The sequence below is a fragment of the Psittacula echo genome, assembly GCF_963264785.1.
Source record: "Psittacula echo genome assembly, chromosome: 14".
Classification (NCBI taxonomy): Eukaryota; Metazoa; Chordata; class Aves; order Psittaciformes; family Psittacidae; genus Psittacula; species Psittacula echo.
Window position 1 is genome coordinate 10254138 of NC_137750.1, and position 69701 is coordinate 10323838.

A 69701-nucleotide genomic window follows, 5' to 3' on the forward strand; every position below is an offset into this window, starting at 1 on the left:
TTGTTCTTCCTCATTTCCAGGTACTGCTGGTACCTCCTTCAGTGCCACTGCGGCCTTGCATTGGAGCATGGGTTAGTGGTGGCCTTGGGCAGTGCTGGGGGATGGTTTGACATGATGAGCTTAAAGGTGTTTTCCAACCTAGACAATTCTGTGATTTTATGATTTGTTTTTATCCTCTTGATTTATCTCCTCATCTTCCTCTTTGTGGGACAGTTGCAACACAGTACCTCATGTCAATGAGAAGAACAGCATACTGATGTTTAATTGCTGCAGGGGAGCTGACAGGATGAGGTTACCCAAGTGGGAATGCAGAGGATTGTCTGTGCTGCACCAATGCTGATGTTCAACTCCTCTGAAGTTCAGGTTGTTCAGCCTGGAGAAGTGAAGGCTCCTTAAGGGGAGACCTTAGAGCAGCTCCAGTGCCTAAAGGGGCTGCAGGAAACCTGGAGAGGAGGGGCTTTGGACAAGGGCCTGTAGAGACAGGACAGGGGGAATGGCTTTAACCTGCCAGAGGGGAGACTGAGATGAGCTCTTAGGCAGAAGCTCTTCCCTGTGAGGGTGCTGAGGCGCTGGCCCAGGGTGCCCAGAGAAGCTGTGGCTGCCCCATCCCTGGCAGTGTTCAAGGCCAGGTTGGACACAGGGGCTTGGAGCAAGCTGCTCCAGTGGAAGGGGTCCCTGCCCGTGGCAGGGGTTGGAGCTGGATGAGCTTTAAGGTCTCTTCCAGTACAAACCAGTCTGGGATTCTGAAACTTGTGAAACCATCTGCAACAACTGAAAAGGTCGGGGTTTTGCGCCTTGAGAGCTGAACCAGCTCCCTGAGCATCACAGCAGCATCAGTGCTAGCAAAAGGCTGGATGTGAAAAAGTAATGAACAGCCAGAGGGGAGAGTGACCTCCAAGCCTGTGTCAGGTGAAGAACAGGCCAAGTACAGTGACACTGCCTAGGATGGCCTTGGCAAGGAAAAGGTAGTATTGGTGTTGGGCAGCAGGACTGGTGCTCACAGGCATAACCTGAGTTTGGATCAGTTGTAAAGCCTGTCTGTGCCCGGCCTTGATGTGGGGGAAGGAGGACCTGGGCGCCCAGAATCATCTGCCTGGAGCTGGTGAGGTCTGTGCACACCAGCGCTGCTGCTTGTCCTGCTCGAAACCAGCACGTCCCTGCTCTCCTCACGGCATCCTGCAGGCCCGCGTGTGGCTTCCAGCAGTGCTGGAGGTGGGTACCGAACCCCCCCTGCTTCCGGGGTTGGAGGGATGCCGGCTGTGAGCAGAGCCCCTCGAACAGGCGCTGCAGGGACGTCCCGCGCGGTAAATCCGGTCCTGTTGTGCTCTCCCGGCTGTTCCGCGCCATTCCCGGGAGCAGCGCCGGCCCCGTCCCTCTTGCACAGCGCTGGCAGTTGTCACCGCGGCTCCTCAATCCCCCTTTGTGGCTGAAGCTCTTCAGCTGCCACCCTTTCCTGCCTCGTCTGTAACGGGGGCTCCCGGCGCGCCGCGTCCCTGCGCTGCGGGGCGGAGCTGCTCTGCTCCCGGGAGAGGGCGCCGGGCTCAGCCTGGCCCCGGGATGGGGATGGGCGTCAAGGGCATGTTCCACCCCCGTGATCCCCACCCCAGCCTCTCCGCTGCTCGTCCCAGAGCTGGCAGCAGCACCAAGGCACAGATCCCTGGCCGGGAGCCTGCCTGGTGACCGCTGTGTGAATGTATCCTTCCCAGTGACCCGCTGTGTGAATGCATCCCTCCCAGTGACCCGCTGTGTGAATGCATCCCTCCCAGTGACCAGGTGTGTGAATGCATCCTGCTCAGTGGCCCCGTGTGTGAATTCATCCTGCCCAGTGATCCAGTGTGTGAATGTATCCTGCACGGTGACCCGGTGTGTGAATCCATCCTGTCCCGGAGCATGTGGCTGCATGGAAGGAGCCAGAGGCATCAATCTTGCCTTGTTCATTGATGGAAGAACCCTAGGGGGACCCTCCCATCCAGTGGGAGCCTTGCACTGTCAGGGCAAGTTCACTCCATCCAATTGGCTCTGAGGAGCCATGGCAGGGAGAAGTTGATCTCCCACAGGACCCGCGGGGCTTGGCTTCTGCCTGGGGGAATCCTCCCCATCAGATCATTGTACAGGGAGCCCAGCTCTCAGCCAGGTCTGGCTGTGGGGGCTGCGCTGTGCTGCTGTTTCCACCACCTCGTTGCTGGATGTGCGCAGCTTGGTGAGAGCTGCTGCTCCTGCAGCGGTGGCCTTGGTGCTCCCGGTGGCTGCTTTCAGGACCGGGAGCGTTGTTTCCCAGAGGTGTCTGGGCCCTGCGGTTCTCACCACTCCTACAAATTCCAGCAGCCTGCCCGTGAATCACTGCAGGCCCAGAGCCCCGCTGCTGATGGAGCCTCCGCCTGGAGCTCCGGTTCCCCACCAGTGATCCTGACCTCACAAGAAGCCGTGAGGACCAGAGCCTCTCATTCTCGGGAGGTGATAAATCCTGCTTGGGAACTGCTCCATCTCTGTGCTGGGTAACGCCACCGCGTTCCTGCGCATGCAAACACCCTCTAACAGCTTCCAGCCAAGGCCCATGGAAAGTGGGCAGTGCTAGGGAAAAAGACTTCTGGATGTGGGCAGTGATGGAGGGCAGTGAGTGTGTGCATCGTGTGTGAGGCCAAAGCAGCCTCACAGCAGAACACGGTGGCCCAAAATCCCTCTCTGTCCCTAAAGCAGAGAGCCCACTTGGGCACAGGAGCAAAGACCCAGCCCCGTGAGTTTCCCCACTCCGGTTCTGTCTCCAGCCTCCCTGTGCTCCAGAGCTGTTCGTACCCCTTTGTATCAGCCTGCTGGAGCGGCCCTGGCTGTCACATCCCTCCTGCTTTTCCACTCCATCCATGTGGTGACTCAAACCTTTGGAAGCTGGTAGCTTCATCAAGGGAAGGAGTGGATTTGGGCAGGAAGGGCGGAGGAAGGGACCAAATGCACATCAAACAAGATGCTGAAGCAGAGGGTGCTGTGGTGCTGCCAACATCTGGGTGCTGTGGCTGAGCTCTGGAGCAGCTCTGAGGAGCAGGGCCCAGGAAAGAGACCGGAGAAGGGATGGGAAGTGCCATGGTTGGTTGTTACTAAGAATACAACTGTCCATAGCCTGCCTGATGGGATTACCAATAAAGACGAAGCACAGTGAGGATCAATGGCTCCACTTCCTTCCTCCCACCCCAGGGGTTTAATCCCATCTTTGTTCGTGGTTTGGTTTTAGCCACTCAATAAAAAATTCTGCTCCAGGAGGTAACTCCAAAGCTTTTTCCCTGGAGGAAACTCCAGGGGCAGATTCCCACGTCTGCTCCCATTGAGGCTAGCTGGGGGAGAGCTCCGTGCTGGTTTTACCCTGGCAGGAATAGCTTAGGCTGCCTAATTCCAGCCTGCTGTGTCCAAGGCTGGCTAATCCTGCAGCGGTCTCAAAGGGCAGGAAATCCTCAGTGGCAGAGTCTGGAAGGACCTGAACCCCCTTGGCCAGGCTCCTGGGGCTGGCGCTGGGGTTCAGCCTAGCTCTGGGGCCACCCTGGCAGTGAGGTGCTTGGCGGGAGGCTCTTGCAGCCCAGCTGCTCTCAGCACCCACTTTCTCGGTGGGTACCACCAGTACCGCCTGCAGCTCCTGGGGATGGAGGAAGGATGTGCTGAAGTGTGGGGTGGATGTAAATGCTCCTGAAGGGCTGCAAGGGGGGCAGTGGACACCCCAATGTGCATAGGGCTCCCTGCAGTTGTGCTGGGCTTGCCAGGCTGGGGGTGCATCCCAGAATGCAGAGCTGAGGAGACAGAGACAATTCCAAGGCAAAGAGTTCCCAAGTATTTAAAGGGTGGCTACAAAGAAGACGGAGACTCCCTTTTCATGAGGAGTCCCATGGAAAAGCAGAGGGGTGATGGGGACAAGTTACTCCTGGGGCGATTCTGCTGGATGCAAGGGGGAAGTTTTTCACACTGAGAACAAGCAGCCACTGGAATAATCTCCCCAAGGGAGTGGTGGACTCCCCAGCACGGGACACGCTTAAGATCAACTGGGCAGGGTGCTGGGCCATCGCGCCTGGGTCATGCTGACAGAGAGGAGATTGAGATGAGCTCTTAGGCAGAAGCTCTTCCCTGTGGGGGTGCTGAGGCGCTGGCCCAGGGTGCCCAGAGAAGCTGTGGCTGCCCCATCCCTGGCAGTGTTCAAGGCCAGGTTGGACACAGGGGCTTGGAGCAAGCTGCTCCAGTGGAAGGGGTCCCTGCCCGTGGCAGGGGTTGGAACTGGATGAGCTTTAAGGTCCCTTTCAACCCAACCCGTTCTGTGATGATTCCCTGCTTCACCTGGAAAGGCTGGACCCTGTTGTCCTTCAGGTCCCTTCCAGTCTGGGACCCTGTGATGACCCCATGACTGTGCAGCACCTCTGGAGATGCCGTGTTGGAGACAGGACAATGTCAATGGAGGAGTCTCCTGTTCCAAGGCAGACGCTTGCACATCGCAGAGCCGGGCTGTTCGCAGCACAGCCTCTGGTGCTGAGGCATCGCTCTGGCTGCCGGCTCGGTGCGGGGGGGCCGGGCTGTGGGCAGGGCCCGGGCAGATGACGCCGGGTAAAGCCGGCTCGGAGCCTGCCCAGCCCCGCCGCAGCCCCAGCGCGGTGGCCGCGCAGTCGGGTCGGGCGGGCTCCGGCAGCAGGGCGGAATGGACGTGGCCGTGGACTTGTACCTGGCCGTCCCGCTGCTCTTCACCGTCCTGGCCCTCGTCCTCGCCTCCGTCTTCGTGAGGCTGCGGGGAGCCGAGGGGGAGCGGCCTCGGGAGCCGGCGGCGGCCGAAACGGCCCGGGAGAGCGGCCCCGGGGACCAAGCGGCGGCGGGAGCGGGGCCGGAGGCCGGCAGGGAGCGGCTGCCGGTGGAGGAGGTCGGGGCGGTCGAGGAGGGGAAGGAGGCGGCTGCCGAGCAGCGGGAGGAGGCGGCGGAGGAGCCGAGCCCCAAGGCCGAGCCCAGCCCCGCGGCGGCCGAGAGCATCCCCGGGCAGCCGCCCGCCGAGCCCCCCGAGCCCGAGCCCCGCGAGGATGCGCAGAGCAAGGTAAGGCCGGTTCCCTGCGGAGCTGCCCGCAGCCCGTGCCGAGGCCGGGTTCCCCCCTCCCAGCAGTGCCCGTTCCCGGGGGCCGAGGGGAGCGCAGAGCCCGGGGGCTTCTCTAAAGCCGGGTTTCGCCCGCGATGGGAACGAGCCCGTCGTCCCCGAGGGCGGCAGCGGGGGGAAGGGGGGGGTGTTTCGGGCTCGTTTCCACCGCCGCCTCCCAAGGAATGCTCTTGAAACCGGTCGAGATAGCGAGGGTTTAGGGGGAGGGAAGCCTGTGTCAGTGTGCGCCTCTCCCGGCTGCGCATCCAGCCCTTGGGAGCCTTTCCCTTCTCCCAGGAGCTAATCCAGGTGCTGGGGAATGTGTGTGTGTGTGTGTGTGTGTGTGTGTGCTCGTTCTCCCCGTCCGCAGCCGCTTTCAGTGGCTCGCAGCAAACTGTCCCCTTGCCAGCACCGGTGGCTGAGCCCGGTCCCTGCTGGCTGGGCCCCGCCGTCCCCCTCCCTCCCAGCCCCAGCGGGATGCTGACCCCGCGGTCTGACCCCCGCTGAGCTGGGGGGGCCGGAGGGGCAGCGGTGCCCATAAACGCCGGTAAATCCTCCTCCCGCACCGGATCCTCTTTACAAATCAAAGGGCGACCCTGGGAAGAGCTTGCTCTGCCCTTGCCCTGCTCCATGAGACAACACGAGGAGCCCCAGCTCCCTGCGTTGGTGCCTTTCTCCCGGCACCAATGCCCCGATGTGAGGACTGAGGTGGCTCAGGAATGCGGGAGCAATGGGTGCGTGGCCTGGCCGTGTGCTGGGCAGCGCAGGCTGGGGCCCTGCTGGCTATTCTTAGCAGCCCTTGTAATCCTCAGCAGCTGCCTGCAGCAGCCCTCGCCTTGGGCAGCATCACCACTGACTCACCGGACAGCCTTGGGCAGGCCCCAGAGGCTGCACACCCTGCTCTGCACCGCAGAGCCCAGCCTCAGGGCTGGGACGTGGCTCTGCCTCTCCCTGTGCTCCCCATCACCTCCCCTTGTCATTTCCGAGCCTCCGGGCTCCCATTCTCCCCTTCCTGGCACCCTCTGGCCACGAATCCAGGCCCCTTCCCTGTCCCAGTGTCCTGGAAGCCACATCTGCCCCTCTGCCTCATGATTTATTGGTGCCTGTGAATGCCAGGGTCTCTGGCAAGCTGCGGAGCCCCCGGGCTGCCCTTAGCCAGCTGAGCACCAAATCTGGCCACCCCACCGGAGCTGCTGCAGGGCCTGGGGTGCAGCCGGTGTTCTCTGATGGAGCACAGCACCACACTGGGGCAGATGGCCCAATCCAGCGCTGCCAGAGCTCACCGGTTCTTCTGCCCTCTTGCAGCGTGAATCTTGGGGATGTTTTTCTCCCCTCTGCCTGCTCTTCAGCCCTGATTGCTTTGGACAGGCACTTGCTGCCTTCAGAGATGGGCTCAGCTCCTTTATCTATCCCCTCTCAGGCACACACGTGGTAACAGGGCTTTGCACACCCAGAGGTGAGCCCTTACCCAAGGCACAGGGAATTGTGTGTCCTTCAGGAGCCTGCCTGGGCTCTGTGGCATGGGGGGGTCTCTGCTGCACTCCCTTCAGCCCCTCTTACAGCAAAGCAAATGGGACACCAGAGCCGAGGAGGGTCCTGGCCTGGGATTTGTGACCTCGCTGTAGCAGGATGAGTCACCCTGGACCTGTGCAGCATCTCTTTGGGCAGGGGCCAGGCGGTGGCTGGGACCTGGGGGGTGATGGAGAGAGCGGGCAGGGGGAGGGATGCTTCCCGCTGCTGAGTAAGTGTTTGGGAGCGCTGGTCCCTCGTGATGCAGCAGCTGCCAGGACACTTGGCACGGGCAGGGGCTGTTGGCGCAGGGTGTACGTGGTGTCCAGCAGGCACCGCTCCCGTGAGCAGCAGTCCCATGGGCAGAGTGGGGGAGCCCATCCACAGCTCCGGGGGGGCTCCCTGGGGTTTGCTCCCCACAAGTTGCTTCCTCCTGCAGCGCTGCTGAGGCCAGAGCCCGGCAGATGTGGCAGGCAGGGATGGGACCGGCCTTGGGCAGAGCTGTGCAGGCAGCTGCCCATGGAAACGTGTCCTGTGGAACCTGCGTTGGCTCGGCTGCGGACTGCGGTCCCTCATGTGACTCAGCAGAGAGGCTCCTGCAGGCTCCGGGCTGGGGACATCAGCACATTCACAAGCTGTGCTGGGCACCCAGGGAGCTTTCTGCCCTTTTCCTCGCTTCCGTTTGCTCAGGACAGACTGCACCAGCCTGGTCTGGAGTCACTGCAGCCGGTAACCACTCAGCCAAATGCTGATGGATGAACCCGCTCAGGGAGAGCAGCCTGGCTGTGTTTAATGGCTGGAGCTGCCCACCCCACTGCCTCCTCCCTTCCCTTCTCCCTGCCTGTGCAAACCAGCATCTGCTGGGGCTGTTTCAGCCTCTCTCCTGCTCTCACCTCCTGCAAGGGCAGCCTGAGATGAGAAGCCAGCAGGTGAAGTGTGTGGGTCAGGCCTTCCCTGCCCCTCCGCATCATCACGCCCATGGCTATCCAATGAAGCAGTGGCAGAGCAGGGAAAGAAGCCCAGGGGTCCTTGCTCCCATGAGCTGCTGGTAGTGGTTCCTCTTTTCTCTGCTGGCTCCCATCACTGAGAAGAAAGTTAATTAACGTGTCACTGTCTGTTCCCATCCCCATTCCCGGCTTGGGAATGGTGGAGGCAGCGCTGTCAAAGTGATCTCTAATGAGAAGCTGTTGGGTGGGAACCGCAGCATTGCTGGAGCTGCTCAGGCTGGTTCTGGTGGGAAACGGTCAGAAAGCCTCAATGCTGGAATGGTGAGTTCTGAGCTGGGAATGGCAGATGGCAGGGACAGGGTTTGCCATGGTGCCATCCTGCATCTCCTCCCCTGGGATGCCACAGGGAGGGCAAGTGGGCAGCCTGGCTGCTTTGCCAAGGGTTAACTGCAGATGGTGGCTTCAAACAGAGACAGGTCCAGCGGGTGACAGTGGGGCTGAACAGCAAAGACACCAAGGGGATGTCCTCGCATCTTCTGCAGAGCTCCTGCTGCCTGTGTCCCCTACCCCATCTGGGCCTTCCTGGGGGCTCCTGGTGCCCCTGGATACCCCAGGCAGCAGAAGCACCCAGCAGGGACCCTTTTTACACTGAAGAAGTCAGCACCTCCCCTTGTGATACTTCCCGCCTGCCTTCCCCATGCCCTGGGGGATAGAGTGTCTGATCAGTCTGGCTTCAATTGGCAGCTGTGCCTCTGCCTCTGCCGTGCCACAGGGCTGGGGCAGCAGCTCTGCAGTGGTGGGGAGGGATGCAGTGATGTGCTCCATCCATCACAGCCTTGGCAGCAGCACAGACCCCTGCCAGCAGGATGTGGGGCTCTCCACAGGACCCATAAGTGCTCAGATGCGCCCCAGCTCTTGCCCAGCGCAGTCTGTGCTGATAATGAATGCATCGTCTCTTGCAGCAGCTGCAGGATGTGTGTCCTCCCTTGCACCCCAGGCATGGGGCTGGTGCTGGGATGGTTGCACTGGGGCTTTATGTTGTGTCCCTACAGTGGGTCCAGGAGGTCCTGCTCCTATCCAGCCCCTTCTGGGCTGGGTACAGCCCCGGGAGCCTGCAATGTGCTGCTGGAGCAGAGCCCATAAGGACTCTGCCTCTTGACTCTCTTCAGCCTCAACCTGCACCAGGGCAGGTTTAGATGGAGCTGAGGAACAATTCCTTCCCCAAAGGGTGCTCAGGCATTGGAGCAGGCTGCCCAGGAGATGCTTTTCTCAACTGCCCAACATTAGCATGTATTCTTCTTTTAAAGGCTTCTTCCTTCCCTTTCTCCTCCTGGTGTTTCTCTTGCTGGCTGCCTGGCTCCTGGCTGCTTGCTTTCCCTCTTGCAATGTCTTGCATCAGGCTTGGAGCAGAAAGTGCAGCCATAAATGGCAACACACAGGGCCCAGGAGTTTAATCCAAGATAATTTTCTCCCCCTGCTTTTGCAGCCTGGGATATTCCCTTTTCCTGGAGCTCAAGCGGGACACTGCTTTGTCTCCATCCTGGCCATAAGTGCCAGGGCTGTCCCTGCGGCTAAGGAAGGGGAGAGGAACACGTCCGCCCCATGACCTCCTCATGCTCTTTCTCAAGGAGGGAAACCCATCGCTCAGAGGGGTTTGTGATGGGGGTGGAGGAAGTGGTGAGGAAGCAGCCAGAAATGAGCTAAATCCCAGCTGCTGCTGTGATGTGTGGGGCTGGGAGCGGGGGTGAGGTAACCGCGAGGGGGGATGCTGGGGATGCAATGTCAAGGCTTATTCCCCTGGGAGACTCGGGGCTGCCTGTGCCCAGAATGTCCCTGGAGGTGTTGTCCTTTGCTTTGCTCCAAAGCCTCCGCTGTTGGAGTTGGCTTCGGGTGCAGGCGTCGCGTCTCGCTCGTTGGCCATGGAAGCTGAAGGGCAAAAGCCCGTTCCTGATGATCCCACAGCACCTCAGCCTCAGCACTGAGGCCGGGAGCACAGCACAGCTCATTTGCTGCATTGGTGTTAAAGGTGAATGCTTGCTGGATGGGAGCTCTGTGGTGCTGGGTTTCCTGAGCCCCTGCAGGCTCTGTCTGTGATTCACACGCATTTGGGAACAGGCTGCCCAGGGCAGGGCTGCAGGCACCGTCCCTGCAAGTGTTCACACCCCTGGAGACGAGGCCTCAGTGCCATGGGTTAGCGGTGGCCTTGGCAGCGCTGGGATAAGGGTTGGGCTTGATTGAGCTTAAAACTCTTTTCCAACATGAATGGTTCCATGAGTCTCCAGCAGCCCACCCGGCTCCGGTCCTCGCTCCCCTCACTCCCCCCCACTCAAGCCTCCCTGCACTGCCCTGGGCTGTGCTTCTTGCAGAAGAGCAGTGCCTGGCGTGCTGGGATGGCCTCTTGAGCTCACACCTCCCAGGGTTGCCCCAACACCCTCCCTCCCTCCCATGGTTTGCCTGCCCTCCTCTCACAGAGCATCCCAGGGCTCACGGCAGCCCCCAGCTCAGCTGCTCCTGCCCCACGGCTGATGGAGCCAACACCGCAGCACCCACCGGCCATAGGAGGGCTCAGGACCTTTGGGGCAGGCTCCTGGCAGTGTTGAGGTGCCAGTTTTCCAAGCCAGCCCAGAGGCTGCTCCCAGTGCAGGGGCACCACATCCCTGCTCCCTGCCTGCATCTATCCCCCTCCAGACAGCAGGGAAAGGTTCAGCTGGGAAGTGCTGGGAGGGGGCAGGGGAGGAAGGATTTGAGCTGAAGTGGGGCTGAGGGCAGGGAAACTGCAGCTGTGGGATTGCAGTGGGGGTACAAGGGGGTTTTGAGGGGTTATTGCCCTGCAGCTCGGGCAGAGCAGGCTTTGCAGGCATTAACAGAGCACACACTGCGCTGCGCCTCTGCTCTCCCCTCCTGCTAGCCCTGAGCTGCTCCCATCACCAGTGGCTCCTGGTCCTGCAGGCAATGGGCATCTCAGGAGCTCCAAACCCTGGTTCCAGGGCTGAGCAGTGGAGGGCTCTGGTGTTCCTCACTCCATGCAGCACCATGGCTTGGCACACGGGCCAGAGGCAGGATGGGCTCAGGTGCCACGGCAGGGCCACATCCAGGGGTTTCTTCCTGCGTGCTGGTGCTGCTGGGGCTGAGCCCGGGGAGGGCTCGGGGTGTTTGTGCTCAAAGCTTCTCTCTCTTTCCAGATACCACTTTTGGGAGCCTCAGCTGGGTCCAGCCTCGGGCACCTGGGACAAGTGGAGGATGCAGGAGACCACACAGGACCTTCCAGCAAGGCAGAGGTGTGTGGGACAGGGGTGGCCTGGGGAGGGTGGCGCAAGCTGCATGGATGGGACATTGTCCTAGTGTGGCAGTGGCCATGGCAGGGATGGGGGTGCAAAACTTGCCTGTTCTGCTGCCCCGAGGGTAGTTTTTAATGGCTCAGTCCATTTAGAAGAGAGAGAAACAGAGCCCCAGGTGAAAATGGGCTCCCGGGTTGTGCAGGGAGTGATGCCTGGATCCTGGGGGAAGGATTTTCTTTCCTTGGAGCTTTGGAACCCACACTTCCTACTTGCTTCCATTGTTAAATGCTCAGAAATGCTCTGTTCCTAATGCCCAGGCAGGGAACAGCCTAAAATATCCCTTCTTGCGCCAGCTCCTGGAGGGCCGGGTCTCCCAGGGGACATCCTGGCTCACAGGGAGAGACAGATCCAATGGGGAGCTGCTGCTCTGGGCTCTTGGCCAAGTCCCCAGGGCCAGGGCTGAGCATCCTCTCCCACTCCATCCCTGAGGCCGCTCCTTTGGGTGCTTCCCAGCTGCCAGCCCTCCCAGGGGAGAGCCTGGGTGTCCGGTGGGAAGTGCCCATGTTTGGAAGCGTGGCTGCAGGAGGTGGGGGTCCTTCTGGGGAGCCCCAGAGGAGGCTGGTGAGGAGCAGCCAAATGCCTGTGAATAACGCGCATTCCTCACTGATGACAAACGCACCCAGTTCGGGGTCAGGCTCCAGCAGCTCATCTAAAGCCCTGCCCTGCAAAGCTCAGCTCTCGGCAGGGTCCTGCTTGGAGCATCTTCATTTCCCTCAGGTCTCCTTCATCCCCCATATTCTGATGTCCCCCTTGGTAGTGTGGTGGCTCCATGCTCCTTCCCTTCTCTCCCATGTGCTTTGCTCTTTGCTCACCAACCCCATTACTTTGAATGGGATGCCCGGAGCAAGAGTGGATGCAGGGTGCTGTTGGCCTCCAGGCTTGGCTCACAGGGTGCTTTGCAGGAGGAAAGCACATACATGGGGGCATTGCCGTGTGTTCTAGTCTTATCTCCAGAGCTGGAGCACTCCTCTCCCTCCCTGCTTGCAGCTTGCATGACTTTCTGCTGGTCATGGGGCAGCCCACGGGGGTGCTGGGGCACGAGGCTGTGCCTGGGGCCACCAGGAGAGCAGATTCTAGTGGCAGGAAAGCAGCCCAATGAACCTCTCTCGTTAGCGAGCATCCTCTTGGCCTGCTCCATGGCGGAGGTAGGGAAGGGGTACCCAGCCCTCACTACAGGCTCTGCCTCCCTGCCCTGACCAAGCAGGGGGTATTTAGCACAGCACCTTCTCATCACCTGCTCTGGTTTTAACTCCTCCAGGGGGAAGATCTGGACTTGGAAAAAGAGAAGCTGGTGGTGAGAGAGCCGGAGGATGAGGATGGTGAGTGCCAAGCAAGGCAGCACCGTGCAGGGAGGCTACAGAGGGTGCTGAGGGGCTGCAGCCCGAAGTGCTTGGGGACAGACTCCTTCCTCCAGGAAACAGAGAGGAAATTCCTACCCTTTGCTTCTCCACGTGCCCTTGGGCTGTTTGCCATGGGGGGAGCTTTGTGATGAAGCTGCCCCAGAAGCTCTTTGCTCACATCCAGGAGGCTCTCCAGGGGCTTTAGTCAGAGCCCTGTTTAACTGATGAGCCAATTAGTTGATTGGAAAATGATTAATTGAGTAATTGTAGTGACAACTGCTGTGCTGTGAGAGGATGCAGCAGATGGTGCCAGGCAGGAGTGTGGCTGGAGGGGACGCTGCTCTCCTGAGCAGAGATGCTGGGATGTGCCCAGGAACCCCCTTTGGGGTGACTGCAGCAACCGTGGAGCTTGAGGTGTTCCCCCTTTCCTGTCCCACTTCCCATTTGTGGGCAATCCCCTGGCTCAGGAGGATTATCCCTAATGCCACAGAGAATCAAATCTGAATCCTGGGGCTGTGTCCACAAGGTAGGGAAGCACCTTTGGAGATGGGGTTCCCAAAAGACTCTTATTCCACCCCCTTAGGCACTGGTGATCAGGTCGGTTCCCATGCAGGACTTGGTTTGAGGAATGATGGATGTATCCTGCCAAAGGGGTGCTCAGTAGTGCTGCTCTGCCTCCTTCAGTTCAGCTGTTTCAGGGTTGCTCCAGCACTGCTGTGCATCATCCCAAAGTGGTTGTGGCTTGGGATTGGAAGGAGGTGACAGTCCCCATCCATGAGTGGTGGCTAAGCCCAGCTTCCTCCCCCAGCATCTCCTGCAGACAGCCATGGACTCCTCTCCTGACTTATTTACACCATTTCTGAAGGGTTTCATAATGGCACTGGGTAGAGAGATGGCTCAGGCTGATGAGGAGGCAAGTGGGGGGAATAACAACAGTGCCCTGGCTTTGGTAGGGAGCAGCCTCACTCCTTCCTTCTGCCTCTCCTGTGCCTCATGGTCCTGGCCCAACTCAAGCTGCTGCACAGTAGAGATTCCCCTTGGGCTCATAGGGACCATGCAGGCAGCCCGTCACCAGGCCAGGATGCTGCTGTGGTGGCCCCGTGTCCCCACTGTGAGTACCAAGGCTGGCTGGGAGCATGATGAGAGGAAAGCGGCTGCTTCCACCAGCTCAGGCAGAGGGATGGAACACAAGTGGTTTTAGTGTGAACTCACAGAGGCTGGAAGCAGGTCACTGGTTTCTGCAGTGGTTTTGCACTTGACATAAAGACCCAGCCTCCCCTTTCCCGTGTGTTTCCTGAAGCTGGATTTCGGTCTGCAAAGAAAGTTCCTGAGCTCAGAAAACAGCCAGGGGTTTCCAAAGCCACACATGGGCTCCTTTAACCACAACACGTGGGCAGGGAGATGGGCGGCTTCCTCACCTCCCTCTTCCTTTACTCTCTCGTGGTGGGGTGGCAGTGAAACTGCCCTTCTGGGGACAGGCAAAAGCCCAAATCTCAATGCACTTGGCAGAAAACCATGGGAGGGAAATGATGTGAATTGTCCTTGAAATCAGGCGAGCTATGCAAAGGTAACGAGCCGGCTTCTGCTCCACACCAGGGTAAGAAACAGGATGTTACACCCTCGCCTTCTTTTCTTCCTTTTAATACCTCCAAAGCAGCAGCCAGCTGGAATTTTCTTTCCATGCACTTTTCTGGCCACCGAAGGGCTGATAAGCTGCAGCATTACTCCTTGTTTCCAGCCAGCCAGACTTGTTTGCCTGCCTGTTGGGAATGTTTTCCCACCAAGGGAAGTGGAATACGGCCCAGCTGAATGTTTGGGGCTGCAGGACCAGAGCATTTGTGTGCTTCTGTTGGGACACTTGGGAAGATGCTAGGGAAAGGGTTTGTCTTTGTTCCCCAGGGATGGGATTTGGCGATTAGTGAAACACTCAGGACCAGTGAGCAGTAATCCAGCTGGGATTCGCAGGGGAGCTTCCGAACATCAGGGACATGGAGATGTAGAGGAGAAGGGAGGGAATGTGGCTATTTGCAGGGAGAAGGCTCTGTTCAGCCCCCAGGCACACTCCATGCAGCAGCAGCACTGACCTTGCTGCTCCGTCCCCAGCCTGTGGCCTTACACAGCTTGTCCTTGAGATCTCAGCCTTCCCCAGCTGGGAAATGAGGCTCTTGCGTGGGGGTCCCCAAGGTCTGTGGGAGCCCTGGGCTAAATGGAGCGCTTGACCTCGGACATAAGGAGAGAATCCTTAAAGGGCTGGAACTGGATGAGCTTTAAGGTCCCTTCAGACCCAAACCATTCTAGGGTTTTGTATGATTCTATGAAGCTAGAGGGAAGCTGCTGATGCTCAACACTTGTGAGTGTGAGGAAAGCAAGAGAGGGGCCGTGGGGTGGTTTTCCTTTGGGCAGGAGGAAGAGGAGAGGCTTCCATGAATGTGGTCCCCACAACAGCAGCGGGAACAGTCCTTTCTCCCAGTTGTTTTCTCTTTCCCTGTGAGTGGAGCCTCGGTGCAGCTGCCTGTGCTCGACACACACCTGATCACGCTCCTTTCTCAGGAGTTTCCCCTCTGTTGGGGTCCTGTTGGTGCTGTGAGGGGTCATCCTGGATAGCTGGGCTGTGGATAACATGCAGCTTTTCAGGGCCATGCAGATAATACAACAACATCTTCCTTTTGCGGAGCCCTTAGAAGTACCCATAGGGCTCAGAGGGTCGGTGGAAGCATGATGTTTCTGGGGGCATGTGGAAGCAGCAATGCTGGATGGCTTGATGTGAGTCCTGCAGTCCTTGGGAGATAAAGGCTCACAGATAACCAGCTCTCAGATAACCAGTAAAGGCAGCTACCCGAAGCAGCTGCTGTTCCTGGGCTGCCCTTTGGATTGACCTCCACTCCTCTTGTTTTCTCCCATCTGCAGGAAGATAAAGCAGGGGAGAGGTATTTAAAAGCAAATAGTGCTCCAGCAAAATCCGATTGGAAAAGGATCGGCTTTGGCTCGGAGGCCGTGAGCTTTGGTGCTGTAATTAGCACAGGGCTGAGGCTGTTGAGCAGGGCAGGAGAGCACCCAGGCCTGGAGAAGGAGATGTTGGTTTCCTCTCCAGGTCTGTTGGCTGGTGATGGAGGGACTCGAATCCTGTGCTCAGCTCTGGGCCCCTCACTACAAGAGAGACATTGAGGGGCTGGAGCAGGGCCAGGGAAGGGCAATGGAGCTGGTGCAGGGCCTGGAGCACAGTGTGATGGGGAAGGGCTGAGGGACCTGGGGGGTTCAGTCTGGAGAAGAGAAGGCTCAGGAGGGACCTGATGGCTCCCTACAAGTGCCTGAGAGGAGGATGGAGCCAGGAGGGGCTGGGCTCTGCTCCCAAGGAACAAGGGATGGGACAAGAGGAACCGGCCTCAAGCTGCACCAGGGCAGGTTTAGATGGAGCTGAGGAACAATTCCTGCCCCAAAGGGTGCTCAGGCATTGGAACAGGCTGCCCAGGGCAGGGCTGCAGGCACCGTCCCTGCAAGGGTTCACACCCCGTGGAGACGAGGCCTCAGTGCCATGGGTTAGTGGTGGCCTTGGCAGCGCTGAGGAATGGATGGACTTGATGAGCTTAAAGGGCTTTCCCAACCTGGTTGATTCCATGACTCCATGACTTGGACCCAGCTGTGGTGTTGCTCCTGGGGCTGCCTTGGCTCAGCTCTGCAGCCCCATAGTTTGCAGTGGGGCACCTCCTTTCCTCACCAGCTTTGTCAAGGGCTGCAGGAGAGCTGCGTGGCCCAGGACGGCTCCACTCATGGCACCATCCATGAGCCACAAGCATGGGAAGGGGCCCCTGGGTGAGGAGAGGGCAGGAGGAGGAATGCAAGTGTGGAGAGGAGGAGCGGGCAATGCTGCACGCTAATTGGGGCAGGATTAGCATGTCTTGATAAGCCAGACTGGGTCTGCAAGGCTCTGAATCCAGGGAGAGCCATAGCCTATGGTTCTGTGCTGCAGGATTTGCTTGTATCTGCTTCCAAGCAGGGCTGCTCACTCACAGTCCCTGCTCCTTGCAGTGGAGCTGCAGCCTGGACTCCTGCTGTCCTCTGGCCACCATCACCTTGGCTCTGCACTGCAACCCACACAGCTCCCTGACACTGCCCAGGCTTTCTCAGCCTGGAGCCGACTGAGGAAGTGGGTTTGGCTGTCCATGGTGTCTGGGATGCCTGTGCAGGAGCAGGGGCAGGGAGCATTCCGATTGAACAAGCCCAGGGCTGGAGATGGTTGTGCCTGGAGGTCTCTGGCTCACAGGATCTCTTGCTCTTCTTTGTCTCTCCCCCTCCCCAGCTGCAGATGGGACATTCTCTTTTAAATACAGTCCTGGAAAGCTGAGGGGAAACCAGTACAAGTCAATGATGACCAAAGAAGAGCTCGAGGAAGAACAAAGGTACGTTGAGTTTCCTGTTTCTTCTTGTCCAAGGCATTCCCTTGAAGCAGGCTGGGTCTGGTCAGACCTCTCAGACCTCTCTTCCCTTGGCTGCCTTGGGCTCAAGGCCTCAATGGTCCAGACCTCTGCCACCCAGGAAGATGTGAGACCAAATCAAGTCCTGCTGATTGAGGAGGTGGAGGCACTGTGGCCCTGTACCCCTTTGGAGCTGCTCAAGCTCCCTCTCTGCATGCTTAGACCAAATGTTCCAGCTGATGCAAGAGGGTGTAGTTCCCCTTGGTCCCATCAGCACCGTGTTGATTTACATCTGTTGACCTGATCTCTAACTACTTCCCTCCCTTTATCCTGTGGATGCCCTCCCGAGCGAGGACATGCGCATAGCTCAGAAATACTGGAGCAGAGAGTGTGGAGCTCTAGAGTTCACTGTGATGGGGCTGACACTGGAAATGTCTGCACCCAGGGCTGGCTCCTCAGCTGGAAGTGGTGGGGATTTGCCAAGTGCTGGGCCCGATAGAGATGGAGACTTGCCCATCTCCTACTTTTTGCTGAGGTTTCTTCTTGAGCCCTGCACGAAGAAAGCAAGAGCCTGTCCTGTTACCAAAACCAAGCTTTCTAGCTCAAGATTTCCCAGCCTATTCAAGGGAAATCAACACCAATCTTGCATCTCAAGCTGTAAACCGCTATCTGAAGCCAGTCTGTGCTGCCAGTGTGAAGTCTGCCCATGTGCAGAGGGAATCCTTCAGCCCACCGACATGCAGAGCCCACACTAAACCAGAACTGTCAAACCCCACAGCCAAGGGCTTTGCCCTACAAGTAGGCTCCACGGCAGGCTGCTCCCTAGCAGATGTGTGCACCTCATACCCCATACTCCTTCCTCTGCAGTGGTGTTCAACAAGCCTGGGAGATGATGTTCTCTCTGTTGCTGTCTCAAGGACTGTAGGACCCAATTCTTCCCCCATGTTGTGCATCTCCTAGAATGACTTGGGGGAATTTGTCACCCCTTGCCTGTGATGCTGTGGTGTCAGTACCACTACAGCTGGTGTGGTGAGCTTAAACACGACAGCCTGACATGGACCAAGTGGAAAACCGAAGCAGGGAAGGCAAGGATGGAGGGCACCTTGCCCCTAGGTCAGGTTTGAGGTGTCTTCCCTTTCTACCCTGGCTTCTGGGCTCCCAGTTGTCCTTGAATCTTGGGCTTCACCTGCCCTATTGCACTGCCAGGAGCAAGGTTGTGCAAGGACTGTGTGCTCTGGGGGCAGCCACAGAAAGGAGCTCCAGTTTCCTCTGGCGTGGGGTTGATTCTGTATTGGTGCCATCAGGAAGACTGGTGTTTGATTTCTTCGTTTTGTTCTATCTTTGTCATGTCTGAAGCCCTGAACCTGTAGAATTAAGCAGGTCTGTTGGTGTTGCTTTATTTTTCACTTGGGGAGGGTGACAGTGGAATGAACTGAATGGATGTGAGAGGAGCACATGGAGCCCACTTGGAATTGCTTTTCAGGATCCTTCTAAGCACCAGTGCAAAGATTGACCTCCAGCAGCAGGCAAATTCAAACCCTTTGCACCAGCAGCTCCATCCCAACCACTACTTGGGTTTTCAGGGCTGTAGGGCCTTGGGCTGGTTGCTCTGTGGCAGCAAATGCTCCTGCTGTCACCTGGGGACACTGAGGGGACATTTGCCTGCAGACAGCAGTGGGTTTTGTATTCAGGACTGTAGAACAGGCTCTTCCTGGGCATGTGGAACCTCACAGGCATTGCTGCTCATGTCTGTGTGGAGTGGTCCCAGCGCAGGACAGTGCACCTAGAGCTGATGGACAGTGTTGTGTCCTCTGGAGGCTCTCAGCAGCCTTCCACACAGACGGCCATTGGCAAACGAGGTTTTCCTACTGCTCCTTTATTTTCTCCTCTTGCATATTTGTGTTGTTCATTTCTTTAAGGCAGCTTTGTGATTTTGTCTTGCTTTGTTGCTGGCTTATTTCCCCCCTTACATCTTCACTGCAGCATCAGCAGCTTTTCATTTCAGGCCTGGCAGGTGGTGTAAGGGACAGGGCTGCTGCCAGGTAAGCTCCAGTCCTGCATCCTTCCCACTCAGCAGTGCCACCCCTCTCCGTGACTCCACGTACCCCGACCATGCTGCTGCTGTGCTGTGACCCAGGTTTGCCACCTTTATGTTGCAGGATTGAGCTGACCTCTGATCTCACATCTCTGTAGCAAGTACCTTAGGTCCTCGGCCACAAACATTCTTGCAAATCTTTTTGGTAAGGACACACTGCTGCTTAGAAGTAGTGGTACCACTGGTAACATCTGCTCGTGTTGGGGGGGTGGGGTTTGCCTTTGGGTCTCATTTTCTGGGGAGGGTTTGTTTGTGAGCTGCAGTTGACTGCTTGTCCCACCTCCCTCCCATCTTCCTCCTCCTTCCCTCATGTGAATGAGTCCTCTCCCTTCTGTCTCCATCTTGCTTTCCATGGGGGAATTGGAAGTTCTCGCGTTCCAGTGCTCACCTCTTCCAACTTGGATGCCTGAAGCTGGACATCCCACGACCACTTCTGTTCCCTGGTTTGGAAAATTAGGGCTGCTGAGGAAGTGGGCAGTTAGTCCTAAGGTGAATTGCCAAAGATGAGACAGGCTTAGACTTCACTTTTAGCTTTGTCACAGTCTTCCCACGGACCAACAGGTTCCCATGTGAAGCAGCTTGTAAGGAACACCCCAGAAACGCAAGTGGGTCCCCCAGACCTCCTTGAAGCTACTTGTGGTGTTGACCAGGTTGGACACAGGGGCTTGGAGCAAGCTGCTCTAGTGGAAGGTGTCCCTGCCCATGGCAGGAGGTTGGAACTGGATGAGCTTTATGGTCCTTTCCAACCCAAACCATTCTGTGATTCTGTGTCAGTAGTTAACAAGTCTTAATGTAGGGACCCCTAATTTTGGAGGTGCCACTGACAGAATTCCTTGCAGGAAGATCAATAAGACTTCTCTGACTCTATGACTTCAGATAGGAGAGGACAGGCATGCAGTAGATTGGGCTATTTAGCCAAAAATCCACTTCTGCTGTAACATGCATCACTCCAGAAGCTGTGGTTGTCCTGCCTAGCATTCACTTGAGTCTTGTGGCTTCAAAGTGGTGCTAAATCTGGACTAAAAGGGGAAGGAATGTGACCTTTACTGAGTGATACAACTTCCTGCTTCTTGCTTTCCTGCTCCCTCCTCTGTATAGCATGGGTTGTGGGCCCCTTTCTCCTCCCTTCTCTTTTGCTAACCTTCACCGCCAACCCAGGTTGCTTCAGCCTTAAAACTCAGGAGTGTTCAGTGGGGGAGGAGGACAGTAAATCTGGTTGGCAAATACATCTGCTCAGGTGGTGGCTCTGCTTGACGTGGGTCACCAGTACTTCTAGAACAGAAGCACATAGCTTTTGCTCCCCTGGGGCAGGAAGGGGAAGAGTGCAGGGGAAGGAGGAGGCCCTTAGTCAAGCACAGCTTATTTCCCAAATCCTTCTCTTCTGCACCTGAGGCTTTTGGCCATCTATTGCCAGCTGTAGCTGCAATGGTGCTGCTTGTCCCCACTCAGACAGGGCTGAGTTGTGTAGGCATGAGCCTGTGAGGTGGTGCTGTCCTGGCTGGGCACCTCCTGCATGTGAGGAAGAGGAAAGGCTCTCCAGTGTGCCTTCAGGGCCTGGCTCACATGGATGCATTGAAGGGGTCGCTGGCAGCTGCTCTTCAAACCTCCCTCGAGGATGAAAGAGCTCAGTGGGGTTTGTGCAGTTCGAAAGGAGTGCAATCAGGTGTGTGTCGAGCATGGGCGGCTGCAGCGAGGCTCCTCTCATAGGGAAAGAGAAAACAGCCAGGAGAAACGATGCCCTTGGGTCTCTGCTTTCAGTTCTTTCTTCCCATGAGGCAGAGCAGGTTCCAGCCAAGTCTTGGTTGGTGCCAGTGATGCTGAGAGCTTGGGCTGTCTGTGCTCTGGCCCTGCTGCTCTTCACTAGCTGTGATGGCTGAAGAAGGGAGAGCAGAATGTATGTGATGCTCTGTGGAAAGGTCTCTCCTCTCTGTCCTCTCTCTTGTTTCTGGGATTTAGGAAGAGGTTAAGGGTGGAAATGCAGAACCTGCCTCTGGGGCCTCTGGGTCTGAGTGAATGGCACCAAACTGCTCATGGATGGAGCAGGTGATCCCCCAAACCACAGCCCAGTCCTGTTGGAATGAGGAGAAGGTAGGGATGGATGATTAGATGGGTGGGTGGATGGATGGATGGATGGATGGATGGATGGATGGATGGATGGATGGATGGATGTCTGCTCAGTTTTCCTGGCTAATGGGCTTTCAGGTGAGCTATTCTAGGGGCAAATTCTCCTCCTGGCTCAGTCCTCTCCTTTCATCTCCTGGCCAGCCATGGGTTGAGGAGACACTGCTTGAATCCAGACTAGATGTAAGCCCAGGGCTCAACTGTAAGCTGGAATTCATGCAGAGGGAATTGGATGGCTGTAAATCTCATGCTCAGTCCTTTTCTTGGTGGTAATTTAACAATAGAAACCTGTCTCCTCCCCAGCTGGGCTCGAAGTACCTCTTGATTACAAGGCACTGAATGAAAATGGGCTTGGACCCTGGAGTTTCAGCAAGGAAGGGTGCCCTGGATGGATCCTGGCTCTAGGGAATGGCAGAGAGGAAAGATCAACATGGGGATGCAGCTGTGGCTTGAGGGACAATCGTGCTGCAGTTTGCTTTTGAATGAGACAATGCTTGTGGTGACAGCTTTGGAGCACACAAGGGCAGGAAGCACCTGCAGGGCTTTAGTGACTGTGGTGACAGACCTTGACCTGTTCCAAACATCACTACTGGCCCTCCAGTACTAAGTGGATGGAGTGGGCTGCAGGAGGTTGCATTTCAAGAGAGCTCTCCATTGGCATCTGTCCCTGTCCACCCCCTGCATTGCCATCACATAGCCCTTGCTTGCTTTCCTGCTCCCTCCTCTGTATAGCATGGGTTGTGGGCCTCTTTCTCCTCCCTTCTCTTTTGCTAACCTTCACCGCCAACCCAGCAGCTTTGCTGTCCTCTCCTGTCCTGCCCAGCATGGTGCTTCTTTTGGATGAGGGAACCTGGTAAGTTTGGGCCTTCTTCGGGGTTTTGTTATTCATTTGCTCTTCATCTCCTGCAGCACGATAGTCACCCTAGGCTGAGGGAGCAGCAGCACCTTCCCACCTGCCTCTTGTGGGAAAGGGGCACTGTGGGTTTGGGGGTCCCTGCTGAGCTCCCCCTGCTCTGATGCTTCCTCTGTACATGCCAGGCACTGCTTGTATGAGGAGGGAGTCTCCTGGTGGGCCAGGGCTGTTCCCTGCCTCCACCATATCCCCAGGGAAAACATGCTCTGACCTACAAGATGTCAGTGGACTTGAGCTCTGCCCTATTTATAGAGCATCTCATTGAGTCATGAGTGCCCAGCTGAGCAGCTCAGGATGCCTCCCTCGGAAATCCAGGAAGGGGATGCCAGGAAGCCCCTTCCCCATCTCCTCCTCTCCTGTCTCAGAGAGGAAACTGCTGCAAGCTCCCCCGTAGCCTTTGTGGGGTGCAAGTCTCTGCCCCTGCCCTGCTATGATATTTCAGACCACACAGCAACTCTGCTTGAGCTCCTGGGTGGTTTCTTTTGGCTCAGGTCCTAAATTGTCCTCACTTGTGGCTGCTTCTCCATGTGTCCCTCACCTAGCGCTCACAACTTGTCTTCATCTGCTTCTGCTTGCTCCTGTGCAGCATGGGCAGCTTGTGCTCTATCTGCTAGGCTGACTGCGAGCCTGGCTTTGCCTCCCCTGCGGCCGGGCGGCACCGAGGGATGTGGCGAATTGGAGCATCCCAGCAGGCTTGGTGCAGAGTGGTAGACAGCAACCTGGAGCACCGGCACTGAGAGGTGGAGGAGAGCTCAGGCTGATCTGTCCATGGCTTTCCCCAGTGCTGTGGCATTGGCTGGGCAGGTCAGGAGTGTTACAAGGGGATGGGCACACAACTGAAGGAGGTGATCATGGCTTCTTGGCTGAGCTGGCCAAGGAGCTTGAGCCACCCTCCTGGCTGTGCTCTGGCCTGTTTGGCTGATGCTGCTGTGGCTGGGAAAGGTGGGAAGCTTCCACCTTGAAGCAATGGTCGTTCCCAGGCAGAAGCCCCTGCTCAGGGGGTGCTGCAGTCCCTGACCCCACTGAATCCTCACCAGCCCCTATCCTAAAGGCAATGGGAGTTGTGCTCCAGCAGCTTCCACCTGCTTTCCTGGTGTTCCCGAGGAGCAGGAGGTATCTCCCGAGGTCCAGTGCTCCTTCCAGCTTTCCTGTATCACTGCAGGACTTTCACATTTGTGATGACAGAAGCTCCCATTGGTGCTTCTCACTCTCCTGCTCTTTCCTAAGCACTGTCCCTCCCTGTTCTGCATTTCAGTCTTCTCTCTCGGTGTTTTACCTGTTGGCTGAAGCAAGTAGCACCACATTTTAGGGGCTACCAGGAAAGCTTAGATTTAGTACGTCATTCCCCATACTGCTCCTGCAATACCCCTGTCCTGGGCAAGGCTAGATTATGGTCACTACCAGAAATGAGATGGTAGCTGTCTCCATGATAAAGAAATGGGAAGCAGTTGGTGATTGATAGGACCATCCCCAGCAGTGAGATGGGAGGGAACTGCCTGGAAAGAGCTTGACCACCCCTTGCCAGGTCTGCCCAGGGCCTTTCTTCACTGCTTTTGATCATCAAGGGTTGATACTAATCTGTCTGGAGTGAGAAGAGTCTGGAGCCAGGTTTCTATCTGCCCTTCTCACCAGGTTCAAACCAGAGGACTGATGGGCCCCACAAGCTGAGCACCTTCTTCTGCCAGGGGAAGGAGCTGGGAATGCTCCACACTTCTGAACCTCAGCTTTGAGCATGAAACTGTTCCTGAGAAGGGCACAAGCGGTTACCAGAGGTGGTAATCTTACAGCAGGGTGCTCTGGGATCTCCTTGGGGTGGGTCAGGACTTCTTTGGAAAGCTATGGGCTATGGATGGGCTACGGAATTTCCTGACCTGCTGTGGAGTTTGCACACGTGAGGGATAAGCATACATGGGAATGACACCAGCCCACCCCATTTGTCATTGCTGGGATGCTCTCAAAGGCAAGAAGTCTTGTGCCAATGCCATGGCTGAGTTGGAGTAAGGGGAGGCAGAAGGACACCTGGTTCTCATGCTTCAGGAGAAGCACAGACCATCAGTACCATCAGTACTGAGCCTGTCTCATAATCCAGGACCTGCTCTTGTCTGAGCTCCTCGTTCTCCAGCTCTTCCTTGCTCAGAGCCATGTCCAGCAGATAAATCACACAATTCACTGACCTGGCCCTCAGTTTGGGCCAGAAAAGAGATATTTGGATACCTGTATCTGAAGACAGGGTATGGGCTTCCAGCAAAAGAAGCCCCTGACCTGGTTTGATTGCTGTGCTGCTGGGGAAGCATGCCGATCAGGCTGATTCCATTGCCCAAGGTAAATGGAAGGGAGGGAGGGGCCGAGGATTAGCTCAAAGCTCTCAGCCTCCATCCCAAAGCTAATTAAGTCTTTGAGGCTCTGTGGCAGCAATGCCAGAGCTCCTCAGTCTGGGGGTTATATCCCCCTGATGTCCCCAGTGATGGACTGCATCATGTGCTTGAGTCTAATCCCCTCCCAGCTTGCTCCAGGAGCACAAAGGGGTTGTGCAGATGGGAAATTGATGGCTCTGACAGACATACTCCATTAAGTCCCTGCTTGGTTTGCAATCCTCTCATCCCAGCTGTGAGCCTGGCCCTGTCCTGGAGGTGAGTATCCCTGTGAGGGGCTATTCTGACATCCTGCATCCCTCTCCAACAGCAGCATGCTGGATGGGGTCCCTCTTTCTGGGCCCCTGTGACAACGAGCTTATGCCTTCACGCATGAAATCTGATTACACTTGTGTGCCTTGAGCAGGATGAGCTGATCCTCAGCACTGTGAATCCCACAGAGCGATTATCCACTCTGGAGAACTTCCTTTCTTTGTCCTCATGTGCCAGGCACTGAGCCTCTGCAGCATGCCTTGAGTAACCCTGGTCCCATGTGATGCTTCACCCTGCATCTTCCAGCCAGGGTCCTGCACTTGGATGCTGCTGGAGAAGGCAACCTGTTGCAGAAGAGGAAGAAATGAGGCTGGAACTTGCTTTCATGCTGTGGATGGCAGGAGTAGGGGACTTCCACATGGAGTTCAGGTGTTATGGACAGTGAACCCTACTGAATTCAGGAGGAGTTAGGCTGGGGTGCATCTGGATGTATCTGTAAGTGCCCAAGTAATGTGTGTTGTAGCTTCCCTCTACCTCAGCGCAGGTCTCTGTGTCCATAGTGTGTCATGGTGGATGATGGGGCCATGAGAGATGCTGGTAAGGGCAGAGTGTCTGAAAGTTTCAAGCTGAGAATAATGGACCCCATTTTGTAGCCCTGGCTCTACTAACAACATGCTGCAAGACCTCAGGGAGTGCCTGGGTGTCCCCACTCACAAAACACATCTGATCATCTCAGCATCCTTCCTTTGGACACTGGGAGAGGTTCCCTTCAACAGGAAGCCTTGTGAGCTGCAGAGGCTCTGGGGTTTTTGCCTCCTTCCCTTGAACAGGCACATCTGTAGGAAGGTTGAGAAGGGTCAGCCTGCTCAGGTACACTGCCCTGTGAAACTGGGACTCATTCCCAGCTCATCCGGCTGCAGGTGGGAAGAGGAATCCAGGCTGGACATGGGTGCTGGCAGCCCAGCGAGCTTCTGCACAGGCCAGTGAGGAGTTAACGATGACTTCCCATTAGTTGGGCTTCTCCAGCTCTCATGAGCAGGTCAGAAGGGCTGTAACTTCTATTGGTGCCAGAGGAGAGGATTTACGCCTCTGAATGGGTTGTGACTATCCTGCTGCAGCTGATAAAGCAAAGTGCCTCCTTCTTAGAGGTGTGAGGTTTGCAACCAGTGCTCTGTTCGGCCCCAAGGTGGGAAGTTGCTTTGTCTTCTTCCCAACACACACACTGAGGTTTTCCCCCTGCTTGTTTATGTGAATAATAATGACCCAACCTGAGGGGTGAAATGACTGAAATGATTTCTCTCCGTTTCTCTTTGCAGAACTGAAGACTATATGAAGTTGTCCCTAGCCTCCTCCTAAAGGCATCCCTTGGCATCTTTAAAGGCTTGAAATACCAAAACCAACCAAACACACCCATAAGAGAAATCCATAAACCCTCAAAACTTGGGATCCCCTTGGTCCGAAGTTGAGTTCTTCAAAAACTTCTGTGCTGTCAAGCTTGAGGAAATCCTGTTGTGTGGCTCCAGGGACTGGGGCTGGGCCCAAGCAGTGGCTTGAGTTGTGTTTAGGGGACAGGGATGAACCTTCTTCCCTGTCGCCAAAACAGAACCCAAATTGGACACTAAATATGCAGCGAGTCTATTAGTTGTGTTCATTACTACTTATTAGGCCTGCTATGAAATCTGTGCTGTTCCTTTCTTGGGGTGGGTGAACCATAGCTCTTCTCCCAGACCAGCCTGCACCTTATATCAGATGATGAAGTTGTTTCTTCCTGGGGCCAAACTCCTCTTTCTTGCTGGGGGGGTGGGAACTGCCTGTGATTTGTTGTACAAAGCTGCTCTATTCCAAGGGGTGGAGGGACAAGTGGGGTCCAAGCAAGGGCTGGCAGATGGTAGCTGGACTGACTCAAATCTTGCTTCCGGAGTTATTTTAGCTGAGAGCTGATTCTGTAGGCAAACAGAAGACTCAAGAAGTGACAAGGATTGACAGTTTAGCTGTTCTGCTTGTAGTGCAGGTTTAGGAGACCACACTTTGGCTGCTGCTAACATCTGGATTCACGCTTTCCCTTACTTCATTTCCCAAGAGGAAAGACCTGAGGGGGTAGCTACAGAATCAGGGGTTCCCTCTGGCTCCAGATGAGATAGTGGGGGTCCTGGAAGAGACACTTTCCCCATTCCCTTGCCTGCTTGCTGCTCCAGTGCCCTCTTCTCTTGCTAGCCTTGTGGCTTGCCCACTGGAGCCAGAGCTCAGCATTGCTCCTCTGCTCTGCCACACATAGAAGATGAGTTTGGGCAGGCGCATGTATCAGCTTCAGGCATTGCAGGGTCCAAATCAAACCCAGCTGGTTTGTGAGGGTGAGACGAGGGTCTGAGTCCTCTTTAGTGACGCTGTAAAACACCAGGCTGGGGGGGCATGTGTCCTTCAAAGTTTCTCTTTCACTGCCAGACAGCTGCCTCTTGGCTAACGCTGCAAACATATCACAAACCCAAGAAGCTGCTTTTGTGTTTTCCTTTTCAATTCCTATGCAGACAATACTTGAAACCTTGTACACAGTTGTCCTTTCCAGCGCCTGGGGTTGGCACACTCTTCATAAAAGGGCTCATTTAAAGAACAGCAGGAGGCTTCAGCTTTAGAAGAGGCTGCTCCTTCCCAGCCGACAACTGCAAGCGTGTCCAGGGCTTTGCATATGAATTTAGGCACATCTGGACCCTCTGCTTCACCACCCTGCTGGTCCAGCCACTGTCTCCCCTCGGTGCTGGCTGTCTCTGTGTCCTGAGCACCCAACTATGCAAAGAATGCCTTATATACGTTGTGTTGAAGTTGCGTGGCAATATGTCCATCGAGCAAAGTCTATAGTTGAGTCCAGAGTTTTGCTAGTGGCAGCGAGTCAGACTGTTTCCTCAACTCCAAAGGCTGTCTGGGTGTTTTTTACTTGTGTTCATTTTGTTTGTTTTGTATCTGATGGTGGCTGTTACACAAAGGACTGTCATTCTAGTGGCTTGAATCTGTAAAAATTGCCTTTGTTTGGTCCAATAAACCTTTGAATAGTTTCTTTGCTCTGTGCTTGTTCTCCCTGCCTCCAGCAGCTTATAACGTCTTTCTCAAGAGAGTTGTATTGAAAATGTGACTTTTAGGGGAGAGGTACATTCTGCCCTCCTGTGCCTTTTACCCCATAAATGATTCCATTGGCTTCCTCAACTGTAGACTCAGCCCAGCGGCTGATGCCAGCGGCATCCCCAAAAGTCAGGGATTTTCCCTTATTTCTGCTGCGTTCCTGGTCATGTTTGGCCGCAAAGGAATGAGCAACATTCCTAATGCAGAGCTCTGCTTGGGATTTCTGCCATCATCACGAGTGCCTGAAACAGAGATCTCCTTTAACATACCTATGGATCCCTGCCCCAAACCTCCAGCTAATGGTAAAAGTCTTGGACTGAAATGTCGAAAAAGAGCCTGAGGCACTTCAATGTGCAAATTCAACTGCCTAGCAAGGAGAATCAGGCTGCTTTGAAACCCTTAACTAATCTATTTTGCCAGCAGTAAGTGAAATCCTGTTTGACCAAATAGTTTTGAGGACAGGATTTAAGGGAAGAGAGAATGATTTTACTTGTGAATGGCATAGGTTTGATCTCAAATCATCAAACCAACCCCCAGCCTGGAGCACTGCTTGTTTTCAAAGTTGCCTTTGAGAGGAGAAGCTCCTTCTTGCAGTCAGTTTTTTGTTTTGATGCCTTACTCTTCCTTCCCAGGCTCGTTTCTCTCTTTATCTTTGTTTTGCTTTCCCTTTGTTGTAGATTATATAGCACAAAGAAGTAACAGCTCTTCTTTATTTCTGTTTTTCAAATGCACAGGCATATTTAAAGCTATGGGGAGAGCCAAAATGCATTGAATAAACAGAGTGAATATTGTCCCTAATCTTGATTCTGTAGGTTTGGAGGTGAGGAAACAGGCCCTTGGGAAGGTTGTAATGTCTGTGATGCAACAAGCAAGGGATGCAGACCTGCGTGGAGCACTCCCAGCTGGCAATGCACTTCAGACACAGGAGGCAAACTGTGTATTGGATTTCTCCACCCCAGGCTGGAAACGTGCCCTCTGGTGCCTCTACAATAAAATATTGATCGCTAACAACTCTGTTTCCCTCCCTCTCATCTGGAAAGGGCAGCTAGATGCTATCCATGCCAGCACAAAACATTACAGAAAAGCCAGACAAATCCAGGCTCTTGCCAGCCTATGACCAGAGCTTTCATAACCAGGGGCTCCCACAGCATTAGCAGGGTAGGTCTGGCTTTAGGACAATTGCATTTTAATTGCAATAGAAAAGAACTAGCAAATGAGCCTTCTTTTGCCAGAATCTGCTCTTTCCCCGCTGTGATGGTGCTGGGGGACAGCCTGCTGTTCCTGCTTCTGCTGGGGCTTAGCGCAGGAGAGGGGAAAATGCAGAGCTCCCCTCAGCAGGAGCTCAGCACCGAAAGGCACCTCTGCTCCTGACCGTCTGCCTCCATTGATCTTGTTCGTGGTGTGGTTGCTTCTGACGGGTTGACACTGTTCTCACTTCTTCTGAGCAAAGATTGCATCCTGGGTTTGCCTGCCAATAGGTATTTCTAACCCTCCTGCTACTAGAACTGCTTATCCATATGGGAATTGCAGGAAGACTCCCTCAGGTTAACTAATGGTGTGCATTTAAATGGATTAATTACAGTGTATTAAAATCCTATGCCAAAAGCTGGCTGTGGTGGGGAATGAGGACTCTTGAAAGGGTGACCATGTGGAAGTAAAAGCCAGAGTCTCTTTTTCTAGCACATGGGAGGTCTGAACATGTTAAACAAGCAGGAGGAGCTGGGATTGCAGCAGATCTGTGCTCTGAGCTGCTGAGCTATTGCTGAGTTCTAGCCCCACAGTCACGTAGAGGCAAAATGAGCCTTGAAGTAACAGAAACTGTTTTCCCTTTGTTAAAGCCATAAAGCACCACAACCTCATTAGTTATTTTAATCTCACACAGGAGAGTCAGATAGGAGATGTGCTAAGCGAGACTGCAACCTCCTCCCTGGCAATAAGAACATATCAGCCCACGGCCAGCCCAGACTGGAGCCAGGGTGCACATTCATCTTGCCCTAAAAGAAGATTTTGTAGGTAGTTGCATCAGTTCATGAGCCACTTGCAAACAAATGACACTCCTGTGCTGCCCACCCTTCTGTACCCCTGAGTGATGATCAGTAGATGTGTGACCAATACATCTATAAAGCTTCCTCAGATAAAGCCCTGTGGCAGACACCAATCTTCATGCTGCAGCACATGCAACAATGGTTCACGGCTTCAGGTTAGGGAAGAGTCAGGATATCCTCTGTTACGGGTCCCCATCTCCTGTGGGACCTGCTAGGGATGGAAATCTGAGCTAGGTGCTCCACTGCCCTGCCTCTGCCCATGCAGGGATGTCCTCATTGCTGGTATGGCTACGAGTCCCTCTCACCATTTGACATTGGCAAATGAAGCCTATCGAAGCAAATTTCTCTCTGTGATTATATCCTCCAGTGGCTGATTAAAGCCATGGACACACTGGGAGTAATCTGGTCTCTAGTTTTAAGGTAGGGTATGCATTTAAAATGTAATAGCTGTTCCTGAATTACTCTGTGTCTACGTACTGTCATGAGAAGACATTGTGCTGGTGAGGCTTCATCCAGTTTCAATATGGAGTCTGCTAAATTGAGACATGTTGGCCTTATGAAATTCCACGTGTCAAGTTATCTTGAAACTCTGGGCACAGATAAACCCTAAGGAGCTCCAAAGCTAGTGTTAAAGCACTCTGGTTTATCTCTGTATTTAGAGAACTGCAGAGAGACAAGCAGGATGATTAGATAAACGGGAAGGGGGAGGAAGGAGAACCAGAGGCTGTCTCTTTCTTATCTCACATGGGCAGATTTCCTGCAGCCACTAAGGCTTGTAAAATGACCTGTGTTTGGCTTCGTGTTTCATTTGACCAGGGTGTTCTTGCTCAAAGTGCCTTCTGGGGCCTGGCTATTCCTACTTCTCCTTTTCTTCTTGACAGGGTGCAGAGAGAGCAGCTGGCTGCCATCTTCAGGCTCATGAAGGAAAAAAGTGACACGTTTGGAGAGATGTCTGAAGGAGACATGAAGGAGCAGCTTAGACTCTATGATATATAACCTTGCAGCCAGTGGAGACTATGCCCAAAAGTCATCGTGTCCCTTATTATGCAGTACACTGGAGGCTGTAGTTCTAGAAACATGTTTCAGTAGTTATTTTGCAGTTCCAGTTTGTTTTGCAAACACATATAGGCCTGTGATATGTATTGCAAAAGACTTATTTCTCACCCTTGATATTGTTTCTCCTTGAAGAGCTATCATATTTTCATCTCATACAGAGATTGGTACCTCCTTCTAGCTGTGTCATAAGTCTCAGTCACACAGAGCGGTTAAACCCACAACATTTCCTGGCCATGCTGTATAAAAAATGACCTGTCCGACCTGGTCTTTATCAGTTTGATACCTAAAGAAAGCCAAAGATGATAGACATAAAATGGATGAAAATAATAGAATCATAGCATAACTCAGGCTGGAAGGGACCTGAGGGGGTCTGTAGTCCAACCTCAAAGCAACATCTGCTATAAGACCAAGCCAGGTTACTCAGGGCTTCATCCTGCATCTTGAAAACCTCCAAATATGGAGACTGCACAGCCTCTTGGCAGAGTCTTCCAATCCTACAGTTAGAAAGCAAACAGCCAAAGGCATGGCAATCCTGCTTGTGTTAGAGGCGAGTTGCTGTTCTCGTCTCCTTGGCAGGAACAGTTCATCCTCCTTCACCCTGGCTTTTGGAAACAAACCCATGTTGGTTCCAGCTGACCTCGTTGATCTCGTCTTCACACCTGGGAAAGCAGCAGCTAACTTCAACCTGGAAACACAAACGTCTCTTTGCCTCTTGACACTGGTAAGAGTAGCACAGGAAGGTGGCTTCTTTACAAGGATGATTGTGTCCAACTCAGATCCTGTTCTCCCAACAGAAAAACAATGTGGGAAACTACCTCCTTAGGGAATCTCTGTGAACTGAGGAAGTATTTTGAAGCAGCCCTTGGTGGTTTGGGTACAGTAAATCAATGAGCACTCTGAATTTTAACTGAATGTCTTCTGCTGGACTTGGCTCTCCTACGAAATCCTGTTAAACACCACATTATCAGGAAGGATTTCCTCAGTTTTAATAACTGCTGACCAAGGGAGGCAATGGTTTCTGAGCCAGTTTTAGGGCATGATCTCTTTCAAGATTAGTTTTGCTTTGTTTTGTGTAATCCTTTAGAGCCTGGGAAACCTATTAGCTCATTATCTGGTCACTGTTTCCCACTGCAGTATATTCTATAACACCATAGTATATGACTTCTAAGAATCATTTTATCTTCCAATTGCTCTCACTTGGGTGAAGGCACATTTATTATAAGATCAACCTGGTTTTACTACCAGTTATGACTTAAATCTAAATGTAACATCAGAAAATTACCTCTTCTTGTCCAACATGAAGGAATTAAGTGGGAAAGAAGTCTCATGATGTGAAATACCACGCTGGTGTGCAGTGTCCTTGGGAGGAATGTAGAGAATGTGTATATGGGACCTCTCCTCAGTTCAACTGAAAGCAGGATCTTTCCCAAAGCTGCTCTTCAAAGCAAGCAAAGGAGCATTAAGGTTGAGTTGATTTTCAGTCTTTGCCTTTGTAGTTTATTTCAAGCATACTTTTAGAGTTCTTCTTTTACATCTGGGCCTTCTCTGAATAGGAACATTTCTGGAAAATAAAAAGAACCCTCAAACTCCTCAGCCTCACATTATATAACACTGTATAAAGCAGAGCGACGGGCATTAAACCTGTCCAACACTGAGCAGTGCCACCAAAATAAGACGCTGTCGATGACGGGACAAGGGTAAAAGATCTGTCATTTACTGAGTCCCACCAAAGAAATGAAGCTCAGTAAAAACACCCCTTCCCAAGACACGGGACAAAGGCATGTCTGGATGTAAACCCCGGCGGTTTAAAGGTGCGGTTTCTCTGCGTGCAGCCGCAGGGCTGTGCTGAAGAGGAACCCCCGGGCCGCCTGTGAGGAGCCGGCGCTCTGATGGGATACATCAGTTCCCTTTTCCCTTTCCCTCTGGGCTCATAAATATTTATGCAGGAAATCCCACCCCTTGCTCCAGCAGGATCTCCCCTCTGGGTGTTGTGCTTTAATTAACGCCGGCCTCCCGCGGGGTGCAGAAGTGGATGTACGAACACACCCCCCGAGCGGGACGGGGGGGACACACACAGTGCGAGGGCCATGGGGGAGACCTTCTCCCCCTTGGACAACACTTGGGGCCACAAACACGAGCGGGAGGATCCCGAATCATCCTCCCATGGCCTCCCACAGCTCTTTGCACCTCCTGTGAGCCGCTGCCCGGGGCTGCCGCGGCAGCTCCGGAAAGGCGGCGGGGCCCGGCCGCTGCGAGGCCGCGGCGGAGCCTGGGCCAGCCTGAGCGATGGGGCCGCTGCCATGGCAACCGGCGCGGGACGCGATTGGACACTCGCGTCCACGTTAGGCACCCGTGAACAACGCGGAACAGGGCAGTTTATTCCCATCCGGCCGCCGTAGCCCACTGCGGCGGCGGTTGGTGATGGGGCGGGTTTCAGCGCATGCGCGCTGCGTGCCGCCTGAGCTGCGTGAGGCGGTGCCGCGCCTCATATAAGATGGCGGGGGCTGCGGGTTAGTTCCAATGAGCTGTGGTAGGTTTTAGCTTCCCTTATAGCCACTGAAGTCAGGGTGTTGGTTTCAGTGGGTTCGGACTGAGTGAGATGAGGTGATCGTGGGTTTTTTAGTAAAGCCGTGTTCGGTGGTGGGTTTGGGATGTGCCTGTGCTGGCACCCCGGGAGGTGAGCCTTCTGTCCCTCCAAAAGTGCCCAAAGCTGCATAGAGTGTGTGCTGCTGCCCGCAGTGCCGTGCTTGGCAGGAACGGGTCACCGTCCGTCTTTGTCAAGGTACCTTGCAGTCACGAAGTGTGCTTCAGTGTGACTATAGTCACACAATCACTCTTGAGCCTGCAGGTGAGCAACAGAGGGTGTTGTCTTCATCTAATCTTGGGCAGCTCTGAGAATAAGAGCATTTTGTTCTGCATCCTTTGTGTTCCTGGATGTGTTTCTCATTTCTCATTTGAGCTTGGGCCGTCTTTGAGCACCAGCGATCCAGGTCTAAGGAAAATCTGGAATAATTACCTTAAGGAGTTTTAGTAGTGGAGGAGGTGATGGCTGGGGAAGGAAAGTGTCCACTGCCCCTTGAAGGAAATGGGAATAGGTGGAAATGGGAAAGAGTGTAGCCACATACCTAGCACAAACTCTGCTTTTTGCACCTACAAGGTTATTTTCCATCTTGTGTTGCCTTCTGTGCTGCTCAGGGGAGTTATGGGGTTTGGTTTTGAGTTTTTTCCAAACTATGTCAAATATTTTGGATAAATTCCTCGGGGATATTTCTGAGAATGAATCAAAAGGCAAAACTCCTCCTTAATAATACCCACCAGAGAAGAGCACATAGGAGTTTCTAGACCAGCTTTGGAGCTATCATAACATTAAAACCGGAGCTCCTTCCTGCCCTTGCACCTTCCTGTCCCTCCCTCATGTCTTTAAATCACTGTGTCCAGGCTACATGCATTTGACAGGGAATTAAATCCGCAGCCTTTGAGTTGATAATAGATTTGGTTTGTTCCCATGAGAGTGGTGCAAGCCAAATTAAAACCCATGTTGTAGATAGCAGTCTGGTTTAGATGATAGTTTCCTGTGGGAAGTGCAAGAACTGGTTCTGAAAGTGGCAGTAAGTGGATGCTACAGAGAATTATGTAGTGAATGCGTGGCAAAAGCATCTCCTGGGTTAAGAAGGCATCACCTTGTTTACCACGCACACTTCTGATGGTGAATCACCTTTTGATATACATAAGGACTGTATAAAGGCCACAGAGAGAAATCTTCCTAAAGCCCTTTTCTAACCTGCACTTCTCTGGCAGTTGTCTGACCAACATAAGAGGTTCAGAGCAGCCCTGAGGAGAAGGACTTAGGGGTCCTTATGAGGAGAGGCTGAGGGAGCTGGGTCTCTTTAGCTTGGAGAAGAGGAGACTGAGGGGTGACCTCATCAATGTTTACAAATACGTAAAGGGTGAGTGTCAGGATGATGGAGCTAGGCTTTTCTCAGTGATGTCCAGCGATAGGACAAGGGGTAATGGGTGTAAACTGGAGCGTAAGAGGTTCCATGTGAACATCAGGAAAAACTTCTTTACTGTGAGAGTGACAGAGCACTGGAACAGGTTGCCCAGGGGGGTTGTGGAGTCTCCTGCGTTGGAGATATTCAAGGCCCGGCTGGACAAGTTCCTGTGTGATGTACTCTAGGTTACCCTGCTCTTGCAGGGGGGTTGGACTAGATGAGCTTTTGAGGTCCCTTCCAACCCTTGGGATTCTGTGTATTGGTTGATGAGAAACTTAACTTGAGCCGTCAGTGTGCACTCGCAGCCCAGAAAGCCAACCATATCCTGGGCTGCATCAAAAGAAGCGTGACCAGCAGGTCGAAGGAGGTGATCCTGCCCCTCTACTCTGCTCTCGTGAGACCTCACTTGCAGCATTGTGTGCAGTTCTGGTGTCCGCAACATAAAAAGGACATGGAACTGTTGGAACAAGTCCAGAGGAGGCCACGAGGATGATCAGGGGACTGGAGCACCTCCCGTATGGAGACAGGCTGAGAAAGTTGGGGCTGTTCAGCCTGGAGAAGAGAAGGCTGCATGGAGACCTCATAGCAGCTTCCAGTATCTGAAGGGGGCCTACAAGGATGCTGGGGAGGGACTCTTCATTAGGGACTGTAGTGACAGGACAAGGGGTAACGGGTTCAAACTTAAACAGGGGAAGTTTAGATTGAATATAAGGGAGAAGTTCTTTACTGTGAGGGTGGTGAGGCACTGGAATGGGTTGTCCAGAGAAGTTGTGAATGCTCCATCCCTGGTGGTGTCCAAGGCCAGGCTAGACAGAGCCTTGGGTAACATGGTTTAGTGGGAGGTGTCCCTGCCCATGGCAGGGATTAGAACTGGATGATCTTTAAGGTCTTTTCCAACCTAAACTATGATTCTATAACCTCAGTGCTGGGGGAAGCTGGGCAGTGGTGTCTGTCACCTCCTGTTTGTGGCAAGTTCATGGTAGTTTGGTTTATTCCTTCTCCATAATAAGATGACTGAAGCATCTTTCACAAAGGTGAGGTTTTACAGGGATTTTGACATGTTCCAGGAACGTCTTGTGAGTCCTCTCTAAATGTCAAGGGAAGCTGGAGAGATTCTGATCTGTGAGTATGTATTCAGACTGAGTGTCAAAATGGTGGAATCATAGAATAGTTTGAGTTGGAAAGGACCTTAAGATCATCCAGTTCCAGCCCCCTGCCGTGAAAGCAGCACTAGATGATAAGAATTCCCGAAGATAAGCTCAGGCAGTGGGATGGAGTGCTGGTCCTGCGGATTTGAATCTGGCTTTTTGCTAAGATGGGAACAGAGCAAAACATGGAATTCCTTGTGATTTTTTTTTTAAGCTTTGAATAGCTCTACTGTGCATCAACCACATGTGATCACTGGAGCCCAGCCAACAGCTCTGGAATAGCTGTGGGACACTCCCTTTTGGAAAGGGGGGAAATGTGTCTGAAATACTTTCTTAATTCCCAAAGTAGGTCAGGAATGCAGTCATTGGGATGTGTATATGTAGTGAGTGAGTCACGGTGTGGTCAGCTCTTGGGAATGCGGTGTACCACTGGCATTTGTTAACTGCTCCATGGCACTGGGAACAATAAACCAACAAAGAAGAGGTATTACACGGTTTGGTTCATCTTTGTTTGCCTCAAAGAAATGGGGTGATTTGTTTTATTTTCTTTGGGAGGCTGGTGTCACATCTGCTCTGGGAATTGTGATGGGTTTTAAGCCAAAGTATTTGGGGATGCTGCTGGAGGAAGAAGTAAAACGGCCACTGACATCATGCAGGGGGTTCATAAGCAGCCTCCACACATCTCCCACACCGGCCATGTGGACTGGGACCAGTGTGGCAGGGGGGGTTGTGTGCCTTCTACATGTGCTCACACTGGCTGTGAGGCTGTTCCCAGTGGTAAAATCCAAGGGTGAGGTGTGATGAGTCCATTGGGCTCACTTTTAACTCCTCTACAATGATGAAGAGATGACAGCTGCAGTGCAAGGAGAGGTAACACTTGGACAGAGCCAGTGCTGTGTTACTTGCTGCTGGCAGTAGGAAGTGTGGTTCTTTTTGGAGCTATTTTTTGTCACTGTTTTACCACAGCTCACATTTTTTTACCCAGAGCTCATGTAAATGCAGTCCCAAAGTGCTCACGACTGGAAGGAAGTTTATAAAGGGCATGTTCTGTAGATAAATGCAGGTAAATGTGAGATGGGGGGGGGGGGGGATGGGGAGAGGAAAGGCAAGTCCCGTTTATCCGCTGGATGGTGCTGCTGCTCTGTACAAACCGCAGAGAGGCCCTGCAGCTCTGACTGAAGGCTTCAAGTGGTTCTGCTTCAGAGAGAATCAAGGGTACGCACAGCCCTTTTCTCTGTAGCAAATCTCGCACGAATCCTGCACGTTTAAACAGAAAAGGGGAGACTGAGATGAGCTCTTAGGCAGAAGCTCTTCCCTGTGAGGGTGCTGAGGCGCTGGCACAGGGTGCCCAGAGAAGCTGTGGCTGCCCCATCCCTGGCAGTGTTCAAGGCCAGGTTGGACACAGGGGCTTGGCGCACCCTGCTCTAGTGGAAGGTGTCCTGCCCGTGGCAGGACTGGAACTGGATTCTGATTCTGGATGATCTTGAGGTCCTTTCCAACCCAAACCAGTCTGGGATTTGATGTTGTGATCCACCTGTTATCCAGCATTCCCAAGACTGACTACAGATGGGAAAACTCCTGAGCAATTCCTTCTGATCAGGACCAGAGTTTTTCTAAAACAATCCGTTTAAAAGCTCCTTCAATCCCCCAACCTCACAATTTAACTTTTATTTCACCTGCAGGATGAGTCTTGGTTGCTCTGTAAGTGCAGTCAGCTCGCTAGGGGTCACTGGAGGAAAAGCTTGTTTTCACTCTGTGGTTATACTTCATTGTAGGGGAAGAGAAGACACATTCCTCTGATGAAGCCACTTTTCTAGAGGCCAGGACTTGAGTTTGAATTTGGCTTGCTTTGGCATAGCATCAGATAACATCAAAAATAAGGATTTGTGACTTATGGGACATGGTTCTAATGTCCTTGTAGCTTTTAATTGTGTTGTTCTGTAACTTTGTCTTAAAGATCTAATCGATCCTTAGGAAGGAGAGGACTTTGTGGATCACTGCCTCTGCATTTGTCTTCCTTGTCAACACTGTTACAGCCTTTTATTGGAAAGGAAACAACAATAGCTTGTGCACTGTGAGAAACTGTTTTGCAAGCTCTGCCTATGACATAGTCATTGGAATTCTGCTACTGATAATTGATGGAAGTAGAAATGAACTTGAGATGCTGGTTTTAAGGAAATGGGAGGCTGGGAAGGGAAGTGGTGGAAGCGATTAGTTTGTGGTGAGTGAAGATGGCAGCATTGGTTCAGTCACTTCTGAAAGGTGATACTTTGATGTTTTTAGTTCCTTTCAGCATCAGAGCACTGACTAGCAGCTCCTTCCAGCACCTAGATACCCCAAATTCTGGTAGCAGAGGGGAGCTGTGCAGAGAAAGCTCCAGTCAGCTGCAGCAGATGCTGTTGACAACCATTGTGAGCCTGTGGAGTGCAGGTGGAAACCCCCGTGTAACTCCTGACTTCAGGTGAGTTACAGCATCAGGTTCATGCCTTAATTCCTCCTCTTATTGTAAGCTGTACTCAAGGTAGTGGTTCCCTGTTGAAGGATCTTTCCAATCCCTCTTGTCACGCTGAATTCCTTTAGCTGCCGCTCCATTTATATGGAGTGTATGTTTTCATGTCAGCCAGGACCATTTGAAAGCTGTTTTGGAGGAGAAGCATTCTAGCCCAGCTGCTATTGGAGATGACTGTGACCTTTAAAGGGGGCCTTCCTGGAAATGTGACTGGATGATAAAGCAGCACTGCCTGGGCAAACACATCTGCAAGGAGCTGGAATTGCTGCTTAGGCTTGTCCAAGCATCTCATGTTTGTACTGAAAGTTAGACCTATGTTGCAGACTGGAGGAGTTCTAGTTTCTAGATCCTCCCAAGATGCAGTCTGTGTGTGGTACTCGCCCCTTGATCTCTGAACTTTCTGTTTGTTTTGGCTTTTTGTTAAAAGTTCTCCCCTGTGTGTGTTTACGCACTTCAGGTTTGATCTGCATGGGTAGATATTGTCTGTTCCTCTTCCATGGGCTTTGTTTTGTTTGTTTTTCCCCTGGGATGTGAAACTATTGGATGAGTTACACAGGGTGTTACCTGGGTATTAGCAATAGAAAGACCAGTGGAAACTGGCTGGAGAAAATAGAAGCCCAGCTTTGCTCTGTGCAGTCTGTGCTGAAATTATCACACCCACACACTTAAATCAACTTTGGAATGGTGAAGTTTGGCTTTTGGCGTGGGCAAAGAGGCTTCTGTTTCAGGCAGAGCTGCAGGAAGGTTGGAGGTTGGGTATTGCTGATTCTTTCTCCTCTGTTGTCTGGTTTCTTTGTCCTGCAGTAAAGAATTCTGGTGTCTCATCCGCTGTCCTTGTGGCAGGATAGAGCTGTCTGACCTTAGTGGAGAAGGGGAGTACCACCGTGTATGAACCCAGAGACCTTGAAATAGGAACAGAGAGGAATTTTTAGAGGGAGTTTAATCTTCCAGCTAGTTTCAAGCTACCCATGAACATCCAGGAGTGTTTGGCCTCAGTTCTTTGCTCTTGTTTTATGTGTACAACCATGACAGTTTCAACAGCCCTACAACTGCATTGTTAAATGGGCAGTGCTGGGAAGGGGGTTGATGACATGGTTCCCTAAAATGTCCCAAGGGAATTACACACCGTCCCACACACCATTGTTCTTAAAACCTGCTGTCAGCAGTGGGAAACTTTCTGTTTGGCTGTTTAAGACAAGAGAGCCATGTGTGCAACTAGGTTTGGAGAGGGGTGGCTGGAGTGCTGCGTGCTCCTTGGGGCACTTAGCTGACAGTATTGACAGGTATGTTATTTAAAGACATGTTTCACATAGGAAGGAATGGTGTAAGGATGGTCTGTTGTTTGCCAGCTCTGGTCATCCCCTTCATGCATCAAGTCCACTTGCAGTGTTGAAGCCAAATTTGATCACCTTGACTCTGCTCTGAGCCAAACCAAGTTAATAAAACTGGGGAGCAAGGGTTTGCAGACAGGAGTGTGACTTGATTTGGCCTGCAGAAAACCCTGGTAATGCTGGTGACCACCAAACATGACTTGATTTTGGCACTTTGGGTGCAGTCAGCAGAGCAGGCAGGTACACCAGGTATGTGTGACTGAGTAGACCTAGTGCACAGTCCCCAGCACAAGATCAGGCAGCCTCAAGATACCAGTTTTGTATTGGTAAACTTCAGAGTTCTTACCAGACAAACTTGTGTCTGGGGCATGTGCAGTGAATGGACTTTTTAGTGAAGCATGCACTGTTTATTTATGCAGAAATGGAGCTGCAATCTTCTGGTTTACTTGAATTTGTAAGGCCAGACCTTGTCAAATGCTGATAGGAAGAGAAGTGAGAGGCTGGCTGAATACAGTGTTCTGCAGGGAGCAGTAAACAACTGAAGGCACTGGCCTTCTAGAAGAGCTATCTTGCAAGTCAGCTGCAGTCCCCAGGCAATGGAGTGTTTTACAGGATAACAGAGAACCCAAAGACTAATCATATGACAAGATGGGACTTTTCTTTTTTCCAGGATAGATTAGATAGCAAACCATGTGAAATTCCACAAGGAAAATGCCACTGATTGTATCTTTTTCTTTCAAGATAAATGTGTGTTTTGTAGATGTGAGTTACTAGTGAGATAAAGCTCATTCTCAAATGAAACTGTATTTTAGGAAAGTCCTGAACTTCCATCTATGAAACTGTAGTTATTTTAATGTGGTTTTGGGGGGCACTTGATATATCCAGATGTTTTTAATAGATGGACCTCCTGAACAACAGTGAAACACTGGCAGTGGCATGACAAGTAGCTTGTGAGCTGCTGCAGCATTGTGGCTTCAACTGTCACGGTTTACAGGATGTCGTGGTGGAGCCACCAGTGTCTGGATGAAACTGAAATCAGAAAGATAACGGTGTAGCAAAAGCAGGATTCTTGGCTCCATCCTGGCTAAATTCTCCTGTGATTAACTGCCTTTTACTGCTCTGTCTCCTTTCTGTTTCTTTCCAGACCTACTGTCTGGTGCAGTGTGTGGTGCTGGAGCATGGCTCTTCACATCCCTCTCAGCAGTGACTGGCTTTCAGTATCAACAAGAAAACACAGTCAGGTGATTTGCAAGTGCTTTAGGATAAATTACATAAAGTTTATAAACCCAAGGGCTTGTTGTTTGCTCTTAGATTCTCAGTGTGCTTTACCATATGGTTTCACACAATAGCACCCACAATTAAACAACCGGAAGAGTCCTTTTCCACAGTCCTTTTTCTATGCAGCAGTTGGTGTCATCTTGCTCTTGATTGTTTTGTGCATTTACTCTTAAGATATTAATGATTTTAGTTAACTGGGCTTCTGTTTACTTTGCAGTTACAATATCAAGGGGTAAATATGAACTCAAACATTGACCAAGCTGGAAGGTGGGGTGGAGTAAAGGGAGTGAAACCTCAAATGCTGGAAGATAGAGGAGCCTCAGCTGAATCTGTTTGGAGTCAGAGGGTTGGGTTAGATATCACTGAAGCTTGGAGCTGCCTGACATGGTCTTTTAACATGTTTCTTCCAGGCTTTGTGGCTCTGCAATGTAACTCATTCTAGATGAATGAGTAGTGTCTTAGTGAGTGCAAAATGCCTGCTACAGAGGAAGGATCTGTAAGGGCTGAACACCATCTGAATTTGATATCATCTTGTAACAGCCTGTTGTAGGCCTGACAGTCTAATTTGATAACTAAGCATGGGGACACAAGGCTCGAGGTGCAAGCTGCAGAGCTAGGAACAAACACAGCGTATGTCCTGCCTGACTGCTTTGTGCCAGAGTGACACCACCTTTAGGAAGTGCAGGTCGCAGGAGATGGATAATGGCATTGCACAGCATTATTACACACAGACTGGCTGATCCTCTTGGCCCCAGCTGAGACTGTGCAACAGGAGTGTCCCTCCTGGAGATCTAAGGCAAAGCCTTAGATCAGATGCTAAACAGCTCCCAGGGACCAAGGAGAGAATGGCAGCCCCTTCCTCAGCACAAGCACCTCTCATTTCCACTACAATAGCACAGTGTGCTGCTCTCCTGCCCAGCAATTACTTTGCCTGCTGTTTTCCCAGCATGAGGTTGATAAGTGTTGTGCAACTGGGGTGGCAAGGAATTGCCTTCTTTCCATGGAAGGCAAAAGCCTCCCTCAGGTAGTTGATAGGAGGAGGAGGGGGAGCACAGGACTCTAAAGTAGGAAAAGAACTGTTAAATAGAAGACAATAGAAGGGGAGGAAAGCATGTGATTTTCAGCAGTAAATCCATCTCTTTTCTCTCACAGGACCCTGTGGCTTTGTTACTCTTGCAGCTAAAAATGTGCCTGCACTTCTCTGATGCATCTGTCAGTCAGAAGCAGAGAGGAAGGCACTGTGAGGCCACATTTTTTCCACGTGTAAGTCGGGGACATGATGATTTATACCACTCAAGAAGCAGATGTAAATCTTGCATTCCTGTAGCACTTTTCACCCCAAAGATGCCAAACAGCACATTTGTCCTGCCAGATGTCAAGAGGGATGGGAAGAGTATGGGAAAGACCTTTTCCAATAAATATTTCACTCTTAGTTCTAAAATCAGTAGCCCCCTGCACAGATGTGAGTCTGTAATTCGTATGTGTGCAGAGCTTGGTTTTTCCAGCCAGATGTGAAGTGCTGGGATAATCTGCCTGCATTTTTTTGCCAGGGGAATGGAGAGGGATTTGGGCTTTGTGACTTTTTTATGTTTCTGGAGCAGTGGAGAGTCCTAGAATGCTCCTGTTCCTGGCAGGCCAGGGAGGCCATGGGAGGCCAGCTAGCCATGAATTGAATGAGTTGCCTCCTTCCCTGTCTGCAGTCACTGCCCTGCATCTTGGGGGAACAGCTCTCTGAGAGATTCCTAGTCAAGGCACACAGAATATTTTCTTCCTTTCCGTCAAGCAGATTTTAAAGGAGAGTTAAAAAAAAAAACCCTCACAACCCATATCAGCCCTGAAGGGGTGTCAGCTTGTCTCTCGATCTGTCAGCTCTGGGAGAGATCTGTCAGCTCTGGGAGATGCGTTAGGCTTCCTGCTGGGATGCAGAGACAAAAGGCTGTTGAGGCAGGCAGGATAAAGGAGCCCTGGTTCTTTCCAGCCTCTAACTCCAGCTGAGTTTCCAGCCATTGTTGGTGGGGGTGTAGTTTTGTGGGGTTTTGTTAATTCTCCTACATGAAGTGGCTCATCAGTCTTGTGAGCTTTGTGTAGCTGGGAAAGGAATGCTGGGACCAGAGCCACTTCAGTGTTGCAGCTTAGCTAGGATGGGGTGAATGGTGAGGAGCTCCAGAAGCAGAAAAGCAGTGTGATGGAAGACTTGCTCTGCTTCACTCTGTATGCAGAGTTAACAACTGTAGCTGTAGGGAATGTGCTGACTAAAGGACTAAAGCAGGTTGCAGTCACCAGAGATGTCACCCGGCCAAATTCAGAGCATTTCCACCCCATCCTCTAGTGATTGCTCCAGGCAAGGACCTTCCTTGGCTCCTGGGAGCTGACTGGAGGACCTGCCTATGGTCCTGTTGTGCCATGGGGAACAAGGGGAAATACTCCAGGTTGGGCACATGCTGTCTGCTGTCACGACATAAATTCAAGGCAGTTCTTTAGTGAGGCAGTAGCTGGGGTGGGGTTGGTGACCAAGCAGACAAACCAGCACTAATTAAACCCCCAAGTTCTGCATTCTCTGCAGCTTTATTGTGTGGACACAGGAGGGGCTTGCTACCGTTCCACCATGAAAGCCACTGTCTCTTTCTGTCCTGGGACATGGCAAAACACAGATCAGCTGGCTCAATAAGCTGCTCCCCACCCCTGGCAAAGTTCTCTTTGACAAAACTCTGGATATTCTTACAAGCACAGCAGAAGAGGTGGGGGCTTTGACTCCATCAATGCTCTGTCACTGCGTGCAGTGATTTTGAAAGGTTTGGTGCAGAAGGGAAGGGACTTGCTGCACAATGGCAAGTAAGTGTGGAATTAGGGCAAGCTTAAGAGGTTTTGGGTTATCAGGTTTGGTGAAAGCAAGACAAGTTGCTGAGGTTGCTCTTGTCATTTCCTTCCCCCTGGATTCCCAGCCTGAAGTCATGTGCTTCTGAAACTGACTACTGGAAACTGGGAGGGGAAAACAAGAGCCTGATGTTTCCATGTCTTTGCTAAGCCACAGATATGACCAGTGAGCAGTTGCATCCTGCAGGCAATGTCATTCATTTTCTCTCCCAGTTATAACTAACTCAGTTCTTATATCATCAAGTAAATACCATGAGCAGGTCCAAACACCTTCAGCTTTTTTAGCAGCAATTTATTCCATAGGCTACCAGTCAAGTACTAGTTGTGGACATCACTGAAAGACAAGTTTGAACTACTTTGAAGCTTGATTGATTTGTACTTTAAGAACATCTTGTGATGCCCTATTCCAGAGCCCAGAGCCATGGGAAAGTGGAAAGCACACAGGAAACAGGCAGGTAAACAAGATTGGATCCACAGCCCTCTGGAAAACCTGCACACAGATAAACTGCTGGCGTAGTCCGGGCTCCAGCCAACACCCACAACACACACAGTATAAGATCTCATGGAGATGAAGTCTGTTTATGAATAAAAACCCCAAAACAAATAGAAAGGCAAATCTGCCTTTTATCTCTCCAGGATGTAGTGAAGTGGATGTGGAATTAAATGGATTGTTGGAGATGGAAAAGAGCTAACAGATAACTTGATGGTCCCTGGTGCAGTTTGCATAAAGAAAAACACCCCAAAGGTCTGACTTTCACAGCACTGACAAAATAGAAACTCTTCTGGTGTGGGCACTGGTGATGGAAGCAGTGAACACAGAGTCTCTCCACCAGGAGAGAAGCAGCATCTCCTGGGATTTCTGGTAGGATTGCCAATGAAACATACAAAACCTCACTTTGGAAAAGGAGGTTGGCATCTGGCCTGTGGCCTTGAGAGGCTGCCAACCCCTGTGTGAGGTGCAGTCCTGGCTTAGCTTCCTGCTTTTGGCCTCGGAGCCCTGTGTATCTCAGGAATCATACTCCTTAGAGAGCTTTATAAGGGAGCAGCTCTGCTCTTGGCCTCAGTTTTCACCAGGTCATCCCTGAGGAGTTACCGTGCATCCCCATTTCCCAATCTGACCTCAGGCCTTGCTGCCTCAGCTCCAACAGACTGATTTCAGCAGTGGGGAAGAAGGATGGTGAAATAATACTCCAAGGAACTGAAAGCCAGTATCCTGATAGCTTTGGTTTTGGTAGTTATTGTAGGTTTCCTTTTCTTACACCAAGGTGCAAAGCTCTGTGTTTTGCATAGCAAGCCTGCTTCTGGCTACTGTTCTTGTCAGGGATTTGGGTATTCCTGCTTTCCTGAACACAGAGTACTACAGACATGTTCTCCTCAATTGCCAGCCCAGTTCCTTAAAAGCAAAGCAAGCTGTCTTCCTGGTTGTAGGTATCTTGCTATCCCTTGTGGCTCTTGCTTTTGCAGTAATGTTATATGGAGGAGGTTGGAGGAAAATGTTTTCTGCCTCCAGAATTTCCCTTTAGGATCCGATTAACAAATAAACCTTGTAGTTACATACAAACAGCTTCTTCCAAGCAGAGAGCCTGAAGGTGCATAGGGCTGGCAAGAGGAAGGCTAAACTGAAGCTGTTGCTCTGTACATCGGTGGTATCAGTGGTTCAGACTGATGCTTGTTCCTGTAAGACTGTCCCATTGCCTCTTGTGGCCACAGAGTTGCTCTACTTGTGTGCTGCACACCCAGACCTACATCCCACCTCTAGAGCTGCATGGAACTAACAGGGGTTGCCCAAGAGTATGGCAGTCCCTTGGCTGATCTCTTTCTCAGTGCCTGTGGTTGTTCACCAGATCTCCTTTGATGCCAGGTTCAGTTTGAGCACTAGTGAAAGGTTTTACTGTAGACGGAGGCAGGGTTGTACCCTGGACTAACAACCTCCCTTGTTTTCTTCAAGGGCTTTTCAAACTTGTCTTACTGTTTCTTTTTTGTCTCCAAGGTCCTCTGATAACCAGTGTCTTGCACTTAAATCCAGACAGAGTAACTTGCCAGGAAATGTGGATGGTAAAGAAACGCAGCTACTGCTGAGCCTTGCACATGAAATCCTTGCAGCTCTTGCTGTGATGCATGGAAGGATATAAGGTAAGTGTGAAATTTATTTACTGGCTTGCCTGTGACTTAAAGCAAACATCTTCCATTCAGTTCTATATGTATTCAGTAACAGTATAAACAATTAAACCCACTTAACCATCTGGGTTTAATTTTTTATAAGAGCTGTGCAATGATATATGAAGCAATATGGGCATCTCCCCTTGAAATGTCAGGGTTAATATGTCACAGCTCCACATGAGTTAAAATAGCCCTTTGCTGTAGCATGTGAAACTACATCTAGGTGTACTACATCTAGTACAGCTAGGTGTTTCTCTGGCTGTGATGTTTATTTCTGCTCTTCTTTCCCTCTGCTGCTGGGGAGATGTATTCTGCACTGCCAAAGATCCATCTCTAGGCAGAGCACTGATTTTCGTGGAGAGGAGAGGATAAAATACGTATTGTGGAACTTGGGATGGGGAGAGAGGTTGTCAGGGGTATGTTAATGGGAAGCAACATGTCCCAGGTTGGAATATGCTCATGGCTCAAATAAAGTGTAATGCAAAGCCCTTGGAGCATTTCATGTGCACGTGGCATTAGTGAAGCTTTGTTTAACTGACACAATTGATGGGCAAAACCTGATTGTTTTTGGACAAAGGCCAAATGCCGAGGGTCCGACTAAGGCAGCAGTGTAGAAGGCAGTTGTCTGTCTGTCCATGATGGCATGAATCACAGATACAAGACACTTAAACTGTATTTTGATCTTATGTGCAATAAAAATTCAGGTCTGTTACACGCTTCTTTGAAACCAGTTGAATTCCAAGGGAGCCTCCTGGGTGATGTTAGTACTTAGCCAGACTCAAATCCACGCAGGTCCTGTTTGAGCAGTGAACTGACATAGCTGTCATTTCCTGTCCACTCAGTGGTTCCTGTGAAATGATGGGATGGTTCAAAGCTGAAAGTAAACGATCAGTCCTAGTGTTGGTATTGGAGGCTGCTTGACCGGGAGCTGAAACAGAAGAGCTGCTGAAGAGGGTGTGTTCCTGCTGTGGGTGCACACAGCTCAGAGCAGAGATTCAGCTTGGGAACCTGAGCTGCAGCAGGCCTGTGTAACAAGTTTGTCAGCAATAGTGCACGTGGATTGTGGTGGAGTTAGCACCTTTCAGACAAGTGAAATGCTGGATTGAATCTTTTCCAGTTGCCCTAAAGGCAGGTCAGCTTTATTAGGGAGGGGAGACTGCTTGACTCTAAGCCCTGTCCTCTAATGCTTTACCCAAGCACTGTTCTGCCTTTAAACACAAACTCTTCTGTTCTATGGTGGATTTTCAAGGGCTTCAGCTTATTTCAAAGCAATCACAAGCTAAAATGGATGAGCATCTAGCTATCAGCTTTTGGGGGCAGGGATTGCTTCTGGATTGAAGCTACAAGTAGCTACTGCATGAGGAAGAAAATGACCATCTCTTTGCAGTTACACCTAGAATCTTTCCTGAGCGCTCGGGCTTTCCTGGTAGGAAAGCTGGTTTCTTGGACCGTAATTATGGCTACTTCCATAATTCACACAAATGTTCCCAGTGATGCTTCCAGCAGATTAAAGCTAAAGGTTTTCCTTCTTACGCTGGACCAACCTCACTGAGGAAAATATAAGGAATTCCACTGTTTGCAGTGAAAAGTGTTTCTTTCCCACTCTGTTGCAATAAGCTTGGGGTGATTGATAGACAGGAACAGTGCAAAGCTGCTGTCTTGTCTGAGGAGTTGCATCTGTGTGTAGAGTGTTTGGGAATGTTGAGAGAAAGGGTGTGCACGTTGTTGGAGGGAAATCCAGGGAGAAGACCAGCCTCATCATTCAACACACCTTTGGAAAGCACTGCCCAGGCAGCACCTCTGGGCAGCAGCAGAGCCTCTGGTGCTCTGCGGCATCTCAGCATGAGGTTTTTCAGGAGAAGGCTTCCTAGAGGTCCCAGAGCCCTCATTTGGCTCATTGTTCTAATGCACCTTGGCATCTTCATTGCGAATTTCAGTTCCTTGTTTGGCTTGTCAAAGACAAGGATTTTCAGGTAAGAGACCAGCTTCCTTGTAATATGTGCTGTCTGGAGAGAGCACTGTGCTCTCTTGCTTTGTCTCTGTGTCTTCTTACCCTGAAACTTGCGCTTCTGATCAGAATTAGATGACCACTTTGCTTTAGCAGACCACGTTGCATGCAATCAGAGCACAGTGCTGCAAGATCTACAGTCAGAACCTTGCTTCTGCTGGACTACTAGTTCTAGTGTTTCCTTGTTGTAGCTGTTGAAGAAAGCAGCTTTTGCTTTACTAATGTGATTTGGTTCCATACTTGGCATTACACAGTGTTTGCTTTTCCTGGTGGCTCCTAGAGGACCTCATCCAGCCCTAGTCCAGATTGCATTGCTGGACACTGAATTTGGTGAGATACCTTCAGGTTCATAGCAAGTTTAGCGTCTGATCCCTAATGCAGACATGCTGCATACTGGGAGACCAATGTCATGCAGAGATGAGCAGTATCTGTAGTATTCTTTATATAAATGGTCAAGTAAATCCTACAAGACTAGATGTGGAGGGAATTGCAGTGTAGGCTGTAGTAGAATATCTCCAGCATCACTGGCAGGGGGCAATGTTCCTTGCATGTGCACAGCAGATGTGTGAACCTTTTCTACACTGGCATGGCTATGTGTTGGTGCCCTGAACTGTATATTGAAAGCCCCAGCCTCCCCACCAGCCCTCATGTCGTCTCAGCTCTCCCTGTGAGCTCCTCTGGCTTGTCTTAGTGGGGTTAGTTTTCAGCTGGAGCTCAGGGCTGGTGCTGAGGAGAGAGGCTGGGACCACCTACATCTGTTCTGGAGGTGGTATGAGTTTAGCCCAGCAACTTGAGACTACATGTTGAGGACAGCTGGATGATCTTAAGGTCCTTTCTAACCCTAACCATTCTATGATTCTGTGGTTTGGAGAGGTCAGAATCTGCACAAGGGAGATGGGGGGGAAGGAGAGAAGGAGATGTAAGGAAGTGAAGTGAGTTGTTACAGAGTCCATGAGTGGCAGAGCTGGGACAAGAGCTGGCATGCCATGCCCATTCATGAAGCTGTTTCGTTTTGCCATAGTTTCAGAGAGAGCAAATGTCCCTATTTTGCAAGTTAAATAAATTGATAAATTATATTGATAAATTATATTAAATTATAAATAAATTGAGCTGTATGTTGTTATCTGTGGGTCAGTTCTGTTTCCGTGCCTTTATGTGTAAGGTAGAAAACACCAAGCAGCATTTTTATGGCTTTATCCTCTATTTGTCCTCAGGCTTTGTAAATGGAGAGGGAAATGACAGTAAATGTCATTGAGCTGCTGCACTTGTTTGCCAGCTGGACTCTGGAATTTGATGAGCTGCTTTGACCATTTGGATGGAAAATGCTGGTCAGGAGAGCAGGGTCCTGTGTAGCCATGTGGGTCTGCCTGCAGGATGTGATGGGCCCTTGGTTTTACACTTTGGTCTCTATGTTTGGCACAGTGTTTGTAATTAAAGTGTAATAGAGCGGGGATGAAACCTGTGCCCTGTGAGACAGCACAAAGTCTGGACTCGGGGTGGCTTCTCATGCTGTCCTGTTTCATTGGTTCTCTGCCCTTTCATTTCACCATCATTTTAAACATCATCTTAAAACTACAACAGCAAATCATGCAGGGATTTAAGCTCTGCCTGTGCTACCTTCCCAAATGTCTCTTTTCCTTAGACTTTGTATATAAAATCTTTCCTCTTCTTAGACTATAAAAAGCAACACAAGTTTATACGTGAAGCACTGTGATAGAAAGCAACTGCTGCAGACTTGCTTGAAAGTGGCTAATGATTATAGGAGAGATGGAGGAAGAACTGATAGGCCATTGACACAGCATCTTTTTTCCAGAAATCCCATTGGAAAGGTTCAAGTATTTATCTCATACAAAATGAGTTTTAAAAGCCTCTTAGTTGATCATTTCCTAATGACTTCAATGAATGCTGTACCACTCTGAACTCTTATCTGCAGCCTGCTGTCTGCAGAGGTGCCTTCTCCCCCCCTTCCATTTATCACCTCAGAAGCAATCCACAGCTCTCTGAAGCAAATCCATCATGCAGAGGATGAAATCAGCCTGCCACAGCTCTGCTGATCTATCCTGAAAAGCTTTGCTGTGCATAAAAGCTCAGCTGCAGCAATTGTTCACCTTCCTTTTTCCTGTTCCACCCTCCAGCCATGTGCAGATAAAAATGAGTGTTTGGGACAAATCCTCATCACTTCTGCCTTGATATTTTATCCTGGGTTTCAGCCCAGGCTTATTGCAGGTGGCTCTTATGCTGTTGGCAGCTGTATACTCCTATGGCATCCTTGTACCTGCCTGGGCCTCTGAATCAGGCAACAGGGCAGCTGCAGTATTAGAGGAAATCACTGAAAATGGAGATATTTTACAGTTTTAAGCTTCAGAGTGTATTTTAGTAGCTTCAAAGTGCCTGTCTTAAGACTTGTACTTGACAAGTGCTGTGTGACGCCATTGCCTTAGCTGACTGAGGGGGAGGAGGAGAGGGAAAGGTGCCTTGCGACCCCAAATGCTCAAGAAGTTGATGTATGGTAAAGGAACAAGTTTAACACTTCTTGTTAGACTTCCTTTACTGAATTCTGGAAGAACTTCGTGCTCTGTCACTGAAGCACTTGGCTCTGCTGGCAGCGAGAGCCAGATGGCTGCCTTCACGGGGTGTGTGCCATGTCCTGAACCCAGGAGCTCCGAAACAGTCCTGCAGTGCTCTGGGGACATTGCCCAGTGCAGGGCAAAGCTCTTCTGTGCTGCTTTGCAGCTCCTGCCAGTGTGGATGCTTCATGAGCCAAGTGCTGAAAGAGGAGTGTGTACCCTCGATGACTTGCTTAGTGAGGAGATAGGTGGTATTCAGGCCAGAATGGTGTGGGAAGTTGAAGAACATTTTAGTGGCAAAGTTGGAAATGAAACTGAATTCATACAGGATCCTGCCGAAATGGCAGCTGCCAGGGCAGGTCCTCCAAGTGTGGTAGTCATATGCAGTGATTACACAGAGAGGGGCTCAGAGTAAAAAGCCGAGAAATGGCTGGAAGGTGTTTGGTGGTCAGTGGAAGGTGTGTGTGATGTATCTGCTTTTCCTTTGATTGCATTCAGGCAGTTGAGCATTTTCCGACGTGCCCCAGATATGCAGCAGGTGGACACCCAAGAGCAACAGAATTTAAACTGTCCTGACAATGGGAATTCCAGGAGCTTTTTAAAGGTGTTTTTGGGGAGAGACATCACAAGGCTCAAACAAGATATGCTAGGGAAGATGCCAAGATGGGAAGGAAGGGAGGAGCAGAAGAAAATGATGGAACCAGTTGCCAGGGTGGAGGAAGCCAAGGAGAATGTGGCTGTGAAATCAGCCCCTGGGTTGGAGGGAATCAAGAAGACAACAGTGAAAACAGTCCTGAGAATGCAGGAAAACAAAGACAAAAGAACAGTGAGACCAGCCCCAGGGGTAGAAGAAGCCAAGGAAAAGATGATAGTGAAACCACTTCCCAGTGTGGAGGGAGCCAAGGAGAAGGCAGCAGTGAAACTATCCTCTGGGGTGAAGGGAGCTCAGCAAAACAACACATCCAATGACCAAACAAAGCCAAAAGAACCTCCTGCATCAGTGGAAACTGTAAGACCCGTTCCTCAGGCTGCTGCAGTGAAAGAGAAGAAGCAGCTGAGGTCAGAGCCGCAGTGGGATTTTGAGGACCAGTACCTACTGGACAACTCATCTCCACCATGGGTAGGTGTGATGGCCATGTGTGTTCACCAGGAATGATGCCTCCCTATTGACCTCCTTGCCTGCTTGTCCCCTGGGCATGTGAGCCCATTGCAGTCAAGGATGATCTCTGAGCTGGTAGGTCAGCTTACTGGTATGTAGGTGCTGTTTGAACCCAGAGGGGGAGACTTTATGTGTATGACTCAGCCTGGGCAGTCCTGCACTGTCCTGCAGTGTGGGAACTTAGTGCAGTTGCCCACATTTCCATAGGTTCCTTTGAAAGTCAGCCTGAGCAGGCCTGTTTGGAGCTCAGGTGCGTCAGGGGATCAGGTGCATCTGTCCTTCTAGAGGTGCTACAAGGTGGTCCCACTCTCAGATGCTTTGGTAAGGGCATAGGGGGCTTAGGCACACAGTGCAGGGTAGATGTTCTCTGTGATGTGGCACCCTAAGGAGTTGTGTCAGTCTATGGGTAGGCATTAGGTGTTTGGCACTAAATGGCAGTGTTCATGGAAGTGTCCCATTTCTCACCTGAGAATCTGAACATCTGCATTCCTATGAAGACTCAGGTTTACAGTCCTCAGATTTCACAGAACCATAGAATAGTTTGGATTGGAAAGGGCTTTAACATCATCCAGTTCCAACCCCCTGCTACAGGCAGGGACACCTCACACTAGGCCAAAAGGAGCATAAGCAGCAGGTCAAAGGAGGTGATCATGCCCCTCTACTCTGCTCTTGTGAGACCCCACTTGGAGCACTATATGGAGCTGTTGGAGTAAGTCCAGAGGCCACGAGGATGATCAGGGGCTGGAGCACCTCCCGTATGGAGACAGGCTGAGAACACTGGGGCTTTTCAGCCTGGAGAAGGAAAGCTGTGTGGAGACCTCAGAGCAGCTTCCAGTGTCTGAAGGTGGCTACAAGGATGCTGAGGAGAGACTGTACATCAGGGACTGTAGTGATAGAACAAGGGGTGATGGGTTCAAACTGAAACAGGGGAAGTTCAGGTTGGGTATAAGGAAGAAGTTCTTTAGTGCCTTGGTCTTTGGTTTATGCCGCCCAGCTAAAGAAAACAAGCCGGGTCACGGTAAGGGAACAGGAGTAGGAATGTCCCCCCGCACCTGTTCACCTAAGCACATACATACCAGAGCAAGTCACAAGCCTTGGCAGCAGAGGGGCAGCAGTGACACTTGGGCTAGTCTGGGCTGTGAATAATGATGCTGGCAGTGATGGTGAGCAGGGACACAGGAGGCTTTGTTAGTCACTTGTATTGAAGTCAAACTTAAGGTCAGGTCAAAGAAAAAGGGTGAGATGAGGCTTGGTAAGCATGTACCTGCCTGCTTTGGAGACAGTAGGGTGGGGAATGTTCCCATTTTCAGTGTTTTCTGTCAATATTGGCAAAAATTCAACTATGTGTAGGTGTGCCCCACAGAGAAATGATGGTTAAAAAGTAACTTTTTTTACTGTTCTTGTGGTTTACTATCAACAAGAGGAGAGCCTTTCTCAGCTGTTGCAATTCACCTTTTCCATCCCATATGTAGGCACCCATAGTGAGCAGGCAGATTCTTTCCCCGTCCAGAGCTCCACAACTCGGATGGTCCCAGCATGTTGGGTTGCTATCTAGGATTTTCTTGCTATGCATTGAATCATCATCACCACAGGGCAGGTAATTCAGATCAGATCTGGCATTCAGCAAGCCCTACTTTGTTCCTCTTTGTTCCTGAAGGCCTGGTCAGCACAGCAGAGGTAAAACGAAGAACCTCAAATGATACAGTTGTACCTGTCAAGCAGCACTTGCACAGCTACAGCTTTAAAGTTTCTTTACAGATCCTGTTTGTTGGGAGTGCTGTTCTGTTCTTGGGATCACCTCTGCCTGCGTAGGTTGTATTACTGATGTGAGCTTCCAGAAGTAAGTGTGGTGCCCACCATCAGGTTGTCCTAACAGCCGTGGAATTGAAAGCCTGTTTTCTGCTCTGGTTTTGCACTGGATTCATATTCTGACCATAGTTTCGACCTTTCCTTTGCAGCTATGAGGGTTTGGAACTAATTTAAAATGAAATTTGAGCATCTCATTATTACTCAGGCCCAGGAACAGGGGCCTTTGGGGAAGCTGTAAACTCTAGCAAAGCTCTCAGCAAGCAGATGGGGCTGGTTGTGGTACACAATACTGTCTCTGTCCCCCATCTTATGCTGGTAATTCTTTGTAATGCTTACCCAGAGCAGTTTTCCCTGGCAGTCCTGTTTCTGGAAGGCTTGGACAGGCTCTCTGGATTGAGGGGAGGGTCTTTATACATGGGTGTAAATGGCCTTTACACACTGCTTGTACTCAGAGAGGAGGGAGAGTGTAGGCCAGTGAGCAGAAGACAGGAGTGCCTGTTCTAGCTCAGTGGTCTTAGATGAGTCATTTGCCTTTCTAAAGTCTCAGTGCCACCGTCTTCCTGCATTGCCATGTGTTATTGTGGTGGCACTAGGAGCAATGTAGGTGTTGCTCCAGCGGACTGTCAGCACTGCAGGCACCATGGTGTTCTGCTCAGACCTCTCCCAGTGGAGCAGGGGCTACTCTTGAAAGCTTAATCCCATTCCCCAACCCCAGGGTGCCCTGGACATGTGTGGATCATAGAATCACAGAATCAGTGAGGTTGGAAAAGCCCTTTAAGCTCGTCAGGTCCAACCCTTACCCCAGCCCTGCCAAGGCCACCACTAACCCATGGCACTGAGGCCTTGTCTCCATGCTGTATGAATGCTTGCAGGGACGGTGCCTGCAGCCCTGCCCTGGGCAGCCTGTTCCAATGCCTGAGCACCCTTTGGGGCAGGAATTGTTCCTCAGCTCCATCTAAACCTGCCCTGGTGCAGCTTGAGGCCGGTTCCTCTTGTCCCATCCCTTGTTCCTTGGGAGCAGAGCCCAGCCCCTCCTGGCTCCATCCTCCTGTCAGGCACTTGTAGGGAGCGATCAGGTCCCCCCTGAGCCTTCCCTTCTCCAGACTGAACCCCCCCCCAGCCTCCCCAGTCCCTCAGCCGTTATGTATGAGCTTTATTGGTTTGATGTTTCATTTTTGAGTTCTCTCTCCCTTGTGGTGCTTTCATGTTGTTCCCCATTGCCCCTTTTGGCAGTGCAAGCCATTCCTCTGCTGATGGCTGCAGTGTAGCCTCTTGAGAGGAGCAGCTCTCCAGGGACACCTCTGTTATCCAAAGATCTGTGACTGTTACGTGCAGAACTTGGCTGTTAAAGGCCTGAGCTCGTGACCTGGCCCAGCCTCACTGAGTCACTGGCAGATGATCCAGTCTGTGGTGCAGGATGTGCATCCTTCTTCCTGGGCTCCCCATGGTCTCGAGGCACCCACAAATGGGTGTGGGTGAATTACATGGCTAAGAGTGTGTATGCCACATGAGACGGTACCTCACCCCTCCTGCCCAGTGCTACTGCCTGTAGATACAGTGGGATTAGGTCACCAGGATCCTGCTCATCAACTCCCAGATGTTCCCATCTTCACATCTGATGAGCTGCAGAGCACATGCAACCACCTCAGAAGTGCAGAGCAGGAGCTGGCAGGGAAATGGGAGGCAGCAGTTCACAGCAGGCAGCAGAGAACATCTAGCACTGAGGCTGCAGAGCATCTGGGTGTGCGGAACAGCTGAGCAGTGGGGAAAACCCTTCCTCAGGATGGAAGAGAGAAGATTAGGACCCTTCACTAAGAGTCTGTAGTGGGTCTATGGATCCAGACATGTTGGGTCTCACTCCCGAACCTGATGTCTAATTCTGCAGAGAGAAGTGAGTAGAAGCACCCCCACCTCCTTCATTTCCTACATGATCAGGCTTTTCCCTACTTCCTCTGGTATTGGTCCAGTCTAGCTGTGGAGGCACAAGAAGTACAAAGCCTTGGACAGTACAAAGTACAGCTTGAGTAGGAAGGAAATGTCCCTGTCTCTGGATGTGAAATGTGCTGGAATTGAAATGATGCCAACATGAAACCCTCCACAATGTTCCCATTGCAATCCTGTTGTGACAGGCAGAATGAGGACTGTCTCCTCAGGCTGTCACCGAATTATCCTCACCCATAGCAGAGAACCCAGGTCAGCTGCGGAGCACACAGCAAGGCTTTGACAATGCAGTGTGGTCATTGCTGGGAATTTGAGCTGGGCATAGAGTCCACTTGGTCTCCAGCTTTGTCTTTCAGTAGCTATTACAGGAGCTATTAAGGAAAGATGTCTAAGAAAGGCTACAAAGTGGAGTTGATTGCTCTTCATCTGCACTCACAGCCTAACTCCTGCCAGCTACAAAGAAACCCTTTTGTTAGAGAGGAGAAGCTGGCTGGGATTCCCTTCTCAGCTACACGGTTTTCTGTGATTCATTTATGACACTGAACAAGTTGTTTGCACGCTTTCTGTTATCTTTAAAGGGAGTGATAGTGGTGATTCGATCTCACATGTTCCTCCTTGGGTTTGCTTATGTGTGCTCTGAGGCCAGGGCCCTGAGAGGTATGTTGCCAGCAGGGACTGCTAGCTTCATTTGGTGTATTGAGGTTAGACCTATTATATTGATGGACTTGTTATATTAATGTGCATCAGTTATTGAGGCCCAGAGCCAGTAAAACACGAGCATCACAGGCCTACTGTTCTGAAGAGGGAAGTCTTAGAGAGCTGGAGTCACTCTAGCTCCTTGTAGGTGACTTTCCACCAGCTAGATATTGATGTAATGGTGAAATTATGCCTCATGTTCCCAGTGATGGGAACGCTGAGGGGAATGGGTGATGTACCACTGGAGTTTCTCTACTTCTTTCCCATCCTCACCCCCAGTGCCACAAGCATGGGTGCTCACTCAGCTTCATGAGCTCCCTGCTAATCAGTCCTTATTGTTTTCTTTTTGGTGTATTCAAGACCTGCTCTGAATCAGTGAAGGCCAAAGCTGCCAAGTCTGACTGGCTGCGAGATCTCTTCCTGCCCAACATCATGCTCTTCACAGACAAGAGATACTTCAGTGACAGTGAATGGGACTGCCTGGAGCATTTTGCACCTCCCTATGGCTTCATGGAGCTGAATTATTCATGTGAGTCCCTCAGGACACGTCAGGATGGGACCATCAAACTCCCAACAGGGATCTTATGCCAAGTAGCTGCAGGTTTGCAGCATCTCCCTGTCAGAGGCATCAGGCTAGGTGGATCTTGTGGTGGAAACTGGTGGTTTCATCGTTCCATCCCGAGGGTTCTTAATGCTAACTCTCCACCGTGTTTGCTTCCTAGTGGTGAAGGAGGTGATGTCCCTGCTGCCCCCAAATCCCCACCAGCAGCTGCTCCTGGCCGACAGCACCAGCAGCAAGCCAACATGCATCAGCTGTGCTGTCGTGGGGAATGGAGGAATACTGAATAACTCTGGGATGGGCCAGGAGATTGACTCCCATCACTACATCTTCCGGTAAGGCAGGCTTCTTTCTTAGAAGATATATAGCCAGTTTATTGTGGCTAGCAGATAACTGCAGCTGGATAACTTCACTGACTCTTAGGTGCCAACATGACTGATGAAAAACCAAAAGGAATTAGAAAGTTCATAAACACACAGGAAGGGCCTGGGATTCACAGATGAGCCATAAAGAACCATCTCCAAAGCAGGGGCTCTCCTTCAGGTCAAGAGGTGTAGCTCAAAATGGGCCTAATAATCCCTTCTTTCAGACTCATGCTGTCTTTTCCTGTTAGGAACATGGATGTGAGGGTTTGCTCACCTGCTAACTCGGCCTCTCTGTTTGATTCCCTTGGCTAGGGTGAGTGGGGCTGTGATCAAAGGTTACAAAAAAGATGTGGGAACAAAAACCTCCTTTTATGGATTCACAGCCTACTCCCTGGTGTCCTCTCTCCACATCTTGGGCCACAGAGGCTTCAGCAACATCCCACAGGGAAAAGTAAATCAGGTCCATGCTAGTTGCATGCACAGCTTTGATGGGATGCTGTTAGCCTGTGGCCTTCAGTTCTGATCTTGCCATGCATGAGGAGCAAAGGGGCTGAGCCAACACTTCAGCTCAGTGGGAACCTGCACTGATGTGGCTCTGAGTGAGTATTTGCAGTGGGAACCTGCATCAGTCCTGCCCCAGCCTTTTGGTATGTGGAAGTAGCTACACGTTAGATGTTTTCTCCATTCTGCTCCTGTGGGATAGTTAAAAGCTGCAGACTAAAGATGTGGGTCTCAGAAGCTCAGTGAGCCTGGATGCCTGCTTGCTTGTTGTTTTTAAGGGGTATCTCTTGTGCTGCTCATTTTGTGCTGATTTGTGATGCTCACTTGTTTCCTAGCATGTCAAATACATTCACTTGCTGAAGGGAGCTAGAGACTATGAGTGGCTTAAGGCTCTTCTGCTGAACAAGAACATCAGGAAAGGATTCTTGAACCACTATGAGTAAAACAAACTAATCCCACCTCTGCACCCTTCAGTGTGGAGCTCTCTGTTGTGCCCTTCTCCTTCCGACGGTGCTTAGCTCTGCTGAGTTGCAGGCCAGGAGAAAGCCAGCTTAATGTCTGGAGAAGTATCTTCCTTCTCCACCGCTCTGAGCACTGCTGTAATTGATACACCTCCTTCCCTGATTTCAATGATGTGTGGCCAGAGCTTGGAGAAAGCTTTGTGGTCCTCTGGGATTAACACATGCTGTTGTCTGGTCTGGTGTCCATACATAGTGGCCTACTTGTGGATGAAGGCCTGGTTTCACCAATTAATGTCTGTGCACACACATGCTTTTGATATTCCTGTCTTCTGTTCTTGCTTCTTCTGCCTGATCTCTTCCTCTGCAATGCACACAGGTTATGGAGGCCTGGTCATGATCTGGGAAATGATAGAGACTAACTGAAGTGTTTGTGGTTCTTCTGTTATCACCAAGTGTATCAGGGCTGGTGCTTTCCAGCTGTGATGAAAAGCAGAGCTTGTCCTGAGTTTCCCCATTCCTGTCCTTAGGCAGAGGCCCCAGGAGAGATTTGAGGAAGGTTTCACGATGGACAGATACCTCGTGGTTCACCCTGATTTCCTCAAGTACATGAAGAACAGGTGAGCTGGAGGTTATGTGCTCCATCAGTGGCTTGTTTCTGGCCAGCACCATCTCTGGGCTCTCTTCTGCCGACTCACTCCCTTGTAACTGCAGCTTAGCCACACCAGCAGGATGGGGGTAAGCTTCACCAGGGTGCAGTCAGGTAGAGTTCTCTGTGGTGCTGCAGTGCGGTGTTAGTGGTGGGTAGACATCCAGCATCTGGAGAAGCATCAGCCATAGGATAGTTTGGCTTTCTGCATCCCAAAATTAATGCAAATGGCAACTTCAGATGTGGGAAGTGTTGCTAAAGTGCCAGAATTCAGGACCAACCTTTCCTGTTCCCCAGTGCTCAAGCACCTTGGAGGAGGGCTCTGTAAGAGCTCTTCTGAGATCTGTTCTTGACTTGAGAGGCTGGTTGTGCCATCAAACACTGTAACAGGCATTTCCTCAGTATCCCATTTGCCTGCCCTGGCTGTTGTTTGCATCTCTAAGCCTTTTCACAAGCCTCCTGGAAGATCTGCCAATCGTGGGCCACACGTGACCAGGAGATGCAGGAAGAGCTCCTGTGGTGCCCTGCGTTGGCTGTGTTTACCCTTCAGTCTCCTTGAGTGCTGTTATGCCTTCTCTGAGAGAAGACAAATGTGGTGCCAGATGGCTTGCACCTCCCTGCTTTCCTTTCCAAGGCCAAGAGGACTCTAATGCTATTTTTGCCTTCGTGTGGACTCCTACCTTTCTAAACTGCTGGCATAAACCACCACAGCTCTTAGTGGATTTGTGACCTGCCTCTGCACTTTTCCTATGCCTTGTTTCACCCCTCACTGTGGATGGGGAGCAGGGTATATTAGTGAGCTTCGAAGACACTTCTGCACTGCAAGGCTAAAGACAGATTTAAGAATGGGATTGAACATACCATATCCTTTAATCCCCCTCTATATCCCCACTGCCCCAAGACCTACCACTTCCATAAAGCTGGGGTAGAGCAGAGCTTAGGTTGCAGTGCAGGTGATGGAGCATTCTAGGCTGGCCACGCAGCAGTACCCACACGTGGTCATGCTCATGACTTGTCTGAAATGCCTTGTATGGCCCCAGAGTGCTGCAAGGAGGGAAGAAGCCACACAAGGGGACAAGATGGGCCTGGCTTGAACCACCTCCCCCCAGCAACTGCTCTGTGCTTTCTGCTCTCCTGCTGCAGGTTTTTGAAATCTAAAACTCTGGGAAAGCCCTACTGGAAGCTCTACAGACCCACAACAGGGGCCTTCCTGCTGCTGACTGCCCTCCACCTCTGTGGTCAGGTAAGGGCACGATATTTCTTGCACTCAGTGATGTCTGGAAGGGGAGGCAGGAGAGCAAGGTAGAGCAGGGATGGCTCCAACCCTTCTTACCACCTGCCTTGAGAGTATATAGGTTCTTGTCAGCTGTGGAGGAGCAGATTGAAGAGAAACAGCCCCAAGATAGTTCACACAGGGGATGTGAAGACTGCTGAGAGCCACCCTGCATCCTAGGGAGAGGACAGCAGGCTCTCTGGAGCCAGTGTTTGTAGTCTGGTCCTTCTGGACCCCCCTGCAGCATCACCCAGAGGAGCCCCGATTGACACCTGTCCTGTGCTCCCTCTCCATTTGGGAACTGTGTCCTGTACTCCACTAACTGCCTCTCCTCGGTGAGCCCTCCATCTTTCCCAAGTGAGTGCCTATGGCTACATCACGGAGGGGCACGAGAAGTACTCAGATCACTACTATGACAAGGACTGGAAACGTCTGGTTTTCTACACCAACCACGACTTCAACCTAGAGAAGCAGGTGTGGAAAAAGCTTCACGATGAGAACATCATGAAGCTTTACCAGAGATCCTGACTGTGTGGTAAGGGCCATTGCCTGGGGGATCTTGCCACCTCTCTGCGAACAGAAGGGGACCACCATAGCTAAGGTTAGTTCTGGGCTTCCAGGCACATTTCATGCCCACAAAGATGCTTGTCTCCTTCAGCACCTCTGTTCTCTCACAATGCTTCTACAAATGAGCAAATGCTGCAGACCAGGAGAACAGCAAGAAAATGCAGCACACCACCAAAGAAGTCCCACCTGGCTGTGCTGCCAGACTGTTGCTGATGGTTGTAGGCCCTGATATTGGGAGAGAAGATTCCAGGGTGGTTCTGGGCAGCATATGGCCCAGTGTCGTAGAATGCATCTTCATCCAGGTTTTCTCTGTTTGCAAGGAGATGCTCCTCACAGGCTGGGGCTACTTCTGTTCTGGGTGATCCTCTCCATGAGTGGTGCCTGTCTTGGAGCTGGGTGTATTGTCTGAGCAAGCTCCCTCAGCAGCCAGTGGATGCACAGATTCTATCTCAGGTTGACTTAATTCCTGGAGTGCTGCTCTCACTCCATGCAAATAGAAAGGATGGATGGATACTTCCAGGTGACTAATATGAGAGAGAATGCATTTCACTTCTGCTTCCCATTGTGGCCTCATGATGGCATCTCCGAGGGAGCACTCCCATCAGCTGCAGGGCAGGTAAATGCTCTCCATTGTGCAGTAGGATGCCAGACCTGGTGCCTCTTGCTCTGGGCCTCCCCTAGCTGCAGAACATGGGAATTCTGGGTCCTGATGTGCCAAGTCCTTGCTTGGCTGGGCTTTGGCACACTAGGCTCCCAGCTGTGCAGGGAGCATTGTGTTTGTCCTTTTGCCAGGAGAGGTAGGAACTCTCCAAGTCCAGGGATGGATGCTATCCATCCTTGCTGCTGCCTGGAGAGCCTGTCCCCATCGTGCTGAGAGGAGCGCACTTGCAGTCAGCAAAGCTGCAGTGTGTTGGCTTCTGATAGGGCTTGTGCAGACAAAATAAATGGCACTACTTGGGCCAAACTGATTTTACCTTGTAGCCCTGTGGCTTGAGTTATTCAGTGTGTCCAGAGCTGATGCTTAAAGGCTGAGAGAGTGGAGGATGAAGCCAGGAAAGGGCAGAACTGAGTGTTAATGATAATGCCTCTGCAGCTTGTGTGGATATACCTGAGCATCCCCCCCTTGTTCCTCTTGCTATCCCAGGATAGAGATCAGTGCTAGCCAAACACCTCCTGAGGAAGTGGGTAAACCTGGCAAGTTTGTCCTTGTTCCAGCAGGTGAGTACCTCAGATGCTGGAGACAAGTGCACAAAGACAGGCTGCCTGGGGGGGATGTGAAGTCTCTGCAGACATTCCAAACCTGCTTGGCCTCTCTGCAGCACAGGGGATAAAGGGACTAAGGAAATGAAGCCTCTGTGACCTGCTCTGGGTGACCCTGCCCCAGCAGGGAGTTGCACTGAATGATCTCCAGAGGTCTCCTCCAGCCCTGATGGTGCTGGGATTCGGTGTGACTCTGTGATGTTTCCTTTGATACCATGCAGGCAAAAACCCCTCCCAGTGTCGAGGCAGGTCCAGTGCAGCTCCTTGGGCTCCTCAGGCCCTGCACTGGGCCCAGCTGCACATTGACTGGTCCCAGTGGACCTGCTCTGGCTGTGAGTGGTTTTCCTTTCCTGCAGCATCCTACCTGGGGCAGCAGTGTCTCCAGGGACTCCTGGGCTCCCAGAGGCAGTTGGGCACGGCTTGTCAGCAGGGTTTGTCAGGCTTCATTTCCTTTGTCCCTTTATCCCCTGTGCTGCAGAGAGGCCAGGCAGTTTCTCATGTCTCACTAAGCTTGTTGGCAAAGGACAACCTCCTCCATTGATAATCTACATGAAGAATTGAGTTTATCTGGGAGAGGGTGTAGCCTGTGTTTGGCTGCTCTGCCCATACAAGCCCTGCAAGTGACCGTGAGAGCAGGGAGTTATCTGGAATGCACTGTGCTTCTGTTGGGAATGGTTGATGTAGCCCCGTGTGAAACCCAGATCCATGGGGAACCATGGGCTTTGGAGCAGACCTGAGGAGCAGAGACCCTTTCTGTGAAGGGGGAGCCTGATGGAGACTGGGCAGCCCCCAGAGCCCACTGAGGACACCCTCCTGCTCCCAGGAGCTCTGGGTGTCTCAGCCCCTCGTGGTGGCTGGTGTGCCCTGTCCCCAGGCCCTGCGGGCTCTCCCTGCCCAGCACTCCTTGGCTGGGCTGAGCCACATTGCTGTGGGTTGCTTAGTGACCGCTCCACACTGTTCTTCCTGCCTGAATGGGGCTTTTCTCTTCCCCAGAAGTTGGAAGAAGTTTCTCTTAGGCCCTTCCCCCTCCTCTTTTGTTTCTGTCTCCTCTGGGAAGCAGGATGGGGCTGAGTCCTGCTGAGCAAAGGGATCATAGTGGGCAAGGAGGCTCTGGGGATGGGCTGGCAGCCCCCAGCCTGGGCTTTTCCCTAGTGCCCAGCTCCTCTGAGGGAGTCAAGGGTAGAAAGCTTTTCCAGGAGGCCATTTGCTTCAGACTTTCCTCCCAGTGCAGTTGGCAAAGGTAGATGGTACCAGGGATAACCTTGGCCGGAGAATGGCCTTTGCTGTACTCTGGAGTTACCCAGCAAGCTCAAACCCACATCCTGTGTGCCTCCAGAAAAGCAGCTCTGGCCTGGCCATCTTCTTCCCCTCCTCACTTGGCTCCTGTCCCAGTGCACCAAGGCATCCTGTCCCACCATGGGCTGACATGCCACACATGGATACACATCCCATTGAGCACAAGTCCACCAGAGCCACCCCCCCTTGGAGCAGGAAGTCCTAAGCAGCCACGGGAAATTGAGGGGCTTTGGAGATGGCATTTCCCAGCCAGCTTCTGGCCTGGCACAAACCAGTGCAGCAGAACCTATGGAGAGCAGCAAGAGCTGGGGCAGCATTGAACAGAGCCGGGCTTCAGGACTGGGTGAGTGTCCCAGCAATGCAGCAATGCCAGACCAGCCCCAGCCTCCTCCGGGCAGCTGAACGAGGCAGTGCCATGGTGCAAGGCCACCCCAAATGTCCCCAGGCAGGTCCATGTGGCTGGCAAGCAGCATTGTCCCAGTGCCACCAGGTGGCAGCTCCAGGACCCGTCAGCATCCTGCTGCATCTGGCACATCCAGGTTTGGCACAGGCCGTGTCCCAGCGCTGTCACAGCCCTGCACTGCCCACACTGCATCACAGCATTGTCCCCTGGTGTCCTTCACTTTACAACACCTGCCTGCCCATAGCATTATAGCCCAGGAGCTCCTTGGGGTATGCAGGGGCATGCACAGGAGGAGTTTGATACCCACAAATGCCACTCTTGCATCTGCAAAGGTGCAGCCTCAGCTTGTGCAAAGTGATGTGGTGCTGAAGGCAGCACGAGTGGAGGGACCAGCGGTGGGATCTGACATCATGAGAGATGCCTCGGACACAGCAGCTCCTCATGTGTGGGCACGGTACCTGGTGCCTGGAATCTGCTGTTGCGTCAGCCCTGCCTTATTGGGAAGCTGTTGGTGAGTACCGTGAGGGTTGTTACAGCCGTGGCCAGCTCCTCCTGGGGCTCCCCAGGAGGTAACAGCCTCTAAATACCCCCTGTTGTGGGGACCAGATCCGCTGGTCACCAGGAGCTCTCACGGTGTCACCTTCCTGGCAGAGCCTGGGTTTGGTTCCACCTCTTCCCTTTGTGTGCTGGGACTGCTCACTGCTGGCAGATGCAGGGACCGTGTCCTGCTGCATGGGCACAGGCACGTAGCTCCTTGGCTGGGGCCAGAGCAGGAGGAAGTAGATGGGGACTTGCTGGGCTGGGGGACCAGGATGCACCTTTGGGACATGTGGGAGCAAGGTTGGGCTGACCAGGCGTGGGGACACCATGTGCTAGGGCTTCGGATGTCTGCTAGTGCTGGCAGCCACCATCAAACCCCACCTGGCACCACACAGGGCTCCGTGGCAGCCTTGTGTCATGGTGGCACATCCAGATTGTCCCTCCTTGCTCCTTCCCAGGCAAGACACCATGGCACAGAGCAGGCAGAGCTGGGCGCCAGCGTGGAGCGGGTGCATCGCTCTGGAGCAGCTGTGGCTGACTGGGTGCTGTGGGGCTCTGCCTGCTCCAGGTCACAAACAACCCTGTTTATGTTCTCCAGCTACAGAGATGTTTGGGGCAGGGTGGGGGGTTCATTCACCCTCCTCACTCCCTTTGTCGACCTTCTCCCTTTGTTGGGGATGGGGCAGCAGGGAAATGCAGTCAGACCAGAAAAACAATTGATAATAGGGGCAGGAGAACAAGATAAGGAGCAGCTCATGGCCTTGGTGTGCAAAAAGCCACAGGTGACCTCAGAGCACCTCCCCTTGCTCCCGGCAGTGCAGCAGCCCCCGATGCCCCTGCCCAGGGGCTGTGGTACCAGGGCTCCTCTGCCAGGCTGAGCAGCAGCACCCTGAGTGCTGTGGGGCTTTCCCAGCTCAGCCTGACCTGGCCCTCGGGCTGGTAAAGGACCTTGCTGTGTCCTGAGGGCATTCCAAGGCTCCCTCCATCCCTCCCTCCTTGCAGCAGGGATGGACAAGGGGCTCACTCGGTGTTCCCTCTCCCAGCTGTGTGCTTTGGGACAGAGCCTGCCCTGACCTGAGACCATGTGCTTTTGAGGTTCCTGTGTTTCAGCACACCTCAGGCACTGTTTACCCTGCTCAGAGCAGGGCAGGATCAGCTCATGTCTGCTGAGCCAGCAAGAAAGGGGAAGGCAGCGGTTTGCATCGGCACCCTGGTTTCTACAAGGTGTTTCCCAGCTCTGCACCCCTCCAGAGCATAACCCAGAGCCCCACAGCTTGCTCTGTGCCCAGTGGAGAGGGGATGGCCTTCTGGCTGCGTGTTGGGCTTATCTCACCCTGGTCCATGGTCCAGGGCTGACCAGCGGCTCTGCCATGCGCAGACATCTCGTCACTGTGGTAAGAGCCGGGCTGGGCCTCAGCAGAGCCAAGAGGAGCCACCACATACGAGGTCCCAACCTGCCACCTCAGCGCATGACTTGTCCCCACAGCCCTCCCGCTTTAGGGGAGAGCAGGAAGGGACTGAAGGGTGAGTTTGCCCCGTGGGCTGCATCCTGCCAGATTGGCATAAAGAATCATGGCGAGGTCTGTGTTGGAAGGGACCCTAAAGCTCATCCAGCTCCAACCCCTGCCACGGGCAGGGACCCCTTCCACTGGAGCAGCTTGCTCCAAGCCCCTGTGTCCAACCTGGCCTTGAACACTGCCAGGGATGGGGCAGCCACAGCTTCTCTGGGCACCCTGTGCCAGCGCCTCAGCACCCTCACAGGGAAGGAGTTGGGGCACATCATCTCCATTTCCCTGCACAGCTGCATCCCTGAGCCCCTTTCCCTGCCCAAAAGGCAGAGCCCAGTGCTCAGTGCTGCAGTTGCTGCAGGGTGATGCCGAGCACAGCCCTGAGCATCTCTGGTCCTGCAGCTGGGTGCTGCCATCACACCAGGGTCCCCAATCCTCCATCCCATCACTTCCCCACTTCACCTCCTCCCTCTGGCCGCAGTAACACCTAAAACTCCAGACACTGACTATTGGGGAGCATCTGCATGCAGCATCTGTGCTGCAGGCACTTTACCTGACCCTGTCTCTGTGTGGAACCTGGGGAGAGGAGGTTTGGCCTCTGTTCTCTGTGCTCCATCAGGAAGGGGCTGTGCATCAGCATCCTGAGGCATCTGCTGCCCAGTTGCTCCTTAAGTGATTTCCTTAAGGCATCCCTATGGGCCCCACGTTCTCCAGAGGGACTGACACAGCAACACATTCCTACATCCAGACTTGGAATTTCAGGGCTATTCTCTACAAGCAGCCCTTTGTCACGTTCTTAATGCCCCTGTGCCCTGTGCTGAGCAAACCGGGATATGTAAATCCTGCAGGAGATCTCTTTCTCCCAGCTGGACGGTTCATACGCCAAAGACCACATGAGTTCCCTCCACCAACCCATGGCCAACAACCAGCTGGTGTGAAATGTGCTTATTTTCCTTTCACTGGCCATGTGGAGGGCTTGGGGTTTGTTTCCAAGCAGTAATCACTGGAACACAAAGCCCAGGCTAAAAATGACACTTGCTGGTTTTCATTGTGATTTCTTTTGTGTTCTTTTCCTCATCTTTATTTGGCAACTCTCATCCTAAAGGGGTTTTCACACTTAACTTCTAAATTAAGCACTACTTAATTTTGGGGCATGGACCAAGTTGCATTGTAGTGCAAAACAAGCAGAGCAGATGAGGAACCGTGCATCTCATTTTCACCCCGTCATTGAAAAAAAGCCCCAACAATAGAAAATCATCTCTGGGAACTGAGATGGGAGCAATGTGAAGAATCCAGCTCCTGCAGCCCTCAGGGCAAATGCACGGAGCTGCTGCCCCACCATAGATCATAGAATCTTCACAGAATCTCCCAGACTGGTTTGGGTTGGAAGGGACCTTAAAGCTCATCCAGCTCCAACCCCTGCCACGGGCAGGGACCCCTTCCACTGGAGCAGCTTGCTCCAAGCCCCTGTGTCCAACCTGGCCTTGACCACTGCCAGGGATGGGGCAGCCACAGCTTCTCTGGGCACCCTGTGCCAGCGCCTCAGCACCCTCACAGGGAAGAGCTTCTGCCTAAGAGCTCATCTCAGTCTCCCCTCGGGCAGGTTCAAGCCATTCCCCTTGGCCTATCTTTCCAAAAGGCAAATTCCTGGCTTTCCTGAGGCTTGCTCTGGATCATTGGCCGTCCACCTCCAGGGCCAACCCTTGCAGGGTTCCCTGTGACTCACTGGAGCAGTTGGTAATAATTAGCTGTGATTAATGAAGGGCCAGAATCGATTGCACATGAGGAGTGAATCCATCAGCTCAGAGCAAACAAGGGCAACCCCCAAGTTACACTGGTGGGGACAGGCTCCAGCCTGCAGGACCTTTGAGCCCAACCCCAGGCTCTTGTTCCTGCTCTCCTGGCCCTGAGCCTTGCGGTGCCCCCATGGGCTGGGATCAGGCTTGACTGGTGGAGGCAAAACCCCTCCAGCTCTCCCACCAGAGCTGCCCTTTGCTTCTGGGTTACCCATTAACTCCCTCCCCTGCCTGACCTTCTGCAGCGGTAGTTCCAGCTGAGCTTTAGACCCGATTTCACCCAAGTGATGTTGGTCTGTCCTGTCCCTCCTGCTCCTTGCCTGCTCCCTGCTTCCCCAGCCGAGCCTGCTCCTCTCAGCTCCCTGTGCAGCAGCAGAGCTTCATCCCTGCCTGTCTGCTCTAAAAGCAGCCCCACCACCATCCCCATGTGATGACCCCAGTCCCATGTCCGCTCTCCTGCCAGCCTCGGGGTGCAGACCTGCTCCTGTGATCACATCACAGCAGGGCCGTCAATGGAACCGGGGCACTCGGTGGGTGCCATCCACACACGGCCAAAATTCCTAGAGGACCAGGGCTGGCAACGGTGGGAGCTGCAGTAACACAGCCACAGAGCGGAATGATGCTTGCTTTTACCTCCCTTTGAAGGAGCAGCACCATTGGGAACGTGCCTGGGCAGGCAGGAATGGGAGCAGGGGGTTGCTGGATCCAAGGGGATGAGAAGGGTTGGGAAAACGCTGCTGGCCTGAGAATGCACAAGGGGAGCAGGATGGGGTCTGGCCAAGGGCTCTTGGGTGCGGATAACAACAGCGGGTATTTGGGATGGGGCTGGAGGAGGGTGACACCGCGGGTGCTGTGAGTGCTCAGGGAGCCGCGGGTGCAGGACAGAGGGATTGCATGGAGCAGGGCTCACCACGCTGCTGCTCCCGCGGGCTGGTGCTTCCTGAGCATCCAGCAGTGCCCTGAAATCGCTGCAGACCCTGTGCAAGCTCCTGTTCTCCTTGCTGAGCCTCTTCCCCCGCTGGAGCTGCTTCTAGTGTGCATCTCCTTTAGTTCCCAGTGCTGCTCTCTTTGTTTAGGTGAGTTCAAGTAAAGCCATGTGGAAATACTCTTTCACCAAAAGGGAACTGAAGCGTTTCCTTCCCCAAAACACCAAAATGCTTCATTTGGATTGCCCCAGAATACCCCAAACGCGGTTTCCCGTTCCCCAGCCCAAACCATCCATTGAACTCAAAGCCCCGAACTGCTCTGTTTGCTGCTAAACCGCGTAGGGAGGGAGCAATCCGGCAGCACCACAACAGTTCCCCCCGCTTTCCCCCCCTTTGCCTGCACCCCGGAGCCCGGCTTCACTTGGGAGCTTCTCTACCACGGTCTAACCCGCGGCAGATGCCTCCAGCCGGAGCCGGCGGTGGCTGCGCAGGGTGGAAGCGTTGCTGGAGCCCAACAATAAGTTATGGAGAGGGGAACCTTGCGCGCTGGGGGAGCGGGAGGGGGCGGCGTGGGGAGGTGCAGACAAAGGGGCCCGGTTCGCTGCCGGGTCAGTAAATGTTTAATCCCAGCTCGCAGAAAAAGCGGCTCAAAAGCGCTTTTTGTCCCGGCGAGTCTGAACCAGGCAGCCCGGTGCCTCCTCCCTCCGGCTCGCACCCTCCCTCCCGCCGCTCGGCAGGAGGATCCCAGCCTGCTCCAAGGTGCGGGACGGAGCCGGGCTGCGAGAAGAGGAGGAGGAGGAGGAGGAGGTCGGGAAGTTTGTAGGGATCCTGCGCTGCTCCCGCGGTTGAGGCTCCTGGGATGGGGTCTCCGCACTGGAAGCGGCTCTGCCTCCTGCTCCTGGCGGGTTTAACATCCTCCCTGCTCCTCTACGGTCACTACTACGCTACGGTGGAGTCGCCCAGCAGCCAGAGGATCCTGGCCAGGTAAGGAGGGGAAGGGGAGGCGGGATGGGTGAATCCAGCATGAGAATCGTGCACCGGGACCCGGAGGGGCCATTGGGGTGCTGTTGGTGCTGGTGTGGGCTCTTTAGTGCAGGTTATCCCGCTGTGCTCCCGCTTGATGGCTGCTGTGGGAAATGTGCTCCCAGCAGGTTCTGCCCCCCCCCCGGTGTCCTGGGCATCTCCGAGCCCGGGGGTGCCCAGAGCGGGACCCCGGGGCCGTGGGGGGCTGCGGGGATCCCCGTGTGTGCTCAGCCCATCACAGGGCGAAGGAACCGCTGCTGTGTCCCGGGGTGGCTGCGGGTGCTCAGTCCCCAGCAGGATCGAACCCCTTTCAGCAGCCTCTGTATCCCCACTGGGCTGAGTGAGGATCGGAGCCGGTTGTCCGGCGGGAGGTCTGGTCCGCACGGAGCTGCACCGATCCCCGGGGCTGTCCCCAGCCTCTTGCAAACTCCCAGGGGCTGCAGCATGTCCCAAACCCCAGCGATGTGCATCTCCCCCTTTGTGCTCTCTGCCTCTGGGCATCCCCCAGCCT

At 52.4% G+C, this 69701-nt stretch overlaps 3 protein-coding genes across 3 annotated transcripts in view; all 3 read left to right on the forward strand.

The window, feature by feature from the left end:
• Positions 1–4663: 4663 nt before the first annotated feature.
• Positions 4664–30534, forward strand: MXRA7 (matrix remodeling associated 7; the record flags this gene model as incomplete). The annotated part of the gene is made up of 5 exons (XM_080629549.1): positions 4664–5047; positions 10722–10817; positions 12136–12196; positions 16515–16614; positions 30420–30534. The coding sequence occupies 5 exons, from the start codon at positions 4664–4666 to the stop codon at positions 30532–30534; spliced, it is 756 nt and encodes a 251-aa protein (XP_080485675.1).
• Positions 30535–33034: 2500 nt separating this feature from the next.
• Positions 33035–60399, forward strand: ST6GALNAC1 (ST6 N-acetylgalactosaminide alpha-2,6-sialyltransferase 1; the record flags this gene model as incomplete). Its single annotated transcript, XM_080629250.1, is given in 14 exon segments — positions 33035–33104; positions 33218–33271; positions 38018–38195; positions 39631–39717; positions 40719–40796; positions 40798–40815; positions 50960–51581; positions 56427–56595; positions 56789–56960; positions 57303–57441; positions 57827–57930; positions 58480–58569; positions 59742–59833; positions 60212–60399. Coding segments are annotated over 14 exon segments (2061 nt in total).
• An 8627-nt stretch (positions 60400–69026) lies between these two features.
• Positions 69027–69701, forward strand: part of ST6GALNAC2 (ST6 N-acetylgalactosaminide alpha-2,6-sialyltransferase 2) — a gene marked incomplete at both ends in the record, with an annotated part of 8233 nt that continues 7558 nt past the window's right edge. The window contains one exon of the mRNA XM_080629586.1: positions 69027–69151. Coding sequence (XP_080485712.1) covers positions 69027–69151 — 125 coding nt within the window. The remainder of the gene's footprint in view (positions 69152–69701) is intronic.